The sequence below is a fragment of the Strongylocentrotus purpuratus genome, unplaced genomic scaffold (assembly GCF_000002235.5).
Source record: "Strongylocentrotus purpuratus isolate Spur 01 unplaced genomic scaffold, Spur_5.0 spur5_contig_863, whole genome shotgun sequence".
Classification (NCBI taxonomy): Eukaryota; Metazoa; Echinodermata; class Echinoidea; order Camarodonta; family Strongylocentrotidae; genus Strongylocentrotus; species Strongylocentrotus purpuratus.
Window position 1 is genome coordinate 1236441 of NW_022145572.1, and position 72089 is coordinate 1308529.

General features: G+C 37.6%; 5 protein-coding genes across 7 annotated transcripts in view; all 5 read right to left on the minus strand.

The window, feature by feature from the left end:
* The window catches only part of LOC100891132 (organic cation transporter protein), a 20132-nt gene extending 13006 nt beyond the window's left edge, over positions 1 to 7126 (minus strand). The window contains exon 1 of the mRNA XM_030972497.1: positions 7072 to 7126. Coding sequence (XP_030828357.1) covers positions 7072 to 7126 — 55 coding nt within the window. The remainder of the gene's footprint in view (positions 1 to 7071) is intronic.
* A 2875-nt stretch (positions 7127 to 10001) lies between these two features.
* Positions 10002 to 19046, minus strand: LOC115919299 (organic cation transporter protein-like). The gene is made up of 8 exons (XM_030972724.1): positions 18776 to 19046; positions 16615 to 16783; positions 15614 to 15752; positions 14382 to 14473; positions 13827 to 14041; positions 12850 to 12958; positions 12125 to 12334; positions 10002 to 10091 (listed from the first exon to the last, which is right to left on the minus strand). The coding sequence occupies exons 1-8, from the start codon at positions 18912 to 18914 to the stop codon at positions 10004 to 10006; spliced, it is 1161 nt and encodes a 386-aa protein (XP_030828584.1). The 5' UTR covers positions 18915 to 19046; the 3' UTR covers positions 10002 to 10003.
* Positions 19047 to 26443: 7397 nt separating this feature from the next.
* Positions 26444 to 28386, minus strand: LOC105443275 (solute carrier family 22 member 1-like). Its single transcript, XM_011676275.2, has 2 exons — positions 28205 to 28386; positions 26444 to 26909 (listed from the first exon to the last, which is right to left on the minus strand). Exons 1-2 carry the CDS (start codon positions 28355 to 28357, stop codon positions 26613 to 26615), a joined length of 450 nt encoding a protein of 149 aa, XP_011674577.2. The 5' UTR covers positions 28358 to 28386; the 3' UTR covers positions 26444 to 26612.
* A 2489-nt stretch (positions 28387 to 30875) lies between these two features.
* LOC594364 (organic cation transporter protein-like) lies at positions 30876 to 52952 on the minus strand. Of its 3 annotated transcripts, XM_030972735.1 has the most exons (10): positions 52873 to 52952; positions 46591 to 46863; positions 40758 to 40912; positions 37180 to 37348; positions 36170 to 36308; positions 34938 to 35029; positions 34384 to 34598; positions 33401 to 33509; positions 32654 to 32863; positions 30876 to 31766 (listed from the first exon to the last, which is right to left on the minus strand). In XM_030972735.1, exons 3-10 carry the CDS (start codon positions 40888 to 40890, stop codon positions 31679 to 31681), a joined length of 1155 nt encoding a protein of 384 aa, XP_030828595.1. In that variant the 5' UTR covers positions 40891 to 40912; positions 46591 to 46863; positions 52873 to 52952; the 3' UTR covers positions 30876 to 31678. The 3 variants fall into 3 exon arrangements, with proteins under 3 accessions (XP_030828595.1, XP_030828605.1, XP_030828598.1); XM_030972745.1 differs by lacking the exons at positions 46591 to 46863; positions 52873 to 52952 and adding an exon at positions 45133 to 46116; XM_030972738.1 differs by lacking the exons at positions 46591 to 46863; positions 52873 to 52952 and having other exon boundaries at positions 40758 to 41115.
* Positions 52953 to 59321: 6369 nt separating this feature from the next.
* The window catches only part of LOC115919229 (organic cation transporter protein-like), a gene marked incomplete at its 3' end in the record, with an annotated part of 15303 nt that continues 2535 nt past the window's right edge, over positions 59322 to 72089 (minus strand). The window contains exons 2-10 of the mRNA XM_030972506.1: positions 68300 to 68572; positions 67610 to 67713; positions 67220 to 67374; positions 65479 to 65647; positions 64370 to 64508; positions 63444 to 63535; positions 62636 to 62850; positions 61991 to 62099; positions 59322 to 59490 (exon numbers count right to left, since the gene is read on the minus strand). Coding sequence (XP_030828366.1) covers positions 59322 to 59490; positions 61991 to 62099; positions 62636 to 62850; positions 63444 to 63535; positions 64370 to 64508; positions 65479 to 65647; positions 67220 to 67374; positions 67610 to 67713; positions 68300 to 68572 — 1425 coding nt within the window. The remainder of the gene's footprint in view (positions 59491 to 61990; positions 62100 to 62635; positions 62851 to 63443; positions 63536 to 64369; positions 64509 to 65478; positions 65648 to 67219; positions 67375 to 67609; positions 67714 to 68299; positions 68573 to 72089) is intronic.

Here is a 72089-nt window from a genome sequence, read left to right on the forward strand (position 1 = left end):
AATTTAATAGCTTGCAAAATTCCAGTTGCGGATGATTTTAACGAATATGCAACTGTTAAACAATTTTGTGAAATGGTAAAAGTAATACATTGGGATATGCATACATATCATACGGATGTCGATATTCAATTTAATTGTTTAATGCGTATCTTTAATGACAACTTTTACAAATGTTTTCCATTTGTAAGTACCCAACGTAAGCCTTGGTTTACCTCCTAACTTAAAAAAACTGTGCAAAAAGAAGACTATAATGAAAATATATCAAAAATCCAAGCTTATACAGGAAATCGGTATATATTCAAATGAGAAATAATGTCACCTGTGCAATACGATAATGTATAGGAATTATTACTGTAACACATTTGCGGATGTTGAAGATAATACTAAAGCAACTTGGAAAATCATAAATGGATTACTTTCTTCAGTTTGTGGAAAGGTACAAGTCGATTATATTGAAAAAACATGGAATATGTGTCTATGACGGTTAAGAAATAGTTAATACATTCAATGAATATCTTAGGACAGTTGCATCTGATTTTGTAAGCACTTTATCTGATACTTCTACACATTTCTCTAATTTTCTACCTGGTAAAGATAATTCTTAAACAATGTTCATTAATCCGATTAAACCTTATGAAATTCTAGAAATTGTTCATGAATTGAATAGCAGTAAAAGTCCTGGATACGATAGTGTTAACACACGTGTTATAACAAAGTCGATTGTGGTTTTGGCACAGCCTTTATGCAATATTTTTTTGTATCTGTCTATACAAGCAGGTATATTTCCCAGTAGTATGGAAATCGCTAAAGTTATACCAGTTTTTAAAGAGGAAACAAATAGCTTTTGACGAATTATCGACCAACATCAGTACTATCTATTTTCTCAAAAATGTTCGAAAGGTTAATGTAGAGTCGTTTTATAGTAAATTTCTGACATAAACATGATATATTATATTCCAAGCAATTCGGATTTAGAAAAGTTTTTCATCATATATGGCTTAACTTGAACTTACAAATAATATCTCTGACGCTTTTTGAAAATAAGAAGTGTATTCAAGGTTTTTTCTTGGATTTGTCGAAGGCATTCGTTTGTGTTTATCATCTTTTTCAAAAAATTAAACACTGTGATGTTCGTGGTACAGCTTAAGATTGGTTTTAGAGTTATTTATATGACAGAGTGCGATGTGTTTCAATTAGTGACAAATCCTCCGTTAACAAGAATGTAAACATCGGTGTTCCACATGGGTCTGTGTTAGGGCCTTTACTTTTTACTGTATACATAAATGATATTCAGTTTGTGAGCAAAATTGTACATGTAATTATTTACGCCGATGATACTAACTTATTTTTACCAGGAGACAATCATGATGTTGATTATCTATGTAACACTCTGAACATTGAGCTCAAAAAGGTTTTCTAGTTGGTTTGCATCTAACAAATTGAAAAAATAATCTTGCCAATACATGTTGTTTGCTTTTTTGACCCAGGAATAAAAATATACAAATAACTGATATAAATGTATTCATTGACAATTGCTAAATTCCTTTGATACATTTTACTAATTTCTTAGGGGTTGTTTTCGATGATAAATTAAGTTGGAAAACTCATATTTTCTGAGACAGCATGCAAAATATCAAAAGTCATTGGTTTGTTAAGTCGATTAAAGAAAGTTTTTCCTCACCATATTCTAATTGCTATTTATCAGTCTATGATTATACCTTATTTGACATACTGAAACATTATTTGGGGTAGTTGTGCTTCAACCCATCTTGAAAGAATTATAATTTTACACAAAAGAGCAGTACGAATCATTACTGGCTCAGCAGCCTTAACACGCACGGGTTCTCTATTTGTGTAAGCTAAACAGTTGAAATTTCAAAATATACACAAGTTTCAATTAGCCAGTTTCATGTTTTCGTAATTACACGGACTACTGTCAATGTTTTTAAATGACTGTTTCCCCGAAAACTGTTCTTGTGTACCATACTCTACTACACAGTCCAACCACATTCGAATTCCCAAATTTAGGTATGAATTTTCCCGTACCACAATAGAATATAGTGGTCCAAAATTGTGGAATAGTCTTGGGTCCGAAATAAAGAATCGCCCTTCCTTATCTAGTTTTAAAGAAATAAATAAATCTAATCTTATTAAATCATACACTCTCTGAGTCTTTAAAGCGGTACGTTTAACTTGTTTCTCTTGTTTTTCTCTCTCCTGTTGTACCACTCAATATCTATTTATTTACTTATAAAGATTAGGGACATGCCATTGGCCTTTGTTTGTCCTACCACATTTTGATATTTATGTTATGTTGTGTTATTTGTTGGATTGACTTTGTATTGTGTATGTTTGTTATTGTGATTTTTATCAAATGTGCAAATAAAATGAATTGAATTGAAGAATATTTTCCTGTCACAAAAATGTCCTTTTATGGAACGCACTTTGTTGCTGCAAACGTTTTCATCCCTAAAGCCCCCATCGCACCGAACTAATTCTCACTACGTTCTGGAAAATGTTACCAAACGGGCTCAAACTGTGTGCAAACGTAGTTGAATGTAGTAGCAACTGTTTACGATCTGTTTAAGAACTTCATGTACCGGCTCGGACTGGCTATACGGAGAGTGCTCTAGAACTTTGGGCCTGATATTTTTCCCGTCCTGCAATTAGACGGATTGACAACGTACTTAAAAAGAGGAGGACGTACTACGATTGGACTGATTGCCGTACTTGATCTTATGGTCATGATTCCGTTTCCACCCAGTTTGATCCTGTTTGGCAACATTTTACAGAACGTAGTGAGAACTATTTTGGTGTGATTGGGGCTTCAATTGAATGTCTTGATCTGCAGAGCTTAAAGCGTTGAAGTTGAACGGAAATATGGAATGGCAGGAACGCGCTGTGGTTTTATTACCCTTGAGCCAGGACGTAATCGCACACGCTCTAGGAGCGCGTTCGAACGCACTACGAATTACGAGATGAAGACGAGCTGAACTGTCTCTGAACTAGTAAGAATGGGTTCGGTCGTATTGGTAGCGATGTAGAACTAGTTAATGAAGTGACTACGGACTGGCTTGGTCTGCCTGAAAATGGCAAATTTACCCGATCAGGGGGGTGTTTCACAAAGATCCTAAGTTGAACTTATCTCTAAGTTGAACTTAAAAATTATGGAAAGCCGTTAGCATCCTTGAAAATATTTTCTAAAAGTTATTTTAAAAGGCATAAAATATTGATTCAAATCATTCATATTTTCTATTACCATGGGAGATTTCATGTTCTTGATGTGGAATTTATGAAAAGTCTAAAATACTTGAATTTTCGCTTTTTAATATATTTCATTACAAGGCTACAAATGGCTCTCCATAATATTCAAGTCCAACTTAGAGTTAAGTTCGACTTAGAATCTTTGTGAAACACCCCCTGAACTTGATATTAACTGACTGTGGACGGGACACAGACGAGAGGACGTATTGGGGACTAACTTTATAAACGAACTAGGATCGTATTATAGGCATTTTTTACACATTGTACCCCGACCACAACCCGTTTAAAGATTTTCTAGGTCGGTTCCAGAACGTAGTGAAATCTGGTTTGGTGTGATGGGGGCTTTAGTCTACATGGAACCAATGGTACCTCAATGATTCAGGATATACACCGAGGGGCGCAGGAAAACCGAATCAGGTTAGGATGAGTACTACTCTTGAAAGGGAAGTGAACCCTTATAGGTTGATGTTAGTACAAGCAGAAACATTATAGTCACAGGTCAGTGGAAGTTTGGTCTCCTCCCGTTGCTCTATACTAAAAACAAAATTAAAACAAAATTATAGTTTCCCTTTAGACAAATTTCAATCATACGTTCACCCAAAATATGATTATGTCAATTTAGTTTGTATACAACACCTGTATGTCATCAATAACTAAAATCATAAAGAAACATGAAATGTTATGTACAGTGGAATAAAGAGAGGAGCTCGCAAGATACGCCAATTTGTGTTTCGCTCATGACATCTTCGAAAATTCATATCTTTCCTATTTTTAATAGGATTTTGCTAAAACTTTCTTATATTTATTTTTCTATTTGTTCTTGTTTAACTTAAACCAATTTGATATAAGTGTGGACGTCCCCTTTAAAGTGAAGACTGCGTTCTACCGTAGTAACGATGGAACATACGTTTCGAGATTTATAATTCTTTTTTTGCCACTTTAGAAGAAAGTTACATAAGAGCTGCTCCTTATTATTACTTTTCAAATGCCCCTGTAAAGGTGTCGTGGTCGAGTGGATACGTCAGCGGACTGTCGACCACAAGGTCAGCGGTTCGAGTCCCGCCACGGCACTGATGTCCTTTTGCAAGATATTGATCTACATTTGCACACTCAACCCAGGTGATACAAATGGGTACCTGGCAGGAAATAATTCCTTGATGAAATGCTAGAGCGCCGTAATGGCAGCCGTGCTAAAGCCAGGGTAATAATCGGGAGTGCCTTGAGTGTCAAGTCTGACAAATACTAGTGCTATACAAGAACCTTTTATTATTATTATTATTATTGATTAATATATGACAAAAAGAGCTGAACATTTATTTTAATGATACTTGATTGTGTGCAATCACATAATTATACCAATCTTACCGTCAATTCAAAAATAGTATCCATCCAGTTAAAAAGTCTTGTTCATTCCTCTGGACAACAAACTATACTTGACAAACATTACAAAGGTATTACTCAAGAGACTCTTTACCTGAAAAAAGTCAATGTCACAGGGGTTTAACTTGTTTTGCTTCTTTATACATCCGAATAAACCAAAATTGGATGACCAATTCATTGATAAACACGCCTAATAACATATTTTAGGGGAGGGCTGTGCCCCCGGGATGCACCATCTCGGAATGCGCCATCTAAGCCTCGGTATCATGTATTTGCCCCATCGTTACCGAATTGTGGTGATTTCTTTTTTTCTGAACTTGTTTGTAACTGGGCCATCAGAAGCATCGGCTACCAGGCAGTAAAAAAACGAAGATGAAATATGAACGGTTTGTCCATTGTTCAATCTCAGGCCAAAGGGGGCCAAACCAGCATTTCAATCGATCGAAATTTAAATAAAACAGATCTCACTTCCGCCCGTACTTGAGTACACTTCCGTGATTCGTTTTGATAATTTCCTAAAACCTTCAATCTGAAAACCGCTCGACATGGCATCGGTTACACAAACACAAATGTGATTTAGGGTATAAAAAAGAAAAAGTACACATACAGTTTGATGTAAATATTTCCCTGGATTTACTTATCTTTTGCAGCTCCCTATTGAAATCCACAAGGCATAGGAGCATTTTAATGAATAACCATGACCTATAAAACCGTAAACTTTGTAATATTTATTTCATAGGTCCATTTTTAATTTGGAGTCTAACGAGCATGAGCGGCAAGCAATCTAAGAAGGTTAAGCGTTGGGCATGACAGGGTGAAGACGATTTCATATTTATAGGTGTTTATTCTACCAATGCCCACGTTCTGTCTTATTCCCAATGCTATTCAATGCGTATGTTGCAGTGGTCCAGCTAATTTTTCAAGCTCCCAACCCCGGGTAATTCCCAAAAGGGAAGGTGTTAAGGAAACCTTGTTACACCCTCCTTCATCTTCTTAGTATCTTTAAAACGACTGCCCCTGTTGTTCACTATAAGTTTGGGGAACAATTGGAATTATAGGGGGCAGGATCTAGACTGCGCAGTAAGGGTAAGGGAAAGTTTTGATACCCATTTCTGTCAGGCGATTGGTTACCAGGATGGATTTTTGGACTGGTGCATTTTCCTGATACAGGTGCCACTGACAAGGTTGGAAGAGATCTGGCTTTCTGAGACAAAATCTCTTCCTGAACTCTCTCAAAACCTCTTCATTCTCTTTGTTGACTCTCTGTTCAGAGGGAACATAATGTATGTAGATGATGCCCTTGCTGTCGAAGAAAGGGGATCATCTTGAGCTTCCAAAACGCTTTGATTGGGCACTCTTTTGTTCGTCTCTGAATCATGACAGTAAAATTTAGCTTTCGTCACCGGTGTCAAGAGATTCTTTTATGGAGCATCTCGTAATTGTCGGTAGTGATTTTGCCGAGTTTAACACAAACTTTGTTGCATTGCAAGCTTCCAAACTGTCTTAGTGTCCCGACTGAATTCTGCAAACTATTCGACCTTTAGTGAAAACATGCCCCTTTATTCACGAAATGTCAGGAGTAATGTAAATGAAATAAACCCCTCTCATCTACAAATGGTCTTGTTCAATTAACCTGACATTTTGTGAAAACCCGAAGGAAAATCTACGAAAGGTCGTGTAAAGCGACCACCCTACCTGCCACGATGACCCGATAATTCGAAGTAAGCCCATGCTACGTACGAGCGGGCGGCGTCGACGGGTCTGACAAGGTCGAAAAAGGGAGTTAGGGTTGCAATTGCATGTTAGGCTCAGGCTTAGGGTTTGATGCAGTGCTCGTAACATGATTTGGTCCAGAATTAAAGTTAAAGAGAAATCCAACCTTGATAGCAACCGTGTCTAGAATAAAGCAGCTATATCAATGAAGTATACTGATGAAAGTTCGAATGAAATCGGACAAAAAAATAGACAGTTACGAATTTCTGAAAGTTGCAATTATTATCAAATTGGCTGAATTGATAATGTCTATGTGATGTAGTGGCGTACAACTTTTCCATTTGCTCTTATACACAAAAGGATTAAAATTTCAGCTTTTCATAAATGTATGACTCGGGATGGTCTGTTCTTTTTTATATTGAGTAGTGCCCCGAGGGTGAAAGCACTTGGAAGAAAAACAGAAATAAGTGATATTCGTGTACGCGACAAACGAGAGAGTAATCTGTCACTACGTCACAATCCATAGACAAAATTGCCGTTTTGAGATTCGCACACCTGTAGTGATCTCATATTTTAAACACTCATAACTTTCTTAATATTGGTCCGATTTATTTCAAACTCTCGCCATTCTGTTTCTCTGATTGTTATGCTTTCATTCAAATGAACTTATTAGAAGGGTTGGATTGCCCATTAAGAATTAACATAAAGACTCACCGCACACCAATGGTCCACGGATGCGGCTAGGAAAACGACGATCATTGATTGCCATGAAGCGGTGAAAACAATCATACAGATAATGGCGAAAACCCTCTTCTGATAAGGCCCGAACTCGCCGATCTGCACTAAAATATCATCCAGTCTAATCATGATTGACGATGGGGATTAAGTCAGTAAATAACACGACACAAATTTGTCTTCAAAGAAGAATCCAGAAAATAAAGTACAGTGATAACGTTGTAGGTTGACGATCCGTTGTAACAGAGAGTTGTAGGCTTACTATATGTCTGCAGTAATTTGCGAAATGAATATGAACAAGTTCATGAAGTTTCTTTACAGTGATTTGAAATTGCGCTACCTCTTCTGGCATAGTGCCAAGCTCCAGAAGAACGCATGGACTTTGTTACGCTACAAAAACTCCTTCTAGTTCTCATTTCACTTTTATTGAACAACTAAACGATTAATAATATTTGTGAATTTACCGTTAGTATTTACTAATATCGTTTAGCGACCCATAACGCGATAAATTATTAATGCAAAAAATGGCTTTGCAAAGGTAATGACCAAACTAACCTCCCCTTTTCAGGTTCAACCAGCATTCTATGAAGCTAATTATTATGAGCTTAGTAACATAAAAAATAGAATGTCATCGGGTTTATAGAAGTGGCATCAGGGGCAGGTACCTAATCATGCTAACGTTGCGATGAAAATAAAGGCTCGGCGGTTGAAGGGATTCGATAGGGACGCCCACTCACTTGAATACTAAGATCACATTAACTTAGTGCTCTGGAGTGTGTAAAGTAGTGTATCAGGACCCCTACCCCCTATGAAAAGTACCCCTTGGGCAACCACCCTCTAGGACGACTTCACCCCGTGACAACTACCCCCGGACAACTAACACCCAGATAACTACCCCCTAGGACAACTTCCCCCTGGACAATTACCCCCTAGGATAGTTTTCCGGGGGTTAGTTGTCCTAGAGGATGGTTGTCGTAGGGGTAGTTGTCTGGGGTTAGTTGTCCGGGGGTAGTTGTCTGGGGGATAGTTGTCCTAGGGGGTAGTTGTCTGGAGGTAGATGTCCGGGGGTAGTTGTCCCGCAGGGTAGTCGTCCTAGAGGGTGGTTGCCCTAGGGGGTACTTGTCCTAAGGGGTAGTTGACTAGAGGTGGTTATCCGAGGGTGGATGTCCATAAATTAATATGTTCAAATGACCCTTACATCCTACCTTACTACACGTCAACTTCTGATATCCATAATTACCTAACGATGAGGCTCTAAAAAGAGCAATGACCTACTTCAGCAAAATATTACCTAAAGATCCTCCTTAAGATTGTCATGGGGGAAACATACTCCTAACCCCGGTATCACCGCCCCTGCAGGCATACGTTCTTTCTTACCTTTATTCATTTATCGATTCATTTATACATTCATGCATTTATTAAGTTATAGATTCGTTCATTCATTCATTCTTTTCTTCCTTCGCTCTTGTGTTCTTTCTGTGTCTCATAATCTTTTTATCTTTCGCCCATCTCCTCAATCATTCACTAGTTCACTAATATCCGCTTTTTCCTCTATACTCATACTCTTTCTTAAACGACAACGTAATTATTCTAAGTATAGGCATTCAATATAACTCTTGTAAACAAATCACACTTTGTACAATTATGTTGTTGCCTTTGTCCTTCATCATTGCATCATTATTTATACACTAATTTCATTAAGTGATATTGAGATAATTTTGCGTTAGGACAGTCGTTTCGAGAACGTTTGTAATTAACAAAATATGAAAGCGTAAATTTATAATAATTTATACCTTCCAAAATTAAAAAACAAAAACAGCCCTGGTTAAATCGCTTGTTTTTTTTTTTTTATACAGATGGGTGTATAACAAAGTACATTGCAAGAGAACACAGAAAAATATATGCCAATAATATGTACTGATACACTTCAGCTGACAAGTTAATCATGAATATAAAGGTCAAAATGGTGTTCAAAAGCCTTACCATGCAATAGTCGTAATGCTGAAATGTACCAAAATCCATAAAGGTAAAACTTTATTTACGCCATCACCTTTTCCCTCCCTAGGACATTTATATACTCACATGAAATATATGACCATTATCTCAATGTTGAACTAAACTTTAGGGGAAAAAAAAGAACACTGGCAAAAGCGCATATAGACCATATCTCGTAAGGGTCTCTCTCTCTCTCTCTCTCTCTTTTTATTTTGGCCTGCGAATAAATCAAGCGAGCAAAATTTTGTGGGAGAAGGACATAAATTCTATGATCTGAAGAGTATTTCCACACTGTTAATCGCTGTGTTTAGCATTGTTTCAGCCTTCCTTGTTTTGTTTCAGCCAATGGAAATTATCCAATTTAAAATTCGTATAAATAGAATTCTACTGTGGGGAAAGAAACCGAATTTCATCAAAAGGTTAACAAATTAAGTTTAACATTGTTAGGGAACGGGATCTGAAAATTCATGCAAAGATGACAAACCCTTAATATAGCAACAGCGTTAAAGTGCAATATCAAAAGACACAGACAATCGCAAATACTTTCGAAAAATCTATCTAATACAATTGTGTATGTGCAATTTTGATAAGCTCCTCCGTCATTTATTACAAATGTGTAAACATTGCAGCAAACATGACAATAACGTATCACATCACCCAAAACATGATATATGTTGGATGCACAATATGATATTGACATTCCCCTTACGTTTATTTCTCGAATGTGTTTGTTATCGTGTTAACAGTACTTCGTCATTCCGATTGATCGTTTTGTACACCGCTTTTTCGCGAAAGTACTTTTCTAGGGTTATTCCGATAGATCGTGTTTCTAGGGTTATTCCGATAGATCGTCTCGCACGTCATTTTCCCGTTTGCCGAAGTTATTCTCATCTTGAGAATTAATTAAAGGATTAAATTAATCTATGATGGTGACCTCTTCATCATCCTGGCAGCGAATGTAGACACCATCTTTACCGGAAAGGGTGTTCTTCTCGTCAGATTCCCTGTGTGAAGATAACAAGATCACAGCGTTAAGCCCCAGTCCCATAAAGCCCCAGTCCCATATAAAGCCGGACCAGCACGGACGAGCACGGACCACTCCGGACCATCCCGGACCATGGTCTGGGGTGTTCCGGGATGGTCCGGGATGTTTTGTTCAAAAAAGTGTGATGCTTTTAAGCTACAGTCCCATATACGTCCCGGACCGTCCCGGACCATCCCGGACCCCATCCGGGGTGATCCGGGATTCGATCCGTGTAGACACCGTGTTGGCACCGGGGTGGTCCTGGATGGTCCTGGGCGGTCCGGGAGTCGACCCCGGATGTTTTTGACGGTCAAAAACTGCCGGGGTGGTCCGGGACGGTCCGGGACAATAGTTTGATCCGGGGTGATCCGTGTAGCCACCGTGCTGGGTCTGGGGTCATCCGTAGTGGCGCCGGGGCGGTCCGTGTTGATCCGTGGCAGTCCGGGAGTGAGTTATTGACCCCGGATCACCCCGGCGCCCCTACGGATGATCCCGGACCATCCCGGTGCCAACACGGATCATCCCGGAATGATCCGTGTTGGCACCGGGATGGTCCGGTGTCATCCGTGTTGGCACCGTGTTGGCACCGGGGTGGTCCGGGATGGTCCGTGGCGGCTCCGTGCTGGGTCTGGAATGATCTGTACTGCTGCCGGGGCTATGCCCGGACGGTCCGGGGCGCCGGGGTGATCCGGGGTCAATAACTCACTCCCGGACTGCCACGGATCAACACGGACCGCCCCGGCGCCACTACGGATGACCCCGGACCCAGCACGGTGGCTACACGGATCACCCCGGATCAAACTATTGTCCCGGACCGTCCCGGACCACCCCGGCAGTTTTTGACCGTCAAAAACATCCGGGGTCGACTCCCGGACCGCCCAGGACCATCCAGGACCATCCAGGACCATCCAGGACCATCCAGGACAACCCCGGTGCCAACACGGTGTCAACACGGACCGAATCCCGGATCACCCCGGATGGGGTCCGGGATGGTCCGGGACGGTCCGGGACGTATATGGGACTGTAGCTTAAAAGCATCACACTTTTTTGAACAAAACATCCCGGACCATCCCGGATCACCCCAGACCATGGTCCGGGATGGTCCGGAGTGGTCCGTGCTCGTCCGTGCTGGTCCGGCTTTATATGGGACTGGGGCTTTACACATATGGGCGATTCAACATTTGCTACTACAACAATAAATTGCTCCGGGATATCAAAGGTGTAGAGGGTTGAGAGTTGAAGTGTGTGTTTTAGGTTTGGTGTAGCGTTATAGGGTAATATACGTTCCTCAGTATAATTATATATGATACTCTACCCCTACCAACAGTTTTGAATATTCCTTAATTTTACATTCCATTGAGGACAGGAACATGAATCAAGCGATCTTTAGAGCACCATAAACGATAAAACACACAAACTTCAAGTATCCATCTTCTTCCAAAAGCAAAATAAAAGCAACGATCTAGGACTTCGAACGCAAATGTGCACTCCCAATCCCTTCTCGATTGGTTGCTAATGGGACGTTGCGAAATACCATCCAGAAGTAAAGCTTGTTTGATAGGAGTTATATCAAACACGGTCTAAACATAGTCAAATAAATTTGCCCTCTTTTCGGTTTCTTGAGTGATTCTCTTTGTTTGTATATAAGTGAATCATAAAATGCAGAACTTATCAACTACTAAAAAAGAAAGTATATCATTTTCTAGAAATAATACACGCCAAGATAATCTCATTATTTGTTAAAGATAGAGTGCGCGGCAGTTAAAGAAAAAGAATTAATAATTTGCATTGTTATTGAAATAAGTAATAACAGCGGATGGAGGGAGTTGGGGAGAGGAGGAACAGGGGTGGGGATTGCGGAAGGGGTTGGGGATTGGGAGGCTAGAGGAAGTAGGGGGAGGGAGAAGTGAGATGGAGGGTAGAAGGAGGGAATGAAGCATGCAGGCAGGAGAGAAAGAGAGAAAGTGAGAGATGGGTGTGTGAATAGATTAGCTAGAACAATAGTTTACATACATTCCATAATTTTCGCCTTCTTCGATCGTTTCGGGGAGCTTCTGGCCTAATGTTTCGGGGAGGAAGAGAGTCAGGAGGCCAGCGATCACTGAGACGGACCCGTAGATGACGAGGGGTAGTGGAGTCCAAATCCTGGCCAGTGTGAGTATAAGGGGCGCCAGGATGCCGGCGACACGTGCAAACATCGAGCAGGTTCCCATGGCCACGCTCCTATGTCATATGAAATGAATATACTTATATCGACGTCTTTTTGAAGTAGCCCTATTCATGAAGTTTCCAAATGAATAGAATAAATAAAGTGACTTGAAACCATTTTGAATGTCAAAATTGCCCTTTGGAACCTTCAATTGCTCAAACATCCGAACAGGAAAGTGTTTTTCTCAGTCTACCGTATTAAAAAATCTTAATGGTATCAACATTACTGTCTTATTGTTTGTTGCAATTCCGTGGTGTTCCAGGCAATTTTACCTAATAATTTCTTCGAGTTGTAAATAATTTCGGATAAAGCATTAACTGGAATGGTTTGGCTTAGTATACTTATTTATTTATTATCTATTCTTTCATTTATTCATTCATTTATTCAATTATTCATTCATTTTTATTCAATTTTCAATATTTGTTATAATCATTTTAATTTCTAAAGCTGATGTTATTAATATCTTTAACCGTGCCAACGAAATTAAGTACACTATTTTGAAAACCGCGTATATGTACGCAAGCTTTACCTGATATTGGTTGGGTACAGCTCCGCGGTGTAGAGATACAGGATGGCAAAAGATGCCGAAATTCCAAATTTACCAATCATTGCAACTGATGTAAGTGCTGCTCCGGGTGCTATATTATAAACAGAAAGAAAGAAAACAATAAAGAGGAATAGAAATAAATAAATAAATAAGTTGTTGGAAGTGATCGCTGAAGGGGAATTGGCTTTTTTTCAAGTTCACATAATTGGGTGAATGGAAAAATGTTGTTAAAATGATATTGTCATCTTTCTTGCAGCTGTTATGTACATATGGTACATACTTATGGGAAAGGGGCGTCGACGTTAATCTATTTTGGTTGTCAACTGCGATAGCATACAATTAGCTGTCCTTATCTTTTAAATACATGAGCTGCCACTGTTTTCACGATTGCTTTGATCGATTCAGATTTGTTGAGGGTAGAGGCAGGGGGAAAAGAGAGAGAGAGAGGGGCGGAGAGAGAGAGAGAGAGGTGGAGAGGGAGAGAGAGAGATAGAAATAAAGGGATGGGGCTGGGTAAGGAGGAGAGGAGAAGGACTGATGTCAGAACCTTAAAGGGATCCGGTAAATTTGTGTCACATTCTGAAACAAAATTCTGGATTTAGCTCATGCTGCAATCATCCTTTAGGTCAGTCAGGAACCCCATGACTTTTACAAGCCGATCGCCCGTCTGATTATCAAGATATTTATGATTGAAATTACACATTTTGAAAACCGTTTGTAAAAGGGTTTTCATAACACTCCAGTCTATTGGGGAAAACGAGTATGGTAAAAACCGGTCACTCAAAGATTTGTATTTATTTGAGGCAGTTCTTGATCATTTTAAGCGCAATTTTGTTAGGTTTCAATATTACACCATATCGCAGACACTGATAATAAGTAGGACCCTGCATCTCAGATTTAACATTGTTAAACGATCCCCTTAAGCAAAAATTCAATCAATGAAAATGTAATTATCTTACGTATGAAGGTTGTAAAGAGGCAAGCGACGCCGCCGACCAACATGCTCGCGCTGAGACTAATCCTTCGTCCAATAAACTTGATCTCTACAGCGACCACAGCGAGTAGGCAAGCGGGGATCTCGACGGCTCCTGACACTGCGAAGGCGACGTAGTCGTTGACACCGAGGTTTGAGGTGTTTAGTGATAGACCGTGGTACACCGTTGCATTCACCATCCTGATGAAGGACAACACGAAGAAGAGAAAACTATGACTGAAGCCACATAGTAGCCATTGCCCATGTGTTAACGTTGCATCATAATTTATAATTCATAACAAGCGTCAGAATATTTACTACTGCTGTAACAGCCATAAAGTGCTTTGTAAACACATAGTAGGCCTATATTGCTAGGCAGCGCTTAATGCAATCGTAGCTAGCAACTGTATCGATACTGATGATAATTACAATAGCAAAAATAATAATGATAATGTAATGTATTACTACTACTAATAACATTCCCTTTTTATTCATTTTAAGCCTTAGGCTAAATCAGAAGTTCAAATTAAATGAGACAAACCAGGTAAAGATAAGATTGATGGTTCGTAGTCTCATTCGAGGCTGGCGGAATAAATCAATTCCTGTAGCTCGTCTCTCCTTTGGTGCGGTCTTCTATACGAATAATAAAGATAATAAAAATAATGATGATGCTAATGATAATAATATTGACGATAGTAATGAAAATAATAATCATAATAATAATATTAACTATAATTGATACTCATTATAATCATGATGATAATACTAATATTATTACTTATAGTAATAATAATTTACACATATCCTAAATGTAACAGAGCATTAGATTGTCTATCTGAAAACCAATATGAATATGTGCAATGTCTGTGGTGACAGAATTGCATGTCATGAGAAAGTGACTAGAAGCAATTCTAAATTCTAATCTCGAATAACAAGCCTACCTATTCTGAGATTCCCTTTTTTCCCCTCTTAGTTTATCAAGCAATTTAAAATATTTTGTCTCTTATTCTAAAACTTAAATGTACTCTGTAAACTTATTTTATTACAAACGTATTTCGTTACTTGTATAATTTATTTGTTTTATTATGTATTGTTATACTCTATAGTTTATATATTTCATTCAAAGTCATGGATATTTGAGTGGAAAAATAAATAACATCAAATCAAGTACTTATTAGGACAAACAGAGATTTAAAAAAAACGATGAATTACTGGAAACTGTTTTGTTTTCCTCCCTACCACCATTGGAAATTACCAGTTAACTCTTTTACCGGGGAGGGGTGCATTCAAGAGCCGTTCAGTGCCATTGATAAGGAGTGTTTGGCCAACCCGGTTCGAGTTGGACAAAATATGGCGACTACTGCTTTGTTGGGCAAGCACAAAACAAAATAATATACGCCTTATTGTGACCCAGTGAAACCAAGTTGGCCAAACCCTGTGTATAGAGGGCTCTGGAGTCGTTATGAAAACAAATACATTATTTTTGCGTCGTCTGAATCTTCACTTTGCTTCAAGTTGGCACCACACACAAACACACGCGCGAACACACAAAAACCCCCCAAACTAATTCTACAGCAAGGTGAACCGCCAAAGTAATTACATATTCTCCTCCTTCTCCTACTGTTCTTTCCTCCATCTGGTGCTCCACCCCCTCACTTCATCATCTTGCTTGAGAGGATCCGCTTCCCTGTTAATTGATTTCTGCATATGCCACTTTTCTCTTTCACAATGCAATCGCATTACCAGAACTGGTCTTTATATTTAAATCCTTACTTGTTCCTTCTTGAAATCACTGCTGAAAAATGGACTTGAAAGGGGCTTGTTGTTCGAGTTGGCAATCTTCACTAGAGCTTTCTCAGCCTCGTCATACTTTCCCATCGATATTTGCCAACGCACTGATTCCGGAAGAAAGCTGACAGGAGAGAAACAAAAAAAACTTGCGTTGTCACAACATTATAAGATGTGGAAATATGAAACTTAGGGTGTTTGGGTGAAGTAAAGGGTGTATAAATTCCTGTGTTTTTGTTTAATATAACCGTGAATCGTCGGCGTCAAAACAAAGGGATTAATGCTCTTCTTCGAACCAATCTTAAATCTAATGCAATTATTTCACGTATGCTTGAATATCATGAATTTGAATGCCTTTTAGCATAACATATGCGCAGCCATTTTCTTGAAAATGTGACGTACCAGTTTAATTTGTACATGTATTATGCACCAAGCTTTAGTGAGAAATCATTTACTATTCAATGAGGAAAAATCATAGCTGAGAAAATAAAAATATATAACAGGAGAAAAATCGCAACTAATTTATTTAAAAATATATATAGCAGTTGGCAAATATTTTTCATTCATGAGAAACCTTTACCCAAGAAGAGCACCAATTTGTTTATGTAATTTACGTTTTGGCTTTTGTAGTACAAAGGATAATAGGAGGTGAATGAAATGCTTCATCATCCCAAACACACCTAGAAAGGGGTCCTCCATGAGTTTGAATACATTAACCTGATGAACGGTTTCACATACTACTGTATATTATTCTTGCTTTTTGCCTCTCTCATATACTTTGGTGGGGAATCTTGTAGGATTTAATGAATCTCTCAGAATATATAAAGTTTTTTTTTTTTTTTTTTTGGGGGGGGGGGGGGGTGAGGTTTTCTTTGAATCTTGTAATCCAAACCAATTAAACGCTGATGAGAGTTATGAGAATCTAATGCCTGCATAGACACCACACTACAGATATAAAAGAGTAATGACTCTGTAAATCCTCTTACAACATCAAGCCAATGTAGATAAGTGCCGGGGAGACGCAAATTAGTTCTAAAGTCCTCCAGTATGGTACGAAGTAGGCGATGCCCGCGAGGCAAACGTTGCCGAAAGCAAAAGGGATGACGAAGATAATGCCGGTGACGTTACGTTTCGATGGCCCGACAAACTCGGTTCCTAGAGAATAGAGGCAGAAAAAAAAGGTTGATATTAGTAGGGGGTATGTACTATTGTATATAACACCTCTTATATTCGTGAGGATTTTTAGTTTTTTTCTTTCTGTACATTTCCCTATAAGACCCTATTGAGGCCTAGACACACGTAGGTCATTTGCATAATGTTACGTCATCTAGTGATTAACAAAATGGCATAATACTTAATATACTATATCACGACACTTAATGCGCAACATATCAACGTATCACCCAACAAATTGAAAATGCTCAAAATTGTCTAAAATTAAGTTTACATTTTTCAGGCCATTCACAACCTTTTCCAAAAATTTCGCGCTCACGCACATACGCTTGCATTTTCCCGTACGCTGGACGATACGCGAACGTAACACCTAGATATGCACGTGCGCGCGAATTTCATTTTTTTTTATTGCCAAATTTTGATCTACTTTAACTCTTCAGAATGGAAGGTGGCCCCTAGATTTTATTGCATATTCTCAACGGGCGTGAAAGGTAGATATGATTTCATGCCTCAATTGTAGTTCACACTTCTATGGAATGCTAGGTTTTATCTTCCTCCTTCAATATTCATGACAAAAATAATCTATCAAAGACTTTGTTAAAATTCAGTTCATACTCATATTATATTTTCTTCCCATTTCATTGCAAAATTAATTTGTTGGACACTTTTTATTGAAGGATTAAAATAATCTGTACAGGGTAAATTAGTTTGCAACATGCACTCCATTATAGTGTGGACTAACTAAGTACGCGCTAACTTTAGTACACGCTACCGGAATACCACACATAATCTTTAATTACTGACGTCATATTCTCAATGTTCTGTTGACAGTGTTGTTTCTACTCCATTTTCTTCCAAATTTACATTAGTTGTAGCTGAGAATTTGCGCTGTATTAGGACATGTGCATTTTCTTTTTATTTAAAGAGGTTCATAGTCAAATCTTAGAATTAAAGGTACAAGTCAACATTTGCCTTAGCACTATGAGTGCTATGGGGCGTTGATGAGAAGGGGTACCACATTGTTCTCAAAGTAAATATTTATTGATTTTAAAAACTAACTTCATTTTCATTATTGCAAAGGTGAAACTTTGATTGGACAAGGTTATCAAAATTTAATGCTTGGAAACATTCGAGGTAACGATTATTATGAATTACAAAACGCTTAAATACAGCCCCGGCATAGCACCTGCAGAGCTGTCCGATCGCTGCTGAGATGTGTGACATCACAGAATGGACATGATTTTCACAAGCAGACGATGTCCCATCTTTCTCACACATTTTCAGTGCCTGTTTTGTCATCTTCTCTTCAGTTCTTTTTCTCACTCCACTACCGTAAGGCTGAATGTTCAATCTATTGCCTCACTCTAAACCCCGCGCGTGGTATCATTTTGATGAAAAATGCATCGATTAAAAAAGGAATCTGTCGCTTGTAAACAAAATAAGACGCCATTGTACTTTCAGCTGCATACACCGCGGTAAGTTTGGCGTTTCAAGAGGGAACAAATGCCGTCCATGCTATCATTCTGAGTTTTTTTTTCAATTTGAAAGCCTGGTTTCTTTTACTGTAAATTAATTCCTATATCATGTGTATTTACAAACAGAAGAATTTAGTTATCAAAATCGGTTTCATATCCCCTTTTGAATGGTGTGAAATGCCATTACTTTTATATACACCAAACTCATTATAATTTGAGAAATAATAGCATTGCAATTATGTTCATTCTTTATGGAATGTCGATTGCTTGGGCAGTATTTGTGCAGTATGTGACGTCATTAAAACATCGTGTTTTTTTCTGGCGAATCTTTCGTATATACTAGATGCTATGGAGGTGGTTCTATTTGTATTTGTATTAATCAACCGATATGTAGCAGACCTTAAACTTGTACAATTACCACATGTTAGCTTACCAGTTTCTAGTGTTACATTTTTGACACATTTGTGATTTTCTTTGAATGCCCACTTTAATCCCTTACCTACAATGAAGGCGATGATATAAAGAGAGACAGCAGCGTACCCCTGGAAGAACCGCAGGACAGTGAAGACCCACCAGTTGGGGGAGAATGCTATAGCTATCCCCGTGATTAGCCGGACAAACATCAATACCATAAGCATCCACCATCGTCCAACTCTTCACACATACAAGTATATAACAAAAGATGCAATCCACAAGCAATAATGCAATTTTGTTAATGACAACGGCCGTTAGAAAATGATGGCATATGATTACGAAGGCGACGGTGCTAATAATAACGACGACGAAAATAATAAAGAAGAAGATGAAGATTGTGATGATGACGAAATGATGATGAAATGATGATGATGACGATAATGATGGTGGTGTTTATGATGATGGTGGTTGTGGTGATGGCGGTGGTGATGACAATGATAATGATGAAAATAGCAATGATGACGAAGGTCTATGGAGGCGATGACGATAACGATGAAGATAATGATGATAATGTAGACTATGCTGCAGATAATTAAAATAACTTTACTGATTGGCAGCTAGGGGACTCTCTGTGGCTTCATATTACGCATTATATGCTTATTGATTTAAATATATCTTGTATTTCTTGTCACTTTTAATTTTTTATATGTATCTTTTTGTTGTTATGTACCAATCATTATTGATGACCTGTAAATATTGTGATATTAGTTTTGATTTAATAAAACATACAAATAAATAAAATAAAAAAAATAAAAAAATATATATATATAACTTTACTGATCATTGTCATAATTATGGTAATCATTATGATCATAACTTTATGACGTATTTAAGGCAAACGTACCGCCAGGAATGATATGTACATGAAGGCTGATTTCCTTCAGAAAGTACAAATGAAGTATTTTGTGGGATGGCCTTTCAGCTATGTATGTTGCAATATTGTGAGATATTTACATTTGTTTGTATATACATGTATGTCTATACAAGTGTGACTTTATAAATGTGTTGTATATATAAAATCATATTTGTACACACACACACACGCACACACACACACACATTATAGATCTTCATATGGTTATTTATTTAACGAACTGTAGTTTTGAAACGATACAACCTGAATTAAAATATGCAACGTTGTAAATTTTAGATAATGATGTATATTTTACAGATAGTTATCTAGTCAAAACTGAGATGTAAACATTAGGCATTTCGTAAAGGATATATTTAATGGAACATCATAACTGCAATATTAAAACTCCTCAATTATAATATGATCATGACCATGGGTGTCGATCCCGGGGGGGGGGATGGGGGGATATATCCCCCCAATATTTCAGGTGGGGGATGTCCTGTACAATCATCCCCCCAATAATTCACCATCAAAAAAAAAAAAAAAAAAATGAAGAGAAAAATTAAGGATGAGAGCCCGATGAGAGTAGTTAATGGTTATTACTCGCAAGATGACCATCAATATACACATTTTGCTATCTCATTTTCATAATACATACATGTATACGAAGTAAATAAGACAACCGTATATGAGACAAGAATAAATTGAATTCTCGCTCATACGGCTTCATCAGGAATTGATGAATTTATTCAATTTGTTCAATCAACAACATCATAGAAATGCAGTGCGCCAAATGCAAAGACGCAGCGTCAAAAAACAACGAGCTAAATGTTAAGCGCGAAGCGCAAAAATAGCAATCTGCAATGCACATCAGACAATCCTGGACAGTGTAAACATAGATGAACTCTGTGACAATTTCGTGATGAGATCGGAGACAAGGAGAAAGATTTTTGGACATTAGTATGACTTAAAAAATAGTTCTCTAGTTTTTAAGTATTTAAGTATTGTATCTTTATTTTTGTTTTTTTTCACTCATTTTATTTCCTGATATTTCCTAAAAGATTTTTCATTTTTGGAGAAAGATTATTATGTCACAACTTATTTGTAACACAAATTATTTTCAGTGGGGAAACTGAATTCAGACAAGGATTAATATAGAGAACAGTAAAACGAATCGTCTTCTTTCTCTAATAATTCAGTGAAAAGGGCAAATCTGTTAGGGGGTAACTGAATTCAGACGTGGATTAAGCGTAATAATCAAATGAAACGTCAAAGTACACGATACAACGAAGCGTCTTCTTTTACGATTAATTTAATGAAACGTGAAAGCTTCCGCGCTAAGCGCGGAATGGGCGAATATGAATACAGACAAGAATTAAGAGTAATAATTTATTGAAACGTTAAAGCTTCCGCGCTTCGAGCGGTAGGGGGAAACTGAGTTCATGAAGGACACGATACAACAAATCGTCTTCTTTCACTAATGTGAAAGCTTCCGCGCTTCGCGCAGGAATGGGCGAAAATGAATTCAGACAAGAATTAAGGGTCGAGAATGGTACATAGGATCGTCTTCTTTCTTTAATCATCTAATGAAACATCAGAGCTTCCGCGCTACGCGCGTGGAAGGGGAACTTGATTCAAACAAGGATTAAGAGTCGAGAATTGTCCAGCGAATCGTCTTCTTTCTCCTATAATTTAGTGAAACGTCAAAGCTCCCGTAGGGGAGAAACTGAATTCATGAAGGACACGATACAACAAATCGTCTTCTTTCTCTAATGTGAAAGCTTCCGCGCTTCGCGCAGGAATGGGCGAAAATGAATTCAGACAAGGATTAAGAGACGAGAATGGTACATAGGATCGTCTTCTTTCTTTAATAATCTAATGAAACGTCAGAAGGGGAAGGGGAACTTGATTCAAACATTAAGGATTAAGAGTCGAGAATGGTACATCGAATCGTCTTCTTTCTTTAATAATCTGATGTAACGTCAGAGCTTCCGCGCTATGCGCGGAGGAAGGGGAACTTGATTCAAGCAAGGATTAAGAGTTGAGAATGGTACATCGAATCGTCTTCTGTCTTTGATAATCTAATGAAACGTCAGAGCTTCAGCGCTATGCGCGGAGGAAGGGGAACTTGATTCAAACAAGGATTAAGAGTCGAGAACGGTCCAACGAATCGTCTTCTTTCTCTAATAATTTAGTGAAACGTCAAAGCTTCCGCGCTTCGCGGGGGGACTCCCCCTCCTTGCACGCAACACCCTAGGGACCGCGCTTCGCGTGCTCACTACCGCCCCCTAAAATGAAATCCTGGCTACGCGCTTGGGAGGGGTGCAACTTGCCACACGCTTCTACCTCTTGATTGCTTTGATCCATTGCCGAAAATATTTTGGCACCTATCATCCCCCCCCCCCCCAACCACGGATACAAATCGACACCCTTGATCATGACCGTTAATTTACAGCACCACAGCACCACGAAAACCCCGTACCCAAACCGCAATTTATAAGCTAAACAAGGACATGTATGACGGATCCCCTTTAAATTAATCGCTTACATATCCGCCAATGTTCCGTTGATGATTGAGCCAGCTAGGAAACCGCCGTAGAAAACTGATTGGGATATCTGAGTCTGATCTTCCATTCCACATACCAGGTCAAACTAAGGCAATAGTAACATCATGTATAATGCACAAAGAAAAAAAATGATAAAGAATGGTATGTACATAAAGTACAATGAACTGATGTCCGTTGCACACGAAACGTTTTTTGTTTACTGACGTTGGACTACGTCAGTGACTGGAGTGTTCTTTGATAAAGTGATATCATATTAAAACAAACAAGCGTGAAACGAACAGTGCAAAAACTGAGTTGAATTACTGGCACAAGCAATCATCACCATATAGGCGTATTGATTGATTAGCGTAGGTATTAACGCAACCTAAAAGTTGCCTCCGTCTGGCCAATTTTTAGTACTAGCTTCTTGTCTCACAATTACTACTGTAATGCCGTAGACAGTACAGCCAGCGACGTGCAGGGTGATGGATAGTTGTAGATGCCTTGAGAGTTATGGGAGATCAAGTTGGATGATACATGGCTAGCTCTAACAAGTAAGTACGGTATAACCTGTCTTACTAGAGCACCTGTGAATGATGTTCTAGCTGGTCTTGTACCTTAAATTGCTGGAGAACGGTGCAGCAAGATCGGGCATTTTTTTCGTGGTAGGGCTAGTTCGTATTTTAATGTGTTTGCTATGTGTCATCATGCCATTCTCCTCATGCTCGTGACAGCTCAACTGAACCATCACCCGAATAACAGATATGTAACATATAGAACTTAAGGGCGGGTGAGCTCATATGGAGCCAACGGCCAGCTACCATGGAAGAGTTTGGTACCTCACCATGTATATTACTATTGTCTGCAACATCATGAAGTACACACACAAAAAGTAAAACGAGATGCAAGCCTGACTGGTCCCCGAACACTGCTGCCTTTTGCAAATAATGTACATTATAATGACCAACCTATAGTTCAAAGCCTTCGGGAAGATGAGGCTGTGATGCTCTGTCCCTGAAAACAAGAGGGAGGCGACTGCGCATTTTGACATGGAATGTTAACACATTAGAAACACATTAGTTTACTGAACATTAAATGAGAGAATGATGTTAATGAAGCTGAAAGCTTAACCGTTTAACCTAGCAGTAATTCAAGTGTTTGCCCCTACCAGTGATTACAGTGATGAACAGGTAAAACAAATATTACGATCAAATAGTTGAAATGCTAAAGCATTGTAAATCAACAGAAGTTGTATATCGCGATAGGTGATTGGAATGCTAAAGTCGGAGAAGGTAAGGATGGAAAGATTGTTGGACAATATGGACTAGGCAATCGAAATGAGCGGGGTGATCGACTTGTTCAGTTATGTAAGGAATATTATCTAGTGATAACCAACACCTTTTTACCAACACATAAAAGAAGAACCTACACCTGGAAAAGCCCAGGAGATGTAAAGAGAAATCAGATCGACTACATTTTAAAGTAAATATTCATTGATTTTAAAAACTAACTTTATTTTCATTATTGAAAAATTGAAACTTTGATTCGACAAGGTTATCAAAATTCAATGCTTAGAAACATTCGAAGTAATGATTATTATAAATTACAAAACGCTTACTATACAGCCCCGGCATAGCACCTGAAGAGCTCTCCAAACGCTGCAGAGATGTGTGAGATCACAGTATGGACATGACTTGCACAAGCAGACGATGTCCCATGACATCTCACACATTTTTAGTGCCTGTGTTTTCATCTTCTCTTGAGTTATTTCTCTTACTTCACTACCGTCAGGCTAAATGTTTAATCTATTGCCTCACTCTATACCCCGCGCATGGTTTTATTTTGATGACAAATGCAGCGATACAAAAATAAAGGAATCTGTCGCTTGTAAACAAAAAAAGACGCCATTGTATATTCAGCTGCACACTCCGGGGTATGTTCGGCGTTTCAAGAGGGAACAAATTCCTTCCTTAATATCATTCCGGGGGTTTTCAATTTGAAAGTCTGGTTTCTTTGATTGTAAATTAACCCCTATCCTGTGTATTTACAAGCAAAAGATTTTAATTATCAGAATTGGGTCATATCCCCTTTTGAATGGTTTGACATGCCATTACATTACATTACACTAAATACACTAAACTCATTATAATTTGAGAAATAATAGCTTTGCAATTATGTTCATTCTCTGTGGGATGTCGTCTGCTTGGTGTAATTGTCCTCTGGGGTAATCGAGGGGGGGGGGGGTAATTGTCCTCGGGGAGTAGTTATCCTCGGGGGGGGGGGAGGGGTAGTTGTCCTCGGGGGGTAATTTTCCTCGGGCATTAGTTGTCCTTGGGGGGTATTTGTCCTCGGGAGTAGTTGTCCTAGAGGGGTAATTGTCCATGGCGGGTAGTTGTCCTAGGTGGCAATTGTCCTCGGGGATAATTGTCCTCAGGGGGTTATTGTCCTCGGGGGAATTGTCCTCGGGGGTAGATGTCCTCGGGGGTTATTGCCCTCGGGGGGGGGGGGTAATTCTCCGGGGGTAATTTTCCGGGGGGTAATTGTCCTCCGGGGATTATCCTCCGGGGGGTAAATTTCCAGGGGGTTATTGTCCTGATACGGTAAAATCAAATACTTTGGTCATATCGAAAGGCACCAAAGCCTCTTAAAGGATGTATTGGAAGGAAGAGTGGAAGAATGTAGACCGAGAGGGGGACCCAGAATCAACTGGAAAGAGAATGTCAAGAACTGGAGTGGACTCAAACTGCAAGAGTGCACCAGAATGGCAGAATATAGAGAGAAATGAAGAGATGTTGCAATCAACCTCCGAACCGGGAGAAGATTACAATAGACACAACACAACACACTTTAAATATGAGATCGTTTCATCTCACATATCGGCCAGTGTTCCGTTGATAATATAACCGGCTCAATACCCGGCGTAAAAAGCCGACTGGGATATTTGGGTTTGATCTGCTGTTCCGCACACCAGGTTTTTTTTTTTAGATGAAACGCCATTGATGTTATGTTGTTATTATGTTTTATAATCTGTTTAATTTTGTACATTTCCTTGTAACACACAATTGTACCAGTGAACAATGAATTTCCATATTATGGACAATAAATCAATTCAATTCAATTCAATTCAATTCAATACTATTCAAACACCAAATAAGAGGAAGAGACAGGAAGGGAGAGGAGGGATGCAAAAAGAGTGAGAGTGAGAGAGAGAGAGAGAGAGAGAGAGAGGAAACTGAAAAGGGGAGGATGGAGACAGACAGACAAAAATGGGGCAACGCCCAAGCATTCGAATGAGATTGTATCGAGATAATGGAAAAGATTTGTGGGATAATAAGACAGATAGATACACGTTGAATGATTAGTGTTGTTAGTATTCCATCAAGGTTTCATTACAATTAGCATCACTATATAAGTAGACATAGTATGCTTTTTTACATGCCAAATATACACCTATTTGATCTATGTTAAGACAAAAATTTAAAACTTTCGTTACAGAGAGGTAGAGAAAAGAGTGGTTTTTATTGTTATTAATTGTTAATAAAGAAATTAAAATCAATAATGGACAGTGGTAGAGTTTTAAAAGGAATTACTAATGCAAAAATAATGCAAACTGATGATTATATAGTAACAAATAGTAATAGGCAAATTAATAGTAGTATTCCTTTGTACGGGTATACATTTGATACGAGTTTAAAATCTATTCGAAATAATGGACGACCAAATATAAACCCCAAATGATTAACATTTGTTATAGTGCTGTAAAATTATATGACCTGCCCTGAGTCTGGAATGAGATCAAGGTCCTGGGTCCCATGTAATACAATTTCTTTGAAATAAATAATGGATGAAACAACGCACTTAAAGATAAAGACCAGTATTGGAAACGCCCCAATTTAAAAAAAAATACAAATGGAAGCTCTTATTACCAATCATGTGACAGAATATGTTTTGACTAATACATGATGATAACATTTTTGCCGGGAAACCGCCTACTAATTGATATATTTGGTAAATTAGTTTATCTATTGGCCTGTGAGAGATAAACGCACGTGTCGCGCACGTTTACGTAGTCCCATATACATCTTTCTGTGTACAGTGCTTGTAACTTTACGAAGACAAGGCCATATTTCTTATCATTTTGATGATTCCAGAACCTTGCAGTACACCCCAATACTTATATGCTAGATGATCAACCTTTTCTGATCGATTCCACAACGTTTCTTTCACAATGCAAACGCATGACCATAACTGGTCTTTATCTGTAGGGTTATTTATATAAACAGGACATGTTAGATATGTTAGAGAGGAAAAAATCTTCAAACATTCTGTTGAAACAAAATATTGAGCAAAGTTAATTTTAAGGGAGATCATTTATAATTGAAAAGATGCCGCTGTAAAAATAATCTTACAAGTATACTCCCCTCTCTTAATACATTCAGTATGCCACTTGTGCGCGTTTGGGTTTATATATTAGGGAAGTAGCTTACATCCGTTATTATGGACGATTTGTATTGACTTGTGTCGTACACCCATCCGCTGTCGCATTCAATGACTTGCGATGTCGGCCAGCCGGGGTCGTGGAACGGGTCGATTTCCGGATTGAATGCCTCCCCAGACACGTTGTATTTCACGCATTGCTCAAAGACGAGTTGGTGGCCGCTCGTGTAGTTGGCAGGGATGCTTGCGTTCTTCATGGCGAGCATGCATGTTTCTTCGCTGAGACCGGTGGCGCTGCAGTCGAAATCGTCCCATTGCGGCACCTGGTATCGAATGAAAGGATTAGTTACTTATTTCGAGAAAAATATAAAAACAAATTGAGTTAAAAACTAACAAACACACGAACAAATTAATATACAAACAAATATATAAACAATATCGATTGGTAGAATTCAGGGATTATAACAAACCATGTAAGCTAGCGTGCATAAGGAATTGTTATTGATGTACATGTAAATACTGCCACAGGTACACCAACGTAATTTCTTATTAATTTGTAATGCTGATTTTATTCACTATCCTTCCTTGTACAATGGTACTTTGTTCATAGGCTAGTCCAGATCTGATTTAACAGCTCGCAAACTTCCAGTTGCGGACGATTTAAACGAATATAAAACTGTTAAAAAAACGTGACGTCAATGATAATAACAATTGCCAAATTGTGTGAAATGCTAATAGTAATAAATTAGGATTTGCATACATATATAAGGATGTCGATAGTGAATTTGATTTTTAAATGCGTATCTCGAATGACAACTTTAACAAATATTTACCCAACGTAAGAATAAATCTATTTCTAAGCCTTGGTTTACCTCCAAACTTCAAAAAAATTGTGCAAAAAGAAAACTATAACGTATCAGAAATATATAAAAAATCCAAGTTTATACCGGAAATAAGTGTATATTCAAATGAGAAATAATGTCACCTGTGCAATACGTAAATGCATGAGGGATTATTACTGTAAATCATTTGAGGATGTTCAAATAATACTGAAGCAACTTAGAAAATCATACATGAATTACTTTCTTCAGTTCGTGAAAAGGTACAAGTCGATTTTATTGAAAAACATGGAATATGTGTCTATGACGGTCAAGAAGTAGTTAATACATGCAATGAATATTTTAGTAGAATTGCATCTGAAATTAAAAGTACTTTACCTGATACTTCTACACATTTCTCTAATTTTCTGAAACTATGTTTATTAATCTTATTAAACCTTTTGAAATTCTAGAAATTTTTCATGAAGCAGTCAAAGTCCCATGCGAACAGATTAAATCCTATCTTTTCCTTCATGTGAATGGACCTAAACTCCAATAACATAAAGGGCATTCTCATTATCTACAAACATCCTATTCTGGGAATATTTGGACAAGTGGAAATGACCAGGTTTCATCTTACTATAATTTGTTGACCTCCAGTAGAGAGGATGATGAAATAGGAGAGAGAGAGAGAGGGGGGGGGGGGGGGTTATCTGGTTTAAAGGGGGGGGGGGGTATCTCTACTTCGCTACATTATTATAAGGTTGGGTTGCCCTTTAAAAATTAACATCAATACTCACCGCACACCAGTGGTCCACGGATGCGGCTAGGAAAACGACGATCATTGATTGCCATGAAGCGGTGAAACCAATCATACAGACAATGGCGAAAACCTTTTTCTGATAAGGCCCGAACTCGCCGATCTGCACCAAAATATCATCCAGCCTAATCATGATTGACGATGGGGATTAAGTCAGTAATGAACACGACACAAATTTGTCTTCAAAGACGAATCCAGAAAATAAAGTACAGTGACAACGTTGTAGGGTGGCGATCCGTTGTAACAGAGAGTTGTAGGCTTACTATATTCCTGCAGTAATTTGCGAAATGAACATGAACAAGTTCATGAAGTTTCTTTACAGTGATTTGAAATTGCGTTACCTCTTCTGGCATAGTGCCAAGCTCCAGAAGGACGCATGGACTTTGTTGCGCTACAATAACGTCCTTCTAGTTCTCATTTCACTTTTATTGAACAACTGAACCATTTAAAATATGTGTGGATTTACCGTTTATAGTATTTACTAATTTCGTTTTGCGACCCAATAACGCGATAAAGGTAATGACCAAACTAACCTCCCCTTTTCAGGTTCAACCAGCATTTTATGAAGCTAATTATTATGAGCTTAGTAACATAAAAAAAGAGAATGTCATCGGGTTTATAGAAGTGGCCTAATAAAAATAAGGGCTCGGCGGTTGAAGGGATTCGATAGTGACGCCCACTCACTTGAACGTGTTTAGATTTGAAGCTGTGCATAAACCTCATTACAAGTAAAAAAAAAAAAAAAAAAAAAAAAAAAAAAAAAAAAAAAAAAAAGTATGAATACTAAGATCACATTAACTCAGTGCTCTGAAGTGTGCAAAGTTGTGTATCAGGACCCCTACCCCCTATGAAAAGTACCCCTAGGGCAACCACCCTGTAAGACGACTTCACCCCGTGACAATACCCCCGGACAACTAACACCCAGATAACTACCCCCTAGGACAACTTCCCCCTGGATAATTACCCCCTAGGATAGTTTTCCGGGGGTTAGTTGTCCTAGAGGATGGTTGTCGTAGGGGGTAGTTGTCTGGGGTTAGTTGTCTGGGGGATAGTTGTCTGGGGGATAGTTGTCCTAGGGGGTAGTTGTCTAGAGGTAGATGTCCGGGGTAGTTGTCCCGCAGGGTAGTCGTCCTAAAGGGTGGTTGCGCTAGGGGGTACTTGTCCTAAGGGGTAGTTGACTAGAGGTGGTTATCCGGGGGTGGATGTCCATAAATTAATAAGTTCAAATGACCCTTACATCCTACCTTACTACACGTCAACTTCTTATATCCATAATTACCTAACGATGAGGCTTTATAAAGAACAATGACCTACTTCACGAAAATATTACCTAAAGATCCTCCTTAAGATTGTCATGGGGGAAACGTACTCCTAACCCCGGTATCACCGCCCCTGCAGGCATACGTTCTTTCTTACCTTTATTCATTTATCGATTCATTTATACATTCATGCATTTATTAAGTTATAGATTTGTTCATTCATTCATTATTTTCTTCCTTCGCTCTTGTGTTCTTTCTGTGTCTCTTTATCTTTCTATCTCTCGCCCATCTCCTCAATCATTCACTAGTTCACTAATATCCGTAATTATTCAAAGTATAGGCATCCAATATAACTCTTGTAAAAAATCACACTCTGTACAATTTTGTTGTTGACTTTGTACTTCATCATTGCATCATTATTTATACACTAATTTCATTAAGTGATATTGAGATACTTTTGCGTTAGGACAGTCGTTTCGAGAACGTTTGTAATGAACAAAATATGAAAGCGTAAATTTATATTAATTTATACCTTCCAAAAATTAAAAAACAAAAACAGCCCTGGTTAAATCGCTTGTTTGTTTATACAAATGGGTGTATAACAAAGTACATTGCAAGAGAATACAGAAAAATATATGCCAATAATACGTACTGATACACTTCAGCTGACAAGTTAATCATAAATACAAAGGTCAAAATGGTGTTCAATAGCCTTACCATGTAATAGTCGTAATGCTGAAATGTACCAAAATCAATAAAGGTAAAACTTTATTTACGCCATCACCTTTTCCCTCCCTAGGACATTTATATACTCACATGAAATATATGACCATTATCTCAATGTTGAACTAAACTTTAGGGGGGAAAAAAAGAACACTGGCAAAAGCGCATATACACCATATCTCGTAAGGGTCTCTCTCTCTCTCTCTCTCTCTCTCTCTCTCTCTCTCGAGTTTTTAATTTTGGCCAGCGAATAAATCAAGCGAGCAAAATTTTGTTTATCTATAGTAAAACATTTAAGTTTGTCATCGAATAAATTGTCTAAAAAAAACAAGAAAGTGCACACAGTGACCGAATATATGGTGGTGATTTCCAAAATGTTTTTTTCTTTATAATTCGGTTTGGGGTGGGGGTGCATCCCATCTTCTCCACGTTTTGTATTATCACGATACGTTATACTTTTAACGAGTTTATGATAAATAAGTAATAAATATTATAGTGTCTAACAAAATTGTTTATAGAATACTGCTATTGATATAAAGGGCAATAACACGTCAGTATAGATAAGAGATTATTGATACCCAAGAGATAGAGAGAGATAAAAAAAAAAAGAGAGATAGAGAGAGAGAGAGAGATAACGAGAGAGAGAGTGAGAGAGAGTTAGAGAGAGAGATAGAGAGAGAGAGAGAGAGGAGTGAGAGAGAGAAAAGGAGAGATAATACGTTTTCCCCTTGTCAACAAGGTGGTCGGTCGATCGGTTCTTGTACTGTGGCAATTATGCCATCTTTGTTTGGATTCTACGAGAGTAAACTTTAATTCACAAATTTTTGTTCGGGGAGAAGGACATGAATTCTATGATCTGAAGAGTATTTCCACACTGCTAATCGCTGTGTTTAGCATAGTTTCAGCCTTCCATGTTTTGTTTCAGCCAATGGAAATTATCCAATTTAAAATTCGTATGAATATAATTCTACTGTGGGGGAAAGAAACTGATTTTCATCGAGAGGTTAACAACTCTAGTTAAACAATGTGAGGGAATGGGATCTAAAAATTCATGCAAAGATGGTGTTCCCTCAATAGCAACAGCGTAACAGTGCAATATCAATAGACACAGACAACTGCAAAGACTGTCGAAAAAACCCACCTAATACAACTGTTTATGAGCAATTTTGATAAGCTCCTCCGTCATTTATTCAAAATGTGTAAACATTGCAGCCAACATGACAATAACGTAACACATCACCCAAAACATGATATATGTTGGACGCACAATATGATATTGACATTCCCATTACGTTTAATTATCGAATGTGTTTGCTAAATGTTTACAGTACTTCTTCATTCCGATTTATCGTTTTGTACAACGCTTTTTGGCAAAAGTACTTTTTCTAGGGTTATTCAGGTAGATCGTCTCGCACGTCATTCTCCCGTTTGCCGAGGTCATTCTCATCTTGAAAATTAAATAAAGGATTAAATTAATCTATGATGGTGACCTCTTCATCATCCTGGCAGCGAATGTAGACGCCATCTTTACCGGAAAGGGTGTTCTTCTCGTCAGATTCCCTGTGTGAAGATAACAAGATCACAGCGTTACACATATGGGCGATTCAACATTTGCTACTACAACAATAAATTGCTCCGGGATATCAAAGGTGTAGAGGGTTAAGAGTTGAAGTGTGTGTTTTAGGTTTGGTGTAGCGTTATAGGGTAATATACGTTCCTCAGTATAATTATATATGATACTCTACCCCTACCAACAGTTTTGAATATTCCTTAATTTTACACTCCATCGAGGACTGGAACATAAATCAAGCGATCTTTAGAGCACTATAAACGATAAAACACACAAACTTCAAGTATCCATCTTCTTCCAAAAGCAAAATAAAAGCAACGATCTAGGACTATGAACGCAAATGTGCACTCCCAATCCCTTCTCGATTGGTTGCTAATGGGACGTTGCGAAATACCATCCAGAAGTAAAGCTTGTTTGATAGGAGTTATATCAAACACGGTTTAAACTTAGTCAAATAAATTTGCCCTCTTTTCGGTTTCTTGAGTGATTCTCTTTGTATATAAGTGAATCATAAAATGCAGAACTTATCAACTACTAAAAAAGAAAGTATATCATTTTCTAGAAATAATACACACCAAGATAATCTCATTATTTGTTAAAGATAGAGTGCGCGGCAGTTAAAGAAAAAGAATTAATAATTTGCATTGTCATTGAAATAAGTAATAACAGCGGATGGAGGGAGTTGGGGAGAGGAGGAAGAGGGGTGGGGATTGCGGAAGGGGTTGGGGATTGGGAGGCTAGAGGAAGTAGGGGGATGGAGAAGTGAGATGGAGGGTAGGAGGAGGGAATGAAGCATGCAGGCAGGAGAGAAAGAGAGAGAAAGAGAGAGTGAGAGAGGGGTGTGTGAATAGATTAGCTAGAACAATATTTTACATACATTCCATAATTTTCGCCTTCTTCGATCGTTTCGGGGAGCTTCTGGCCTAATGTTTCGGGGAGGAAGAGAGTCAGGAGGCCAGCGATCACTGAGACGGACCCGTAGATGACGAGGGGTAGTGGAGTCCAAACCTTGGCCAGTGTGAGTATAAGGGGCGCCAGGATGCCGGCGACACGTGCAAACATCGAGCAGGTTCCCATGGCCACGCTCCTATGTTTCTCAAGGAGATGATGTCATATGAAATGAATATACTTATATCGACGTCTTTTTGAAGTAGCCATATTCATGAAGTTTCCAAATGAATAGAATAAATAAAGTGACTTGAAACCATTTTGAATGTCAAAATTGCCCTTTGGAACCTTCAATTGCTCAAACATCCGAACAGAAAAGTGTTTTTCTCAGTCTACCGTATTAACAAATCTTAATGGTATCAACATTACTGTCTTATTGTTTGTTGCAATTCCGTGGTGTTCCAGGCAATTTTACCTAATTATTTCTTCGAGTTGTAAATAATTTCGGATAAAGCATTAACTTGAATGGTTTGGCTTAGTATACTTATTTATTTATTATCTATTCTTTCATTTATTCATTCATTTATTCAATTATTCATTCATTTTTATTCAATTTTCAATATTTGTTATAATCATTTTAATTTCTAAAGCTGATGTTATTAATATCTTTAACCGTGCCAACGAAATTAATTGAGTACACTATTTTGAAAACCGCGTATATGTACGCAAGCTTTACCTGATATTGGTTGGGTACAGCTCCGCGGTGTAGAGATACAGGATGGCAAAAGATGCCGAAATTCCAAATTTACCAATCATTGCAACTGATGTAAGTGCTGCTCCGGGTGCTATATTATAAACAGAAAGAAAGAAAACAAAAAAGAGGAATAGAAATAAATAAATAAATAAGTTGTTGGAAGTGATCGCTGAAGGGGTATTGGCAGACTTTTGTTCAAGTTCAGATAAATGGGTGAATGAAAAAATGTTGTTAAAATGATATTGTCATCTTTCTTGCAGCTGTTATGTACATATGGTACATACTTATGGGAAAGGGGCGTCGACGTTAATCTATTTTGGTTGTCAACTGCGATAGCATACAATTAGCTGTCCTTATCTTTTAAATACATGAGCTGCCACTGTTTTCACGATTGCTTTGATCGATTCAGATTTGTTGAGTGTACAGGCAGGGGGAAAAGAGAGAGAGAGAGAGAGGGCGGAGAGAGAGAGAGAGAGATAGGTAGAGAGGGAGAGAGAGAGAAATAAAGGGATGGGGCTGGGTAAGGAGGAGAGGAGAAGGACTGATGTCAGAACCTTAAAGGGATCCGGTAAATTTGTGTCACATTCTGAAACAAAATTCTGGATTTAGCTCATGCTGCAATCATCCTTTATGTCAGTCAGGAACCCCATGACTTTTACAAGCCGATCGCCTGTCTGATTATCAAGATATTTATGATTGAAATTACAAATTTTGAAAACCGTATGTAAAAGGGTTTTCATAACACTCCAGTCTATTAGGGAAAACGAGTATGGTAAAACCGGCCACTCAAAGATTTTTACTTATTTGAGGCACTTCTTGATCATTTTAAGCGCAATTTTGTTAGGTTTCAATATTATACCATATCGCAGACACTGATAATAAGTAGGGCCGTGCATCTCAGATTTAACATTGTTAAACGATCCCTTTAAGCAAAAATTCAATCAATGAAAATGTAATTATCTTACGTATGAAGGTTGTAAAGAGGCAAGCGACGCCGCCGACCAACATGCTCACGCTGAGACTAATCCTTCGTCCAATAAACTTGATCTCTACAGCGACCACAGCAAGAAGGTAAGCGGGGATCTCGACGGCTCCTGACACTGCGAAGGCGACGTAGTCGTTTACACCGAGGTTTGAGGTGTTTAGTGATAGACCATGGTACACCGTGGCATTCACCATCCTGATAAAGGACAACACGAAGAAGAGAAAACTATGACTGAAGCCACATAGTAGCCAATGCCCATGTGTTAACGTTGCATCATAATTTATAATTCATAACAAGCGTCAGAATATTTACTACTGCTGTAACAGCCGTAAAGTGCTTTGTAAACACATAGTAGGCCTATATTGCTAGGCAGCCCTTAATGCAATCGTAGCTAGCAACTGTATCGATACTGATGATAATTACAATAGCAAAAATAATAATGATAATGTAATGTATTACTACTACTAATAACATTCCCTTTTATTCATTTTAAGCCTTAGGCTAAATCAGAAGTTCAAATTAAATGAGACAAACCAGGTAAAGATAAGATTGATGGTTCGTAGTCTCATTCGAGGCTGGCGGAATAAATCAATTCCTGTAGCTCGTCTCTCCTTTGGTGCGGTCTTCTATACGAATAATAAAGATAATAAAAATAATGATGATGCTAATGATAATAATATTGACGATAGTAATGAAAATAATAATCATAATAATAATATTAACTATAATTGATATTCATTATAATCATAATGATAATACTAATATTATTACTTATAGTAATAATAATTTACACATATCCTAAATGTAAGAGAGCATTAGATTGTCTTTCTGAAAATCAATATGAATATGTGCAATGTCTGTGGTGACAGAATTGCATGTCATGAGAAAGTAACTAGAATCAATTCTAAATTCTAAATCTCGAATAACAAGCCTACCTATTCTGAGATTCCCTTTTTTTCCCTCTTAGTTTATCAAGCAATTTAAAATATTTTGTCTCTTATTCTAAAACTTAAATGTACTCTGTAAACTTATTTTATTACAAACGTATTTCGTTACTTGTATAATCTATTTGTTTTATTATGTATTGTTATACTGTATAGTTTATATATTTCATTCAAACTTATGGATATTTGAGTGGAAAAATAAATAACATCAAATCAAGTACTTATTAGGACAAACAGAGATTTAAAAAAAAACGATGAATTACTGGAAATGGTTTTGTTTTCCTCCCTACCACCATTGGAAATTACCAGTTAACTCTTTTACCGGGGAGGGGTGCATTCAAGAGCCGTTCAGTGCCATTGATTAGGAGTGTTTGGCCAACCCGGTTCGAGTTGGAGAAAATATGGCGACTACTGCTTTGTTGGGCAAGCACAAAACAAAATAATATACGCCTTGTTGTGACCTAGTGAAAACAAGTTGGCCAAACCCTGTGTATAGAGGGCTCTGGAGTCGTTATGAAAACAAATACATTATTTTTGCGTCGTCTGAATTTTCACTTTGCTTCAAGTTGGCACCACACACAAACACACGTGCGAACACACACAAACCCACCAAACTAATTCGACAGCAAGTGAACCGCCAAAGTCATTACATATTCTCCTTATCCTACTGTTCTTTCCTCCATCTGGTGCTCCACCCCCTTCCTTCATCATCTTGCTTGAGAGGATCCGCTTCCCTGTTAATTGATTTCTGCATATGCCACTTTTCTCTTTCACAATGCAATCGCATAATACCAGAACTGGTCTTTATATCTAAATCCTTACTTGTTCCTTCTTGAATTCACTGCTGAAAAATGGACTTGAAAGGGGCTTGTTGTTCGAGTTGGCAATCTTCACTAGAGCCTTCTCAGCCTCGTCATACTTTCCCATCGATATTTGCCAACGCACTGATTCCGGAAGAAAGCTGACAGGAGAGAAACAAAAAAAAACTTGCGTTGTCACAACATTGTAAGATGTGGAAATATGAAACTTAGGGTGTTTGGGTGAAGTAAAGGGTGTATAATTTCCTGTGTTTTTGTTTAATATAACCGTGAATCGTCGGCGTCAAAACAAAGGGATTATTGCTCTTCTTCGAACCAATCTTAAATCTAATGCAATTATTTAACGTATGCTTGAACATCATGAATTTGAATGCCTTTTAGCATGACATGTGCGCAGCCATTTTCTTGAAAATGTGACGTACCAGTTTAATTTGTACATGTATTATGCACCAAGCTTTAGTGAGAAATCATTTACTATTCAACGAGGAAAAATCATAGCTGAGAAGATAAAAATATATAACAGGAGAAAAATCGCAACTAATTTATTTAAAAATATATATAGCAGTTGGCAAATATTTTTCATTCATGAGAAACCTTTACCCAAGAAGAGCACCAACTTGTTTATGTAATTTACGTTTTGGCTTTTGTAGTACAAAGGATAATAGGAGGTGAATGAAATGCTTCATCATCCCAAACACACCTAGGAAGGGGTCCTCCATGAGTTTGAATACATTAACGTGATGAACGACTTCACATACTACTGTATATTATTCTTGCTTTTTGCCTCTCTCATATACTTTGGTGGGGAATCTTGTAGGATTCAATGAATCTCTCAGAATATATAAAGTTTTTTTTTTTTTTTTTTTTTTTTTTTGGGGGGGGGGGGGGGTGAGGTTTTCTTTGAATCTTGTAATCCAAACCAATTAAACGCTGATGAGAGTTATGAGAATCTAATGCCTGCATAGACATCACACTACAGATATAAACGAGTAATGACTCTGTAAAACCTCTTACAACATCAAGCCAATGTAGATCAGTGCCGGGGAGACGCAAATAAGTTCTAAAGTCCTCCAGTATGGTACGAAGTAGGCGATGCCCGCGAGGCAAACGTTGCCGAGAGCAAAAGGGATGACGAAGATAATGCCGGTGACGTTACGTTTCGATGGCCCGACAAACTCGGTTCCTAGAGAATAGAGGCAGAAAAAAGGTTGATATTAGTAGGAGGTATATACAATTGTATATAACACCTCTTATATTCGTAAGGATTGTTAGTTTGTTTTCTTTCTGTACATTTCCCTATAAGACCCTATTGAGGCCTAGACACACGTATGTCATTTGCATAATGTGACGTCATCTAGAGATTAACAAAATGGCATAATACTTAATATACTATATCACGACACTTAATGCGCAGCATATCAACGTATCACCCAACAAATAGAAAATGCTCAAAATTGTCTCAAATTAAGTTTGCATATTTTTAAGGCTATTCTCAACCTTTTCCCAAAAATTCGCGGTCACGCGCATACGCTCGCATTTTCCCGTACGCTGGACTTATGAAAGCTAAAAACCCAACTTTTACAAATATTTGGGTTCCTGATCCTATTCTTGACAATTTTTTTTGAATTTTTTTAAAAATTGTTTTTTGAACAATAAAAAAAAACAATCACAATATTTACAAGTTATTATAAAAACATTACAAAAAAGCAGTAAAACGTAGATCAAAACCTCACGAAAAGTAAATTTACACCATTTACAACATTATCAAACGGGATTATAAGACAAACTTCCATTTTTTTAAGGGCAAGGGCGGTTTGTTTTTCTTTTTTGCAATACGATATTCAAGATCTTTTTTATAGTCAATGTAAGTTCTGAAACCCTGAAAATTGGGTATTTTACTTTGAAATTTGCATAAATAAATGTAGTATTTAAGCATAAGAAATAAATACGTCAAAAACATATCCTTTTCATAGCCAAACATTCTTTCAAATATTGAAAAATTCACTACTTTATTAATCTTCTGATTAATAGTTTTAATGGTAATATCCCAAATGGGTTTTACAGTCTGACATTCGATGAAAAGATGTAGGTAAGTCTCGGGTTCATTATCGCAAAATGAACAATTAGGAGAATTCTTTCGTTTAATTTTGAACAAAAAGTTATTTAATGCTATGACTTTATGAAATAGTTTGAAATAAAATGAACGAATGCGAGTGCTTATAGAACATTTGAAATGATTAATATGAATCTTGTCCCAATCAACAAGGTTAGGGTCAGAAAGTTCTTTCCAGAATGTTAATTTCTTTTCGGGAACATGTTGCTCTAGAATGACATTATAAGCATATTTAGGAACCTTCCTAGAATGCACAAGTGTATTGACAAAGGCATCAAAGATTACATCATGATTAAGATCTGATGAGACCAACCAATCAGAAGGAACATTTGTCATAAGAAAATTGTATTTCCTTCTATCCCTAGGACTAATATCGTAATCAAGTATCAATTCTTCAAAAAGTTTGCTACCAGGGTGAGGAGGATTAAGCAAATCACTTATAAAAATAATACCTTTATCAATCCAACCCTGATACAAAAAAATAATTTTTGGATTTTGAGCTAATATTCTTATTAAACCAAATACATTGACAAGATCCAATTGAAGAAAAAGCCATATCAAATTCAGCTTTCACAAAGTTTTCTCTAAAAATGTACCACGTTCGAAGGGAATCAGCTAATTGACTCGAGTATAATTTGTTCAAAATTTGGTCAGGGGCATGAGCCTTTCATAAAATGTTCTTTTCTTTATTGAACTTTACTAAAACAGAAAGCTCAATGAATTTCCATAGGCTTATATAATTATCGTCTAGTAGCATCTTAACCCAAGACATTTTCTGAGCAATAGCATGTGAATAGGGGTCAATCATTTTTGAACCACATAACGAAAAATCATTACACATGAATTGTTTTTTGACCCTATCATTGCCTCCATTCCATATGAACTTATAACAAATTGTATTCAATGTTTTAAAAAAAGATTTTGGTATCTTAATACATAACACAGAGAACATAAAAGTTGAGGCAACAATAGTGTCTTTACGACACAGATCTTCCCAACTAGGGATAAATTTCTAGCGCGCCAACAATTCAGAGTATTTTCAATTGACTTAAGTTTTATCTTACAATTAAGGTCAAATAAACGGTTGGTATTAAAAGAAAAGTGTATTCCCAATGTCTTAAACGATTCTTTATTCTATTTTAAACCCGTTTCAGATAATGGTTGTTGTAGAGATCCCCGCTTGGAGCCAAATTTGATAGTACTTTAACTCTTCAGAATGAAAGGTGACCCCCAGATTTTATTGCATATTCTCAAAGGGCGTGAAAAGAAAATATGATTTCATGCCTCATTTATACTTAACAGAGGTTACGACGTCATCAAATTGCAATTTAAAGTAAGGTTGTATATCTTAATTACTGACGTCATATTCTCAATGTTCTGTTGTCAGTGTTGTTTCAACTCAATTTTCTTCCGAATTTAGATATGATATAGCTGAGAATTTGCGCTGTATAAGGACATGTGCATTTTCTATTTATTTAGAGAAGGGGTTCATAGTCAAATCTTAGAATTAAAGGTACAAGTCAACATTTGCCTTAGCACTATGAGCGCTATAGGGCGTGGACGAGAAGGGCTACCACATTCTTCTCAAAGTAGATATTTATTGATTTTAAAAACTAACTTCATTTTCATTATTGCAAAGGTGAAACTTTGATTGGACAAGTTTATCAAAATTTAATGCTTGGAAACATTCGAGGTAAAGATTATTAGCAACTGAAGAGCTGTCCGATCGCTGCTGAGAATGGACATGATTTGCACAAGCAGACGATGTCCCATCTTTCGCACACATTTTCAGTGCCTGTTTTGTCATCTTCTCTTCAGTTCTTTTTCTCACTCCACTACCGTTAGGCTAAATGTTCAATCTATTGCCTCACTCTAAACCCCGCGCATGGTATTATTTTGATGAAAAATGCATCGATAAAAAAACGGAATCTGTCGCTTGTAAACAAAATAAGACGCCATTGTACTTCAAGCTGCATACACCGCGGTAAGTTCGGCGTTTCAAGAGGGAACAAATGCCGTCCATGCTATTATTCTGGGGTTTTTTCAATTTGAAAGTCTTGTTTCTTTTACTGTTAATTAACCCTATATTATGTGTATTTACAAACAACAGAATTTTAGTTATCAAAATCTGTTTCGTATAACCTTTTGAATGGTGTGAAATGCCGTTACTTTTATATACACCAAACTCATTATAATTTGAGAAATAATAGCATTGCAATTATTTTCATTCTTTATGAGATGTCGTTTGCTTGGGCACTATTTGTGCATTATGTGACGTCATTAAAACATCGTTCTTTTTCTGGCGAATCTTTCGTATATCCTAGATGATATTGAGGTGCTTTTTTTGTATTTGTATAAATCAACCGATATGTAGCTGACCTTAAACTTGTACGATTACCACATGTTAGCTTACCAGTTTCTAGTGTTACATTATTTGACACATGATGATTTTCTTTGAATGTCCACTTTAATCTCTTACCTACAATGAAGGCGATGATATAAAGAGAGATAGCAGCATACCCCTGGAAGAACCGCAGGACAGTGAAGACCCACCAGTTGGGTGAGAATGCTATAGCTATCCCCGTGATTAGCCGGACTAACATCAATACCATAAGTATCCACCATCGTCCAACTCTTCAAACATACAAGTATAAAGCAAAAGTTGAAATCTACAAGCAATGATACAATTTGTTAAATGACAACGGCCGTGAGAAAATGATGGCATATGATTACGAAGGCGATTGTGGTTATAATAACGACGACGAAGATAATAAAGAAAAAGATGAAGATTGTAATGATGACGACAAAATGATGATGAAATTATGATGATGACGATGATGATGGTGGTGTAATGATGATGATGGTTGTGGTGATGGCGGTGGTGATGACAATGATAATGATGATGACGAAAATACACGTAGCAATGATGACGAAGGTAACGATGGAGGCGATGACGATAACGATGAAGATAATGGAAATAATGTAGACTATGCTGCAGATGATTAAAATAACTTTGCTGATCATTGTCATACTTACGGTAATCATTATGATCATAACCTTATGACGTACTTAAGGCAAACGTACCGCCAGGAATGATATGTACATGAAGGCTGATTTCCTTCAGAAAGTACAGATGAAGTATTTTGTGGGATGGCCTTTCAGCTATATACGTTGCAATATTGTGAGAGATTTACATATGTTTCTATATACATGTATGTCTATACAAGTGTGACTTTATATATGTATTGTATATATAAAATCATATTTGTACACACACACACTCACACACAAACACACACTCACACACATTATATATCTTCATGTGGGCGATTTGTTCAACGAAATGTAGGGTGGAAACGATACAACATGAATTAAAATATACAATGTTGTAAATTTTAGATAATGATGTATATTTTACAGATAATTATCCAGTCAAAATTGAGATGTACAAAATTAGGCATTTCGTAAAGGATATATTTAATGGACCACCATAACTGCAAAATTAAAACCCCTCAAATATAATAGGATAATGACCGTTAAATTGCAGCACCACGGCACCACGAAAACCCCGAACCCAAACCGCAACAAGCTAAACAAGGACATGCATGACGGATCCCCTTTAAATCTATTGATTACATATCCGCAAATGTTTCGTTGATGATTGAACCAGCCAGGAAACCTGCCGTAGAAAACTGATTGGGATATTTGAGTCTGATCTTCCATTCCACATACCAGGTCAAACTAAAGCAATAGTAACATCTTATGTATAATGAACAACCAAAGGAAGAAAATGAGAAAGAATATAAAGTACAATGAACTGATGTCCGTTGCACACGAAGCGTTTTTTTTTTTTTTTTTTACTAACGTAGGACTGCGTCAGTGACTACAGTGGTCTTTTATAAACTGCTATCATATTTTAAAAAACAAGCGTGAAACGAACAGTGGAAAAACTGAGTTGAATTACTGGCGCAAGCAATCATCACCTTATAGGCTTATTGATTGATTAGCGTAGGTATTAACGCAACCTAAAAGTTGCCTCCGTCTGGCCAATTTTGAGTGCTTCTTGTCTCACAATCGCTACTGTAATGCCGTAGACAGTACAGCCATCGACGTGCAGGGTGATGGATAGTTGTAGATGCCTTGAGAGTTATGGGAGATCAAGTTGGATGATACATGGCTAGCTCTAACTAGTAAGTAGGGTATAACCTGCCTTACTAGAGCACCTGTTAATGATGTTCTAGCTGGTCTTGTACCTTAAATTGTTAGAGAACGGTGCAGCAAGATCAGGCTTTTTTTTCGCGGTAGGGCTAGTTCGTAGTTTAAGGTGTTTGCTGTTTCATCATGCCATTCTCTTGATGCTCGCGACAGCTCAACTGAACCATCACCCGAATAACATAGGGTGTGTAGCCTTCCTACAGATCTATAACATATAGAACTTAAGGGCGGATGAGCTCATATGGAGCCAACGGCCATGGAAGAGTTTGGTACCTCACTATGTATATTACCATTGACATTGTCTGCAACATCATGAAGTACACACAGAAAGAAAAACGAGATAAAAGCCTGACTGGTCCCCGAACAATTAGTTCTGCTGTAAATAGCATTCGGGAAGAGTTGCTGCCTTTTGCAAATAAGGTACATTATAATGACCAACCTATAGTTCAAAATTGAGCATTTCTCCAAGACAAACCAAACAAATGAAACGCACAGAGAAATCAAGCATTTTAAGAAGAAGAAAAACAAGGCAGCAAGCGGATGTATCAAGAACAAAGATGGAACACCTTCCCTCTTTGAAAAGGATGATATTAAACAAAGATGGGAAGAACATATCCAAGACCTATTTGATGATGATAGAGGTCCAGAACTTCCAATCACTGAAAGCGAGGGTCCAAGTTTACTGGAACCAGAAGTTAAACAAGCTCTGCATTCACTGGGAACTTCTAAATCTGAAGGGCCAGATGGGATAATACGGGAAGAAATTGTGGCCTTAAAAGAATTTGGGGTGAACATTTGACTAGTATTTGCCAAATGATATACAATCGCTGTCGTTACAGACAATCCTTTGTACCGAATGTCATTCATATGTTTAATGCTAATGTTAAACGATGACCCTATTGGTGATGAATCAACCCTTTGAAGGCCAACCAGTTATATATTTTCCTTGTAATTCTAACACCTGCCAATTGACCCCCTGCTCAATCTTGCCTTTGCCCTGTTTTTACGCATAATTTATCATAAAGCCGTTTTTTTTAAATGTGCAACATAATGGACCAGTTTCGTAGTGTGTTTGGGTTGGGTGAGTGAGTCTTTAATTTGTTGGGGTGTCTGGATGCGGGTGGCTCCATTCACTGTTGGGAGTGGTTGTGTTTCGGTGGGCGGTGTGAGTTGCGTGCGTTGGTTGTTGCTAGGTAAGGCGAGCTCTAATGTATTGCCAGCCTGGTAGCGGATATCGTGTGCAATTCGCATTTTGCCTGCTGGGATACGATTGTTCCTGGCGGGTGGGTGGAGTCAGTCGCGTCCGCGCGCTTCGCGGGGACCTGCGCATCCGACGTGGACACGTTGCGAAACTTGTCTATTAATTTTCAGATAGATAGTAAACAATTTATCTATAGGTGTCGTGTACTACTCGTTCCCCTTCCTTTTCCTTTTTCCCCTCCCTCTATTTATATCCTCTTCTCTCCTTTACGTCCTCCACCGTGTCCACCTTCCGTTCCTATCTATCTCTCTCTCTCTCTCTCTCTCTTTCTCCATATCTCTCTCTCTATCTCTCTCTCTCTCTCTCTCTCTCGATCTCTCCCCCTCCCTCTTTGCCTCTCTCTTCAGCTGTCAGCTCTCAGCTGTCATCAAAATTAACAATGGAATAATACAGGTTACACAAAAATCAAAAGAGGAGTACGTCAGGGAAGCGTAATGTCCCCTTCTCTGTTCAACTTGTGCACAGAGTTGGTATTCAGGGAAATTTCAGATATGAAAGGTGTAGTATTGGGGGTGTAAATATTAATAATTTACGTTATGCCGATGACATTGTACTTTGCGCAGAAAATGAAGCAGATTTACAACATGCATTGGGTATTGTAAAAGTCAAAAGTGAAGAGTTTGGTCCAAGCATGAATGTCAAGAAAACTAAGTCAATGATTTTTAGTAGAATAGAGAATAAGCCTAGAATATGTTTAAAACTCGATGGACATATCATTGAGCAGGTCAGTAATTACATCTACTTAGGACATGATGATGCCAGATGCGAAGCAGAAATAAAAAGAAGAATAGAAATTCCTCGGAATACATTTCTGGCAATGAAAGGATTATTCACAAATAGAAAGGTGAAATTTGCGCTTAGGTTGAGACTAGTAAACTGTTATGTATGGTCCGTCCTATTGTATGGAGCAGAAACATGGACAATAAGCAAAGCCATGGGAAATAGAATAACATCTTTAGAAATGTGGATTTACAGAAGAATGATGAAAATATCCTGGAAACGAATGAAAACCAACAAAAAGATATTGCACATGGTAGGGGGTAAACAAATTGCACTAGTAGGATTAGTTAAGGAGAGTAAAATCAAATACTTTGGTCATATTAAAATGCCCCAAAGCCTCTTAAAGGATGTATTAAAAGGAAAAGTGGAAGAAAGTAGACCGAGAGGGGGACCCAGAATCAATTGGGAAGAGAATGTCAAGAACTGGAGTGGACTAAAACTGCAAGGGTGCACCAGAATGACAGAGGATAGAGTGAAATGTAGAGATGTTGCAATCAACCTCCGAACCGGGAGAAGATACTTAAATAGATAGATAGAAAAGCTGCCTCGGGTACAATGGACACAACACACTTTAAATAATAAGCTCGTTTTAGCTCACATATCGGCCAGTACTCCGTTGATGATAGAACCGGCTAAATACCCGGCGTAGAATACCGATTGGGATACTTGGGTTTGATCTTCTGCTCCGCACACTAGGTCATACTATTTAAACATTAAACAAGAGGAAGAGGCAGGAAGGGGAGAAGGGATGCGAAAAGAGTGAGAGTGAGAGAGAGAGAGAGAGAGAGGAAACTGAAAAAGGGAGGATGGAGACAGACAGAGACAAAAATGGGGCAACGCCAAAGCATTCGAATGAGATTGTATCGAGATAATGGAAAAGATTTGTGGGATAATAAGACAGATAGATACACGTTGAATGATTAGTGTTGTTAGTATTCCATTAAGGTTTCATTACAATAAGCATCACTATATAAGTAGACATAGTATGCTATTTTACATGCCAAATATACACCTATTTGATCTATGTTAAGACAAAAAATTAAAACTTTCGTTACAGAGAGGTAGAGAAAAGAGTGGTTTTTATTGTTATTAATTGTTAATAAAGAAATTAAAATCAATAATGGACAGTGGTAGAGTTTTAAAAGGAAATACTAATGCAAAAATAATGCAAACTGATGATTATATAGTAACAAATAGTAATAGGCAAATTAATAGTAGTATTCCTTTGTACGGGTATACATTTGATACGAGTTTAAAATCTATTCGAAATAATGGACGACCAAATATAAACCCCTAATGATTAACATTTGTTATAGTGCTGTAAAATTATATGACCTGCCCTGAGTCTGGAATGAGATCAAAGTCCTGGTATCCATGTAATACAATTTCTTTGAAATAAATAATGGATGAAACAACGCACTTAAAGATAACGACCAGTATTTGAAACGCCCCAATTTAAAAAAATACAAATGGAAGCTCTTACTACCAATCATGTGACAGAATATGTTATGACTAATACATGATGATAACATTTTTTCCGGGAAACCGCCTACTAATTGATATATTTGGTAAATTAGTTTATCTATTGGCCTGTGAGAGATAAACGCACGCGTCGCGCACGTGTGCGTAGTCCCATATACATCTTTATGTGTACAGTGCTTGTAACTTTACGAAGACAAGGCCATATTTCTTATCATTTTGATGATTCCAGAACCTTGCAGTACACACCAATACTTATATGCTAGATGATCAACCTTTTTTGATCGATTCCACAACGTTTCTTTCACAATGCAAACGCATGACCATAACTGGTCTTTATCTTTAATGTACCATGTAGGGTTATATATATAAACAGGACGTGTTAGATATGTTAGAGAGGAAAAAATCTTCAAACATTCTGTTGAAACAAAATATTGAGCAAAGTTAATTTTAAGGGAGATCATTTATAATTGAAAAGATGCCGCTGTAAAAATAATCTTACAAGTATACTCCCCTCTCTTACATTCAGTATGCCTATTGTCCGCGTTTAGGCTTACATATTAGGGAAGTAGCTTACATCCGTTATTATGGACGATTTGTATTGACTTTTGTCGTACACCCATCCGCTGTCGCATTCCATGACTTGCGATGTCGGCCAGCCGGGGTCGTGGAACGGGTCGATTTCGGGATCGAATGCCTCCCCAGACACGTTGTATTTCACGCATTGCTCAAAGACGAGTTGGTGGTCGCTCGTGTAGTTGGCAGGGATGCTTGCGTTCTTCATGGCGAGCATGCATGTTTCTTCGCTGAGACCGGTGGCGCTGCAGTCGAAATCGTCCCATTGCGGCACCTGGTATCGGATTAAAGGATTAGTTACTTATTTCGAGAAAAATATAAAAACGGATTGAGTAAAAACTAACAAACACACAAACAAATTAATAAACAAACAAATATATAAACAATATCAATTGGTAGAATTCAGGGATTATAACAAACCATGTAAGCTAGCGTGAATAAGGCATTTTTATTGATATACATGTAAATACTGCCACAGGTACACCCAACGTAATTTCTTATTAATTTGTAATGCTGATTTTATTCTCTTTCCTTCCTCTTTCTTTTCCTTTAAATATAATGTATTCATGTTCCATTATCTACATGTGTTTCATATGTTATAAAAACGTAATATTATTCTATTCATGTATAAAGGGCAGCTTGGTCAAACAGATATTTGTAGTTGGAATGGCTACCCTGTCAAAGAAAAACAAATGTTATGGGGGATAGATCTTATCTCTCCTCCATCCCTCTTTTTTATCCATTTCACTACCTGTCTCATGGGATAAGCAGATACCCTTCGATCTTGCTGTAATCGAAGGCTATACTTTGATATCCCTTGTAATAGAGTGGTGAAGTGTGACATCATCAAACAATCTATTTTTTTAGAATTTCTCAAATTTTCTTATATTTCGGAAAGAGCATACAAAATAATATCCTAATGTCGAAAACCAATTGAATATGTCAAGTTTGGGCTGAGATATATGATCATCTGAGTATATGGATTCTTATATGAACTCAGTGTTATATTGCCCTGGTTCATAACATTACGAGCCAGAGCAATATAACAATGTGTTCCTATAGGAAATCTATTTATTCAGATGGTCATATCTCAGCAAATACTTAACATATTCAATTGGTTTCTGACATTTTGACATTATTTTTGGTGGTCTTTTGGAAAATAAAGAAAGAATGAAGAAATTCCCAAAATAGATTGTTATGATGCCACAGCTTCGGTTCTCTATACCATCTTGTAATCAAGACATATACCAAAAGACAAATACTAGTCTATGATGGGATGTCGGTTCCGAATTGATGATGTCTCAACTTTATCTAAAAATAAATAGTATTAAAAAATTGCAAAGGGTAGAGTGTCAAGGTAAAATGTTTTACACTAAGAAATAAGGGTGCGATTGGGGTGCAGATTTGCATCCACTTACGCGTATTTGGCAGAGGGTGCTGCTATTGTAGCAGAATTTGACTCTATTTCTTAATGTGTTCTACCAGGTTTATAGTTCTATGCATTATGGAACCGTCTAGAGAAAATGTACCTTCCTTGCAGAAAGGGTGACAACCTTATCTCATGTTTTATATTTTTCTTTAATTAATAGGTTACTCATACTCATAAAAGTTAAATATGAAATCTCTTTGAAAAAGCTTGGTTTGATAAAACAAAAGTGAGTAAAAAACAAGTCCATGTATTTTCAGTCTAAGATTCTTGTGCAAGATAGCCTGCAGTTTGATTACCCTTTCATCTTTTCATTATTCAATAAAGTTGCATTTATTTACGTTTCAAAGGACCTTTGTACAATGGTACTTTGTTTTATAGGCTAGTCCAGATCTAATATAACAGCTTGCAATCGTCCCGTTGCGGATGATTTTAACGAATATGCAACTTTTGAAAAACGGGCCATCAATGATAATAATATTGCCACATTTTGTGAAATGCTAATAGTAATAAATTAGAATATGCATACATATACAAGGATGTCGATAGTCAATTCGATCGTTTAATGCGAATCTTGAATGACAACGTTTACAAATGTTTTCCATTTGTAAGTACCCAACGTAAGAATAAATCTATTTCTAAGCCTTGGTTTACCTCCAAACTTGAAAAAACTGTGCAAAAAGAAGACTATAACGTATCGGAAATATATCGAAAATCCAAGCTTATACCGGAAATAAGTATATATTCAAATGAAAAATAATGTCACCTGTGCAATACGTAAATGCAAGAGGGATTATTACTGTAACACATTTGAGGATGTTCAAATAATACTGAAGCAACTTAGAAAATCATACATGAATTACTTTCTTCAGTTCGTGGAAAGGTACAAGTCGATTTTATTGAAAAACATGAAATATGTGTCTATGACGGTCAAGAAGTAGTTAATACATTCAATGAATATTTTAGCAGAATTGCATCTGATATTGAAAGTACTTTACCTGACACTTCTACACATTTCTCTAATTTCTACCTGGTCAAGATAATTCTGAAAGTATGTTCATTGATCCTATTAAACCTTTTTAAAATTTTAGGCATTTTTCATGAAGCAGTAAAAGTCCAGGATACGATGGTACTAACACACGTGTTATAAAAAAAAAAGGCGATTGTTTTTTTTTTTTTTATGGAATATTTTTAATCTGTCCATTCAGGCAGGTATATTTCCTAGTAGTATGAAAATCGCTTAAGTTATACCAATTTTTAAGAAAGGAACAAAGTGCTTTTGACGAATTATCGACCAACATCTGTATTCAGTACTATCTATTTTCTCCAAAATATTGAAAAAAGTTAATGTTCAGTCGTTTAGTAAATTTCTGACTTAAACATTATATATTATATTCCAAGCAATTCGGATTTATATATTTTTTCTCATCATATATGGCTTTACTTGAACTTACACTCTGACACTTTTGAAATTAAGAAGTGTATTTTAGGTTTATTCTTGGATTTGTCGATGGCATTCGATTGTGTCGATCATCAAATATTAATTCAACAAATTAAACATTATGATGTTCGTGGTACAGCTTTAGATTGGTTTGAGAGTTATTTACATGACAAAATGCAATATGTTTCAATTAATGACAAATCCTCCGTTACCAAGAATGTAAACATCGGTGTTCCATAAGGGTCTGTGTTAGGGCCTTTAATATTTACTCTATACATAAATGATATTCAGTTTGTGAGCAAAATTTTACATGCAATTAATTACGTCGATGATACTCACTTATTTTATCAGAAGACAATATTGATTAATATTTATGTAACACTCTGAACACTGAGCTCAAAAAGTTTTCTAGTTGGTTCGCATCTAACAAATTGGAAATGAATCTTGCCAAAACATGTTGTAGGCTATGCTTTTTCTACCCATGAATAAAAATATACAAACAACTGATATAAATGTATTCATTGACAATTGCCAAATTCCTTTGGTACATTTTTACTAATTTCTTAGGGGTTGTTTTGGATGATAAATTAAGTTGGAAAAAATCATATTTTTGAGACAGCATGCAAAATATCAAAAGTCATTGAGCGTTAAATCCTCAGGCCTGTAAAACCGCGTCGAAATGCGTCATATGACGTACACAAACCTAGGCTTGTCGAAAAACCTCCTTTGTGAATTTGGGCCATAGATATGAGTTTGGGGAACAATTTTAATTATAGGGGGCAGAATCTAGACTGCGCAGTGAGGGAAAGGTAAAGTTTTGATACCCATCTCTGTCAGGCGATTGGTTACCAGGATGGATATTTGGACTGGTGCATTTCCCTGATACAGGTGCCACTGACCTTTTTGGAAGAGATCTGGCTTTTTGAGAGAAAATCTCTTCCTGAACTCTCTCAAAACCTCTTCATTGTTCTCTTTGTTGGCTCGGTACGTCATTTGGTCCAGAATGGGTTCAGATAGGGTCCTTGTCTGACAAAAAAGGTCGGACATGGGAGTTATGGTTGCAATTGGATGTTAGGCTTGGGCTGAGGGTTTGATGCCGTGCTCGTTACATGATTTGGTCCAGAATTGAAGTTAAAGGGAAATCCAACCTTGATAGAAAACTTGTTTAGAATAAAGCAGCTAAATCAATGAAGCATACTGATGAAAGTTCGAATGAAAATCGGACAAAAAAATTAGACAGTTAGTGAAAGTTGCAATTACTATAGGTAAGGGGGTCTTCAAATTTGCTGTATTGATAATGTCTATGTGATGTTGTGGCGTACAATTTTTCCATTTGCTCTAATACACAAAAGGACTAAAATTTCAACTTTTCATAAATGTATGACTCGGGATGGTCTGTTCTTTTTATTTTGAGTAGTGCCCCAAAGGTGAAGGCACTTGGCAGAAAAACAGAATAAGTGATATTTGTGTATGCGACAAACGAGAGAGTAATCTGTCACTACGTCACAATCCATAGACAAAATTGCCGATTTGAGATTCGCACAGTTGTAGTGATCTCATATTTCAAACACTTAACTTTCTTAATATTGGTCCAATTTATTTCAAACTTTCGCCATTCTGTTTCTGTGATTGTTATGCTCTCATTCAAATTAACTTATTCTAACGTCCAAGCCACGCCGTCTTCTATTATAATGAAATAATAAAATCGAGCTCCGAGTGAAATCAGGTTTTTGTATTGGTCCGCTAGCTATATGACTTCCACTCAGGGGTGGGGTTAGCCTCAAATAAACCACTGTATCAGTGTATGATATTATATTATTAAAATATAAAATACAAAGAGACAAATCCAGAAATAAAGTGCTTGGACACGATTTAGATTAAGATGTCACTTGGCAATTATTTAATTAATATGAATGACAAATCTCATCCATCAAATCAGAATAATAGAAATAATACAACTTATATATAAATGTTGCAATAAATATAATTGCAAAGTATTCTTAAGAGTTAAAGGGCGATCGACTTAATTCTTACTTAATTAGTTACAGTCTAATGGGGAAGGGGAAGGGATAGGTTAATGGAAATGAAGTTAGTAATTATGGCCACTTAGCTCGCTGATATTTCGATCGAGGACTTGACTTGGAACGGGATGCGACTGGGACGAACTTGGACGAGACTTGGAGGAACTTGACTTGAAGGAACTTGACTTGGCGGGAACAAAGCTGGGCAGGATATGACAGGAACGAAGCTGGACTTGACTTGGCGGGACTGGAACTTGACGGGTATGCGGGAACGAAGCTGGACGTGATTTCGGACTAAACTGGATACAGTTCTTTTATAATGTGGAACAGACACTTTCCCAAATGACTTGAGCTGGAGTTGACATTGAGTTGACTTTAAAATACGGAAGGTGTATTTCAGAATTTGCTCAACCTCTCGAACTCTCTAAACTGTTGCTCGCTGATATTTCTCCAAAGTCCAAATCTTGAAGTATGTTATATATTTGATCTTGGAGCACTGATGAGTTAGAGATGGATGAGAAGGAGAAAGGTTCCGGGTGGGGATGTTCCAGGTGGGGATTTCCAAGTGAGGGGGTTCCAAGTGAGGATTTCATGCAAGGGATGGGGTTGTATACCTAATTACATATTCACAATCTCGATTCCGAGATCTCCTCCTACAAAATATTCTTACCCTAAACTTCACTATTTCATTATAATTACAGTAGGTGACTGGGCGGGCATAACACTTGATGGACACTCGAACAGTCGTCCTGAACAATTTATCCCAACATTCTGATTGGGCAAAAGTAAAAATAAGGGGAAGGAGTAGAAAATACAAAGGCTCATTGGACAGTTGGGTATATCCCTGCTACTACTTCCTGCGATGACTTAACTACTTTTCCAAGAAAAAAAATGCTTTGTCTACCAGCCCAAACTGGTATTCTCAGAGGCAGAGGGACAATTTATATGTTTGCTTATAATCAAAGATTGTCAACATTAACTTCCTCTCTCTGTGTTTCTAATCATGGGGTAAATAAATCTCAGTCTTAACAGGGAGGTGTTTTAAAAGTTCTGGGAACACTGGTTGAATAGGGGCTTTGTCTACTATAGGTCATGTAACTTTTCTATGCGAACAGATTTAATCCTATCTTTTCCTTCATGTGAATGGACCTAAACTCCAATAACATAAAGGGTATTCTCATTATCTACAAACATCCTATTCTGGGAATATTTGGACAAGTGGAAATGAACAGGTTTCATCTTACTATAGTTTGTTGACCTCCAGTAGAGAGGATGATGAAATAGGAGAGAGAGAGAGAGGGGGGGGGGGTATCTGGTTTAAAGGGGGGGATATCTCTACTTCGCTACATTATTATAAGGTTGGGTTGCCCTTTAAAAATTAACATCAATACTCACCGCACACCAGTGGTCCACGGATGCGGCTAGGAAAACGACGATCATTGATTGCCATGAAGCGGTGAAACCAATCATACAGACAATGGCGAAAACCTTCTTTTGATAAGGCCCGAACTCGCCGATCTGCACCAAAATATCATCCAGCCTAATCATGATTGACGATGGGGAGTAATGAACACGACACAAATTTGTCTTCAAAGAAGAATCCAGAAAATAAAGTACAGTGACAACGTTGTAGGGTGGCGACCCGTTGTAACAGAAAGTTGTAGGCTTACTATATTCCTGCAGTAATTTGCGAAATGAACATGAACAAGTTCATGAAGTTTCTTTACAGTGATTTGAAATTGCGTTACCTCTTCTGGCATAGTGCCAAGCTCCAGAAGGACGCATGGACTTTGTTGCGCTACAATAACGTCCTTCTAGTTCTCATTTCACTTTTATTGAACAACTGAACCATTTAAAATATTTGTGGATTTACCGTTTATAGTATTGACTAATTTCGTTTTGCGACCCAATAACGCGATAAATTATTAATGCAAAAAATGGCTTAAACGAACCGCCCCTTTTCAGGTTCAACAAGCATTCTATGAAGCTAATAATTATGAGCTTAGCAACATACAAAAGAGAATGTAATCGGGTTTATAATAGTGGCCTTAGGGGCAGGTACCTAATTATGCTAACGTTGCGATGAAAATAAAGGGTCGGCGGTTGAAGTGATTCAATGGGGACGCCTACTCCCTTAAACGTGATCAAGGAGTCCTCGTCCAGACGTTTAGAGAACCCTGGGAAAAAATCGCCAACAAATAATCCGAATAATTATTTGAATCTGTGCGTAAACCTTATTACAAGTAAAAACAAAAGTATGAATACTAAGATCAGAGAAGTGCTCTCGAGTATGCAAAGTAGTGTATCGGGACCCCTGCCCCCTTCGAAAACTACCTCCTAGGGCATCCAACCTCTAGTACGACTTCCACCCGAGACGACTACCCCTGGGACAACTACCCCCGGGACAACTACCCCCGAGACAACTACCCCCGGACAACTAACACCCAGACACAGTAGCAGATTCAGTGGGGAGGACAGGGCCAGGGACCCCGCCCCCCCCCCCCTGGGGAAAAAATGTGTAAAAACACGTGATTTTTAACTTTTTTTTGGGGGGGGGGTGCAATTTTTCAAATTTTCGAGGGCCAAAAACAAAACAAAATGTGCCCATTACCCCCCCCCCCCCCTCCCCACCCGCTTAGCGACTTTTCGGCCGGCGCGATTTTCAAATTTTCGGGAGCAAAAAAAAAGAGGAAAAGTTGGGCCCCCTCCCCTAAGAAATCCTGGATCCGCGCCTGCCAAGACAACTACCCCCTAGGATAACTACCCACTGGACAATTATCCCCTAGGATAGTTGTCCGGGGGTAAGTTGTCCTAGAGGATGGTTGTCGTAGGGGGTAGTTGTCTGGGGTTAGTTGTCCGGGGGTAGTTGTCTGGGGGATAGTTGTCCTAGGGGTAGTTGTCTGGAGGTAGATGTCCGGGGGTAGTTGTCCCGCAGGGTAGTCGTCCTAGAGGGTGGTTGCCCTAGGGGGTACTTGTCCTAGGGGGTAGTTGACTAGAGGTGGTTATCCGGGGATGGATGTCCATAAATTAATATGTTCAAATGACCCTTACATCCTACCTTACTACACGTCAACTTCTTATATCCATAATTACCTAACGATGAAGCTCTAAAAACAACAATGACCTACTTCACCAAAATATTACCTGAAGATCCTCCTTAGGATTGCCATGGGGGAAACATACTCCTAACCCCGGTATCACTGCCCCTGCAGGCATATCTTCTTTCTTACCTTTATTCATTTATCGATTCATTTATACATTCATGCATTTATTAAGTTATAGACTCGTTCATTCATTCGTTATTTTCTTCCTTTGCTCTTGTGTTCTTTCTGTGTCTCTTTATCTTTCCATCTCTCGCCTATCTCCTCAATCATTCACTAGTTTACTAATATCCGCCTTTTCCTCTATACTCATACTCTTTCTTAAACGACAACGTAGTTATTCAAAGTATAGGCATCCAATATAACTCTTGTAAAAAATCACACTCTGTACAATTTTGTTGTTGACTTTGTACTTCATCAATACATCATTATTTATACACTAATTTCATAAAGTGATATTGAGATAATTTTGCGTTAGGACAGTCGTTTCGAGAACGTTTGTAATGAACAAAATATGAAAGCGTAAATTTATAATAATTTATACCTTCCAAAATTAAAAAACAAAAACAGCCCTGGTTAAATCGCTTTTTTTTTTATACAAATGGGTGTATAAAAAAGTACATTGCAAGAGAATACAGAAAAATATATGCCAATAATATGTACTGATACACTTCAGTTTTATACATATAAATACAAAGGTCAAAATGGTGTTTAATAGGCTTACCATGTAATAGTCGTAATGCTGAAATGTACCAAATCAATAAAGGTAAAACTTTATTTACGCCATCACCTTTTCACTCCCAAGGACATTTATGTACTCACATGAAATATATGACCATTATCTCAATGTTGAACTAAACTTTAGGAAAAGAAAACACTTACAAAAGCGCATAGGTCATATCTCGTAAGGGTCTCTCTCTCTCGAGTTTTTAAATTTGGTAATAAATACGTAATAAATGTTATAGTGTCTAAAAAAATTCTTTACAGAATACTGCTATTGATATAAAGGGCCATAACACGTCAGTATAGATAAGAGATTATTGATAACCAAGAGAGAGAGAGAGAAAGAGAGAGAGGGAGATAAAGAGAGAGTGAGAGAGAGAGAGAGAGAGAGAAAGTGTGAGAGAGAGAGAGAGAGAGAGGAGTTAGAGGGAGAGATAGAGAGATAGATAATACGTTTTCCCCTTGTCAACAAGATGATCGGTCGATCGGTTCTTGTACTGTGGCAATTATGCCATCTTTTTTTGGATTCTATGAGAGTAAACTTTAATTCACAATTTTTTTTTCGGTGAAAAGGACACGAAATCTATGATCTGAAGAGTATTTCAACACTGTTAATCGCTGTGTTAAGCATTGCTTCAGCCTTCCATGTTTTGTTTCAGTCAATGGAAATTATCCAATTAAAAATTCGTATATAAGTATAATTCTACTGTGGGGAAAGAAACTGATTTTCATCGAGAGGTTAAAAACTCTTGTTAGAGATTGTGAGGGAATTGAATCTGAAAATTCAAACAAAGATAGTGTACCCTAACTAACAACAACGTAAAATTAAAATATTAATGGACACAGACAATCACAAAGACTGTCGAAAAAAAACCCACCTAATACAACTGTTTATGTGCAATTTTGATAAGCTCCTCCGTCATTTATTCAAAATGTGTAAACATTGCAGCCAACATGACAATAACGTATCACATCACCCAAAACATGATATTTGTTGGATGCACAATATGATATTGACATTCCCATTACGTTTAATTATCGAATGTGTTTGCTAAATGTTTACAGTACTTCGTCATTCCGATTTATCGTTTTGTACAACGCTTTTTGGCGAAAGTACTTTTCTAGGGTTATTCCGGTAGATCGTCTCGCACGTCACTCTCCCGTTTGCCGAGGTCATTCTCATCTTGAAAATTAAATAAAGGATTAAATTAATCTATGATGGTGACCTCTTCATCGTCCTGGCAGCGAATGTAGACGCCATTTTTACCGGAAAGGGTGTTCTTCTCGTCAGATTCCCTGTGTGAAGATAACAAGATCACAGCGTTTCAAATATGGTCATATGGGCGATTCAACATTTGCTGCTGCAACAATAAATTGCTCCGGGATATCAAAGGTGTAGAGGGTTAAGAGTTGAAGTGTGGGTTTTAGGTGTAGCGTTATAGGGTTTTATACGTTCCTCAGTATAATAATATATGATACTCTACCCCTACCAACAGTTTTGAATATTCCTTAATTTTACACTCCATCGAGGACTGGAACATAAATCAAGCGATCTTTAGAGCACCATAAACGATAAAACACACAAACTTCAAGTATCCAACTTCTTCCAAAAGCAAAATAAAAGCAACGATCTATCAAACACGGTTCGAGCATAGTAAAATGTGGGTGGGGGATTGCGGAAGGGGTTGGGGCACTGGCGTACCTATGGGGGGGGCAGGGGGGGCAGAGTGCCCCCCCTGACGGGCTCCAGGGGAAAAAAAGAAAAAGGGGAAAGAAAAGAAAAGAAAGGAAAGGAAAGAAAAAAAAAAGGAAAAGGGAAGAAAAAAGGAAAGAAAGAGAAAAAAGGAAAAAAAGGAAAGAAAAAAGGAAGAAGAAGAGAAAAGGAAGAAAAAGGGAAAAGAAAAGGAAAGGAATAAAAATGGGGAAATTTATTTTAAAAAAAAAAGACCATGGCCGTACGCACCAAGGGGGGGCAGATATTTTGAAAACGTACAGTTTTTTTTCCTGAAAATGTAGTGTACGCCTTTAATTACCAATTCCTTCAATTCTACTTTTGAAAATGCAAAAGTACCCTCATGACCAGTTCGGTCGCTCGAACTCCCTTCACTCCTTTTGCTTTTGAGATTCTTCGAAAACTTTTAACGCATCTTTCCCCCTCCCCCACCAGAAAAATATTCCGCATACGGCCCTGAAAAATTAAAACAAATGAAAATAGGAAAATATAAGTGATATAACAAATTCGAAACTCTTCGCTGGCGCGAACTGCTTGCTAGCCTATTTTGTATTAAATGTTTTCACTTGCTCGTCCCCCTGAAAAAAGAAAAGGATTAGTATTGCCTAGAATAAAATTGTGCCTGCCCCGACGGGCCCCAACCTGCAACCATGGCAACAATAACACACAATATATGTACCAAATGTTACTAAAAGAGACTAATTCATTTTTCTCGCTCGCTACACTCGCTCGCGAATAAAATGAATAGACATTGCTTTGGAAACAATTGTGCCCACCCTTGACCTGCAACAATATCATTAAAAGTGGGAGAGTTTTTTCCCCCTCTCGCCAAAAAGGAATTGAATCGCGTTAAACGCGATTGCGTCCATCCTGACCTGCACCAATAAAAACAAGTTTATTTATTAATTTTTATTAAAAGAGAATTTTTTTTTTTTGCTTGCTCGCTATGCTCGCTCGCCAAAATGGAATTGACACCGCTAACGTTCCCGCCCCAACCTGCAACAACCAGTTAATAATTATGTACCAAACGTTATTCAAAGAAGTTTTGGTGTGCTCGTGCTCGCCAAAACGGAATTAACATCACCTTAGACATGATTGTGTAAGCCCTGCCCTGCAACAAAAAAATCTGAAATTTATGAACCAATTATCATTACAAAAATTTTGCTCGCTCGCTACGCTCGCTCGCCAAAATAGAAATAACACCGCTTTTAATAATCACGTCCCTGACATGGAACAATGAACCCAAGTTTATATATACCATATTTTCCCTATAAAAGAGAAGTGATTTTTTTTTGCTCGCTCGCTACGCTCGCTCGCCAAAATAGAAATAACACCACTTTTAATAATCACGTCCCTGACATGGAACAATGAACCCAAGTGTATATATACCATATTTTCCCTATAAAAGAGAAGTGATTTTTTTTGCTCGCTCGCTACGCTCGCTCGCCAAAATATAAATAACACCGCTTTTAATAATCACGTCCCTGACATGGAACAATGAACCCAAGTTTTATGTACCATATTTTCCCTATAAAAGAGAAGTGATTTTTTTTTTTCGCTCGCTACGCTCGCTAGCTCGTGGAATTATGTGCCCACCACTATCTGCTACAATATCATTAAAAAGAGAAATGTAGGGGGTTGCCTGCCCGCCAAAATGGGATTGACATTGCCTTAAACACGATTGTGCCCACCCCCTACCTGCAACAATGAAACAAATTTTATATAGCAATTCATTGAGAGAAAGATGTATTTTCGCTCGCTAGCTAAAATGGGTATAAAATCACCCTAAACACAATATTGTTCCCGCGCCCTGCATGGGACAATTGAACCAAGTTTAAGTGGCAAATCTTAAAAAAGAAGTGATTTTTTTCTTGCTCGCTACACTCGTTTGCAAAAAAATTAAATTAACGTCGCTAACAAGTGAATGTTCCCACCCCAACTTGCAACAATACCAGTTTATATACCAAACGTTACTTAAAGATTTTGTTTTGCTCGCTCGCTCGCCAGAAGTGAAAATTAGCATCGCCTTTTTTGTTTGTTTCGGTCGCTTGCCCCCCCCCCCCTGACGGAGTATCCCAGGTACGCCACTGGGTTGGGGATAGGGAGGCTAGAGGAAGTAGAGGGAGGGAGAACTGAGATGGAGGGTAGGAGGAGTCAATGAAGCATGCAGGCAGGAGAGAAAGACAGAGAGTGAGAAAGGGGTGTGTGAATAGATTAGCTAGAACAATAGTTTACATACATTCCATAATTTTCGCCTTCTTCGATCGTTTCGGGGAGCTTCTGGCAATCTGGCCTAATGTTTCGGGGAGGAAGAGAGTCAGGAGGCCAGCGATCACTGTGACGGACCCATAGATGACGAGGGGTAGTGGAGTCCAAATCCAGGCCAGTGTGAGTATAAGGGGCGCCATGATGCCGGAGATACGTGCAAACATCGAGCAGGTTCCCATGGCCACGCTCCTATGTTTCACAAGGAAATGATTTCATAAAACATGAACAGACTTATGTCATCATATTTTTGAAGTCGCCCAATATTCATGAAGTTTCCAAATGATTCGAAAAGATAAGTGACTTGAAACCATTTTGAATGTCGAAATTGCCCTTTTGAACTTCAATTGCTCAAACATCCGATAACAAATTTGAAAGCTTTTTTTTCTCCATTCTACCGTAACTCAAGAGTCTTAACCCTAAAAAGGCCCGGCTATTTGAGGTCTTAATACGGCCGGGGGGAGGGGGCATTATGGCCCCCCTTAAGATCTCGGCCGTGAAACGGCCGATCTCTGCCAAAGTTTGCACGCATGGCAAGTGTATAGGATACTATGATAATTTCAATTTTTTGAAAAATTTACTCATTTGCATATTTATGGTAATTTATGCAAATAAGGTCATAAATCACAATTTGACCTATAAATCATATATTATTCATATTTAAGCATTCTTTTTCACCACATATATTCATTAGACCATTTGAAATGATAATACGACAAAAAAAATTGGAAGAGCCAGCTTATTCCTTATGTTATCTTTTGTTTTGAGAAGATATCTGGACTGTATTTCATTGTTTTTTTAACTTATGTACTGTATTGTGTTTGTTGTTTAATTTCATTTTTTACTACAATTCAACTATTTTGACCCCTACTACACTTTAAACATGACCCAATTACCAATGTTTTATCTATTTTTAGGAAAAATGACATTTCCATATTTAAAGTTTTGTACACAAATCACAAAAATTAGCGATTTTCTGGCTGACATGCAAAGACAAAATGTCACGTGACCTTGTAACTGTAGGTCCGATTTTCATTATTTTTTTTAAAGATGCGCAAGGCTCGAAAGAAAAAAGTCAGTGAGCGGCGGAGCGTCATCCATGTGCGTTCTCGAACAATCAGAAAAATCGTGGAGGGAGGGCCATTATGGCCCCCCCCCCCGGCATTATTAGGGTTAATGGTATCACATTATTGCAAATGCGGCGCGCTCGGTGGGAAGGGGGCAGAGGGAAGGGCACAGTGCCCCCACTTTTTCAAGTTCCCCAAAAGTGCTCCTTTTTACATAGGAAAAGTGCCCCTTTAACTTTGTAAGAAGCGCCCCTTTTTATATAAAAAGTGCCCCTTTACTTTGATAAGTGCCCCTATTAATTTAAAAAAAGTGTCCCTATTAATTTTTAAAAGTGCTCCTTCCCTTTCCACCTCTGATATGTGCCCCTTTTATTTTTAACACAAACCTCTTTTCCATGACAAGTTCCCAGTTTCCTTTGTAATATGTGTCCATTTTCCATTCTAATAAGTGCCCTTTTTAATCTCTAGTAAGTGTCCCTTTTTCGGGTACGAGAAGCGCCCCTTTTCACTTTTGTTTCATGTCTCGTAATTGATCCTATTCAATTATGAGAGATACTCGTTTTATTGTGACAATTGCCCCTTTTTCTAATGATAAATGTTCTTTTCATCTCTAATAACAGTCCTGTTTATTTTGACACGTGCCCCTTTTTCATTCTCATAAGTGCCTCTTTTCATATATGGTCAGTGCCCCTTTTCAGATGCGATAAGTGCCCCTTTTCACCTCTGATAATTATCCTTTTTTACTTTGACACGTGCTCCTTTTATTTCTATAAGTGTCTTATCCCTTCGATAAGTGTCCCCTTTTCCTCACGTGCCCCTAATTTCAAGCGACTATTAAAGAGCAATATCCCCTATGCTCGCTCACATTTATAGATGTTATAATTATGTTACTTATCAAAGGTGTTTTCAGTCTGCTGTTATGAGAATGTGCTTATTTATAACCCGATGAGGATTAGGGTTTTCCTCTTTATAAGATGTAGTTTTTGAACTGCGACCTAAGAAATCCTAATTTGTTTCCTCGCTCACTGTGCTCGCTCGCAAATGATTTTTTTTCGACCATCACGCCTAACTGCAAGATATGATGCTTAAGTAATATTTTATACGATGTATAAAGAGAAACAAAATAATATTGAAACCATCCCTGATAATGTAATCAAATTATGAGGTGTATATACCAATGTCTAAACAATTGTATATTTTCGCTTTGAGATTCGTTTTTTAGGTACCCTTTTTTCTCCAGAAAGTGCTCTTTTTCTATGGTGCCCCCCCCCCCTCACTTTGGAAGTCGCTCCGCCGCCTCTGCATTATTGTCTTATTGTTTGTTGCAAATGCGTGGTGTTCTAGGCACCCCTTTTACCTAATTATTTCTTTGAGTCGTAAATAATTTTGGATAAAAGTTTGACTGGAATGGTTTTGCTTAGTATACTTATGTATTATTATCTATTATCTATCATTTGTTTCATTAAATTATTCATTGATTTAATTATTCATTCATCTTTTTAAAATTCAATGTTCGATATTTATATATTTTTTTTAATTTCTAAAGCTGATGCTATTTATATCTTAACCGTGTCAACGAAATTAATTGAGTACACTATTATGAAAACCGTGTACACAAGCTTTACCTGATTTTGGTTGGGTACAGCTCAGCGGTGTACAAATACAGGATGGTGAAAGATGCCGAAATTCCAAATTTACCAATCATTGCAACTGATGTGAGTGCTGCTCCGCGTGCTATGAACATTATTAAGAGAAAGAAAGAAGACAACAGAAAAAATGAATAGAAATAAAAAAATACGTTGTTGAAAGTGATCGCTGATAGGGGAATTGACAGACTTTTGTTCAAGTCCTGATAAATGGGTGGATGGAAAAACGTTGCTAAATGATGTTGCCATCTTTTTTGCAGTTTTAATGTTCAAATAGTGCATACTTATGGGAAAGGGGCGTTCACGTTAACTTTTGATTATCTATTTTTTGTTTGTCAACTGCAATAGCATACATGCACAATAAGCTGTCCCTATTTTTTAAATACATGAGCTGCCACAGTTTTCACTATTGCTTTGATCGATTTAGATTTGTTGAGGGTAGAGGGAGGGGGAAAAAAGAGATAGAGAGGCAAAGAGAGAGAGAGAGACAGACAGACAGAGGTAGGGAGAGAGAGAGAGAGAGAGAGAGAAAGAAATGGGTAGGGATGGGTAAGGAGGAGAGGAGAAGAATGGGTGTCAGAACCTCAAGCAACAGTTCCATCCTTTAAAATTTTATTATCTTACGTATGAAAGTTGTAAAGAGGCAAGCGAAACCGCCGACCAACATGCACGCACTGAGACTAATCCTTCGTCCAATAAACTTGATCTCTACGTCGAACACAGCGAGAAGGAAAGCGGGGATTTCGATGGCTCCTGACACTGCGAAGGCGACGTAGTCGTTGACACCGAGGTTGGAGGTGTTTATTGATAGTCCGTGGTACACCATGGCATTCACCATCCTGATGAAATATAAAACAACAAAGAAGAATAATAATATGAAAGCCACAAAGTAGCCAGTGTCCATGTTTATTGCATCATAAATTACTGCCACCAGATTTATAGGTTAAATTACAAATTAATGTGTTTACAGGTCTCTCAGATAGCGCAATTGGTTGCTCCACCGGAAAACATGCCAGGTTGCCCTCATATCTGGAGGGCGAGGGAAGTCTTTATGGCGATATATTCTGGACACAGTGCCTAACATAAGACCTGTCGGTCGTTTAAGTGATGTCTAAACACAGAATTGATATAGAACGATATGACAGAATATCCTCATTTTCGAGTCGAGGTAGCCGGAAATATCATTTGATATCATACCATATAAAGGCCTATATTTCTTATGCAGCTTTAAATGCAATCGTAGCTTGCAACTGTATTGAAATATTAACAACAAGTGTAATAATAATTACAATATTAATAATGATTATAATATGATAATAATTAACAAAATATATAATAATAATCATAATTATAATTATAATAACATTTCCATATAAATATTTTTAATCTTATGCTAACTCGTTATTAGAAGTTTAAATTTAATAGAACACACCAGTTAAAGATAAGAATGATGGTAGTTAGTCTCACTCGAGGCAGGCAGAATAGATTTATTCCTGTAGCTCGTTTCTCCTTCGGTGCGGCCTCCTATACGAATAGGTATAGTAATAATAATAATAATAATAAAAATAACAATAATACTTATAATATTAACAATAATTATAATGTGCTTAATATTGATTACAGTAATAATAATGATTACAATAATGGTGATAACAATAATAATACTTGTAATCATAATTAAAATGATAATAATAATTATGATAATCATGATTTAAATGATTATACTGAAAAGAATAATGAACACGTTTCCTAAATGTTACAGAGCATTAAACTGTCCAACTGAAAACTAATTTGAATCTGTCATGTCTGTGATGATTGAGTCAGAGAAACTGACTAAAAGCTGTTCTAAGTATATTATGAAGCAGATTTTATGTTAGGACAAACGGAGTTTTTAAAAAACTTTTAAAAAGGTTTCTGGGAATTGGTTTTTCTTTGTCCTTACCACAAAATTAGCAGGTATCCCTTTTTTCATCGGAGGCGGTGGTGAGGAGGGGTGGGCAGAGGGAGTGAGGAAGGTGAGGGGGAGGGGAGGGGAGCCGTTATGAAAAATACAATATTTTTTTGTCGTCTTAATTTTCACTTCACTTCAAGTTAGCACCCACACACACAAACCCCTAAAACGTGTCTACAGCACGGTGAGCCTTCAAAGTCTTTTCATCTTCTCCTCCTACTCTACTCTACTTATGTTCCTCCTTCTCCTGCTCATCCTGCTCCTGCTCCTACTTCTCCCCTCACCCTCTTGCTCCTTCCTTGCCCTCCTATCTAAAAATATCTAGAAAGGATCCCTAACCCTGTTTATTGTTTTCTGGATATGCCTTTGTGGGGGGGGGGGTCTCTTTCGGTATTCTACGTACTAACTTGTTCTTTCCTGAAATCACTGCTGAAGAATGGACTTGAAAGTGGCTTGTTGTTAGAGTTGGCAATCTTCACTAGAGTCTTCTCCGCCTTGTCATACTTTCCCATCGATATTTGCCAGCGCACCGACTCAGGAAGAAAGCTGGCAGGAGAACACAAACCAACAAATAGATTTGTGAGATGAAGGTACAGAAGTTTAGTTCCCTGACTAAGTAGCACAAGGTACGAGGTTTGAAAACCTGTCACGGCATTTCTGTCCTCTGGAAAGACATTAATCAATAAATCCCACTCTCCACCCAGGAGAAGTAAAATGGGTACCAGTTGGGAAGACATTTTCAAGTTCTGGCGCGCCTTAACATGGTAGCCGTCCTAATAAACTTTTCGCAGCTCTTTCAGTCCATATGATAAAACGTTCATTCAATCTGACGCAAACAACATTTTTGTCGGAAACTGTCAGTAAAGAGTACACTTCAAAGGTTCAATCATTCGATTTCGAGTATCGAATATAGGATTTGAACACTGCCATCATTAAAATTAATTCCGTCTACTGCGTGTGCCAATATCTATTCAAATTCGTCGGCAATTGCCGAAAGGTGGACATTCAAATTCGCGAATGGGCAGTCAATTCATAACATGTTAATTCGAATTAACCTGGATGCTGTTGAGTCCAAGTGCATGTGAACATTACAAATACTATAATCATGACATTATAACACTTAATTGAAAAATACACTTTGAATTTAAAAAAAGGGAATCATTAGAAACCTTGGACTGATCAGATCTGAATAAACGAAATGCTACATATGTTTCTCCTTAATGAATTTGAATTTTCGAATGGAATCTTTCTTTTGAATGCCTTTTGTGCTCCTAGCTAGTTTACAAAAAGTGAATGAAAGGTGTTTCAAACCGCTAATGACAGTGAAATGTTTAAGTTCCTGTGTTTATATTTAATCTAATCGTCGGCACAAACAAAAAGAGATTAATGCTTTTCTTCAAACCATGTTAAACGATGATGAGTCTCATGAGATGCAGTCGTCTACATACAACCGAAGTAGACACCACATTACAGATTTAGAGATATAAAAGAGTAATGATTCTATAAATTCTCTTACAACATCAAGCCAATGTAGATAAGTGCCGGGGAGACGCAAATCAGTTCTAAAGTCCTCCAGTATGGTACGAAGTAGGCAATGCCCGCGAGGCAAATGTAGCCGAGAGCATAAGGGATAGATAAGATAATACCGGTGATGTTACGTTTCGATGGCCCGACGAACTCGATTCCTAGAGAATAGAGGAAGAAAAATATGGAAATAATATATTAGGAGCTTTGTACCATAATGCCATCTCTTCATCGCCTTGCCTGATGAACTAAAATTTGTATTTCTGAAACTCGGTATTGGGTTATTTATGTTTAATTGTTTGAGTGTTGAATATAAATTCTGAAAACGATAATCTTATTCTTTCTAGACAATAGCTTTCGGCACAAGATCAACAAGCCCTCATCACCATATCCTAAACTAACAGCTATCTACTCATCAGCAGACAATATAAACATTCACCATGTTTAAAGTCTGAGGGGAGAGAAGGTCACGGCGAGAAGTAGTTAAAGAATAGAATAATAAAATAAAATGATAAAAGGACAAGAGTGTGTGTGTGTGAGAGAGAGAGAGAGAGACAGAGAGAGAGACAGAGAGAGAAAGTTAGGTGAAGAATATTCATTATTTGTCTCCAAGTCTACCACTACTGATATTCCTGTATTTGATTTGATCAAACTAAATACATCCATATTTAGGTTTAAATTTCATGAAAATCTTATACCATCTTTCTTGTTAAAATGTTCCAAACAAATTCTTCTATTCACAAATACCCCTCTCGTCAAAGTCAAAACTTACATCACCCACTTTTTCGTTCAATTTCATTTTATAACATTTATATCGTTTGTTTGGGTACGCAAATGAAATTCATTGAATCATGACCTAAGATCCAGTTCTACAATTAACAGGTTTAAATCGATGTACAAAATAGGTATTTTATCAACGAATGTGTCCATGGTTGAGTATAGGTACTTCTCTTTCGATTTGTTTCTTCTACTTTTATTTCTTTCCTTCGCTCCTTTCTATTCTTTCTGCGATACCTTCTTTAAAATGTGTGCGTGTGTGTGTTGGTGTGTACTATGTTTGTGGTTGTTTGACGCAAGTCTTTTACTTTGTATTATTTATGTTCATTATCTTGTTCTTTTATTTTGGTTGTTACAGGGCTCCAATAACAAGCATAGTTCTGCTTCATAGTGATCCTTACCATTAGTATTGTATATTTTAATTGTAAATTGTTTTATAAAGGTCGGCTAAAGATTTGATTGAATAAGTCTGAATAGAAAAGTGAGTAATACACATATAAATAGGACAGAAAAGAAATGGTAGAGAGGAAATAGTAGTAGTAGTAGTTATTTTCAGTTTGATTAAAAACAAACATACAATACAAGTATATTCATAAGTATGAAGGAAACGGCTGGATAACCCAGACTCAGCTGTTCCAGGCACAACATCACTGGTCTGACACGAGGTCCAGAAAGCATATACAAACATATCAAACATGACTAATAATTTGTTACTAAAGTAAAGGATATAAAGAAGGTATAACACAAAGTTATGAATGCGTAAAATCTACAAAAATGGTAGTTGTATGAAAGGACTGCAAAAGTCAAATAGGGATAGAGTGAGAGAGGAATAGAGGCGGAGGGAAGGAACGGGGGAGAAAAGGAGAGAGAAAGAGAGAGAGAGAGAGGAGTGGAGATGGAGAGGGGAGAAAGGGGAGTGGGTGAGATGGGGTACCACATTGTTCTTAATCTCTTACCTACAATGAAGGCAATGATGTAGATAGAGACAGCAGCGTATCCCTGGAAGAACCGCAGGAAAGTGAAGACCCACCAGTTGGGTGAGAATGCTATAGCTGTACCCGCGATAAGCCGGACAAACATCATTGCCATTAGTATCCACCATCGTCCAACCCTTCAAACATACATAAGATAAAGCAAAAATCATCATGATCACAACTTGTGATCACATATTTTAGGCAAACGTGCCGCTAGGAATGATATGTACATGTAGGCTAATTTCAGTCAGAAAGTACCAATGAAGTATTTTGTGGGGTGGCTTTCCACCACGAAAACCCCGAAACCAAACCACAACAGAATAAACAATGAAGGACGACCTCCCCCGCCTTTAAACCGCTTTGCTTACTTACATATCTCCCAATGTTCCGTTGATTATTGAGCCAGCTAGGTAACCGCCGTAGTAAGCCGACTGGGGTATTTGAGTCTGATCTTCCATTCCACATACCAGGTCAAACTGAAGCAAATGTAACATCATATGTATAATGAGTAAATTAATGAGTAATTTTATGTACATAAAACACAACGAACCGATGTCCATTGCACACGAGGCGTCTTTTTACTAATGCCTTGGTCACAAATACCATTACGAACTGCTACGAACGCCTTACGAACGATATTCAGACCATTTCGTAAGATCTTCTTTAGAAGGCCGTACGAAACCAGTGTTCGTAGACCGTTCGTAAGTTCGCAGACTGGTCGATGGTCTTATCCAATATTTTTGTCAACCTCATCTGCATTGTCAAGATCACCATCATACACATTTGTATTTTAAAATTACTTATCCATTTCTGCTTAATAGTATTGTCTGTTTACCATTTCTTTGTTTTAAATAACAATTTATACATATATGTATTTGCTTATTTATGATTCATTGTCAGAAAATTATTTATTATTCTTAATATTATTATTGTTATCGAAAAACCTAATACATGGATGCAGAAGAAAATAAATTTCATAAAAAATCAAAATCAACCCCCTCTCTTATATTCAGTATGCCACGTGAGCGCGTTTGGGTATATATAATTGGGGAAATAGCTTACATCTGTGATTATGGACGATTTGTATTGACTTTTTTCGTACACCCATCCACTGTCGCATTCAATGACTTGTGATGTCGGCAAGCCGGGGTCGTGGACCGGGTCGATTTCCGGACTGAAAGCCTCCCCAGACACGTTGTATTTCACGCATTGCTCATAGACGAGTTGGTGGTCGTTCGTGTAGTTGGCAGGGATGCTTGCGTTCTTCATGGCGAGCATGCATGTTTGTTCGCTGAGACCGGCCGCGCTGCAGTTGAAATTGTCCCATTGCGGCACCTGGCACCGAATGAGAGGTTTATTCAGTAATTTCGAGGAAAAGATTCAACCACAAAATAGGTCGAAACAAACAAACAAACCAATATATAAATAAACAAATCAATAAACAATATCGACGGTAGGATTCAGGGGTTATACAAGACGATGTAAGCTAGCGTGCATATAGCATGTTTATAGATGTAATAGTACTGCAATGCCCTACCACAGGTACACCCAACGTAATTTCTTATCAATTATTTTCTGCTTCTTTCATTCGTTTTCGTTCTTTTCCCCTTTCTTTTGCTTTAAGCCTAATTTATTCATGTTCCATTATCTATATGTGTGTATATGTTATACAAACGTATTTTTTATTTTATACATATATAACGAGCAGTGGCGTATGCAGGATTTTTACAAGGAGAGTGTTTGTAAATTGAAAATTGCGCCGACCGATATTTGCTCGGGGGGGGGGGGGATATTGAACAATAATTTGTTTTTTCCTTTTTTGCCCCCCCCCCGCCAAAAAAAAAAAAAAAATGAAAATCGCACCGACCAATATTTAGCTATTTAGCTGAGTGTCTGTGTGTGTGTGTGTGTGTGGGGGGGGGGGGGTTGAGCATTATTTTAACAAAATTGTTTGCCCCCTGAAATGGGAAAATCGCGTCGATCAATATTTCGCTCAGTGAGGAGGGGGGGGGGGGGATTTCTACTCAGCACACACATCCCCCCTTGAGCAAAAAGAAAGAAAAAAGTTGAGGGGGGGGGGGGGGGGTTAACCCCCAAAACATCCCACCCCCTGCATACGCGCCTCCACATGCACATTACAATTCAATTAAAACTGTATTGATTTAAATCCAAACAGTGTATGTATAAAGATAAACAAAAATGTAAATGATAAATGTAAGATTACGTGGTCAAAATACAATACTTAAACTTTGTATATATTTATACATACATACACATAGACAAAATTAAGGCGGAAGAAGGGGGGGGGGGGTGTAATGTGTATTTTTATGTTGATTCATTATTTTTCAGTAGTTCTTTTCGTTTGTCGTACAATTCGTTTATTCCAAATATTATATTGCATTCATGTTGGTTTCATCATTGGACATCATTAGTTTAAATTTCTCATCGTCGTGTAGATTTTGAAAGTCATGTACTATATTGTTAAGTTTAGAGTAAATTTTGAATCTAAAATCTTTTAATTTTGTACATTTTGTTGGGAAGTGTATTTCATTCTCTATGTCAGTTTTACAATGGGGGCATATCCTAATTAGTTTAGAAAGGATTTCATGTTTTTGCAATATTTGATGTCAATGATTTTGCTCTTAACGTAAGCTTGTCTTACAAAGTTTTATCGGAGGAGTTTATAATGTGATGCCAGGAGCCAACGACATATTTTAATGTGATTAGTGTTGTTTAATTACATGAACATACTCCGTGGCAAAAAGGAAAAGGGCGAGGGAAAGGAAGGGCAATGGCAAAAGAGAGAGAGAGAGAGAGAGAGAGAGAGAGAGAGAGAGAGTGGGGGGGGGGGGGGGGGGGTAGCCTATGGCCCGGAATCAAATTCAGTTCTCTTTAATTTATTAGATCCGGTACTGATAATCAATATCTACCATGTGATTGCTATGTGTACGCCACATCGAATAGCACCTCATTTGTGTTTATTGTTAAAACAAACTAATATTGGACCCAGTAGATTTTAGCATGTGTTTGATTTTGTTATTGAAAACAAGATCAAACATATTATCATAATTTACAGAGTGCAACCAAACAATTCTTAACAGAATTTCTTCCAGGAAGCCTAACAATATAAGCTGTTTTTTATTCAAAGAGCATCGTAGAGACGATAAATAAATAAGAATAATATTAAATACAACGTCGTTAAAGGGATAGTTGAGTTCTGTTGCAGAGGTCGTTACTCAAAAATATTTTTGTGTGTGAGAAAATGAAAAAATGAGTTTAAAATTTGAAAGAACATACAATTTAAATGACAAAATCATATTTGTATGATCAAAATCAGTTGAAATATCCATAAATATAACGATTTATAATACTTGTGTACTACCACAAATATTGGAAAATTTGAAGAAGAAAAAAAACGTTGAAAAAACGAAATAGCGCCTTTTACGTCGTCTTTCAGCCATTGCCGATGTTGGCTTTTTTGTAGGCATTTTCGTGTAGGTTTTATTACGCACAACCAGCCGGCCCATGTTTTGTTATTTTTAATTAAATAATTAATTAACGATCACCGTATTTTTTTTAAAGTGGAGCTGTATTGGTATGATCGTATTGGCTAAATTTCACACATGTTGGGGTCTTAAATTACCTTCACATCAATTTTAGGTTCTAAAAGGGCACTAGAAACTAGAAATAGATAAGAATCAGAGCAATAACCATGCACTTTGAAGGCTTTTGCTGTCTGAAAACAGAACCCAACTATCCCTTTAAGCGTGAGACCGGTCACTTCTGTCTCTCCCCGCCAAATAATCCGAACAATCAACAGAGGGGAATCAACTGTTAAACGAATTTATCATTTGTCCTTGACAAAATATTTTATACTGCTTGTCATGTATTGAAGAGCAGCAAAGGCGAACGATTGTCAAACGATTAAGAAATCGTTGCTTGATTGCTGCGTACGCGCCAGATAACGAGCAAAGTGGTCAAAGCAAATATTTAAAGTTGGAATTGCTCCCCTGTCAAAACAAGAGACAAATTTTAAATCAATAAATACAATATCATGGGGGGTATATATAGAACGATAGTTAAAGGCATCGTTTAACAATGTTAAATCTGAGATGCACGTCCCTACATGCTACCAGTGTGTGTGATGTTGTGTAATATTGAAGCCCTTAAAATATCTCACTTCAAAATGATCAAGAAGTGCCTCAAAAAAGTAATAATCTTTGAGTGACCGGTTCTACCTTTACTCGTTTTCCCCAATAGACTGTTGTGTTATGAAAACCGTTTGGCAAACGCAAAATTTGGTTTCGATTTCCAATCATCAATATCTTGATAATCAGATAGGCGATCGGCTTCTAAAAGTCACGGAGTTCCCGACTGACCTAAAATGTTTATAATAATCATTGCAACATAAGCTAATTAATCCAGGATTTTGTTTCAGAATCTGAGACAAAGTTACCAGTAACGTTGAGATCCAATTTCATTTCATCATCACAATCCTATATTTCTCTTTTAATATGCATCTCTCTCTCTCTCTCTCTCTCTTTCAAGTTTCAAGTTTCAAGTTTCAAGTTTCAAGTTTTATTTATCTTTCTATCATAACACACTTTACAAATATGACATGAATATAACAAGTTTACAGAATATGGCGTTACAAAAGAAAGATGAGGTGACCTTGGTTGAAAGCAAGGCTTGTGGATTTAAGGTCCCTCATGAGTAGCTTATGAATAAAAAAACAAAACTCGTCAGATAAGAATAATGTATACATTTAAGTGCTGACAAACTAAACTAACTAAACAACTGATAAAATATAAACATAAATAAGTATAATAAAATAAAATCTACTGACTACTAA

Bases quoted from the DNA above. Each gene is read 5' to 3' on its own strand.
- LOC594364 (XM_030972735.1), bottom strand. From the start codon at position 40,890: ATGGTATTGATGTTAGTCCGGCTAATCACGGGGATAGCTATAGCATTC. The intron at 35,030-36,169 runs GTAAGGATTTAG...TTATTCGTATAG, and splicing joins GTGAATTCAAGAAGGAACAA to AAGACCGCACCAAAGGAGAG. The intron at 34,599-34,937 runs GTTTGTCTCATT...GTCCTTTATCAG, and splicing joins ATCAATCTTATCTTTACCTG to GATGGTGAATGCCACGGTGT.
- LOC115919299 (XM_030972724.1), bottom strand. From the start codon at position 18,914: ATGCTTATGGTATTGATGTTTGTCCGGCTAATCACGGGGATAGCTATA. The intron at 15,753-16,614 runs GTAAGAGGATTT...CTCTCCTGTCAG, and splicing joins ATCTACATTGGCTTGATGTT to CTTTCTTCCGGAATCAGTGC. The intron at 12,959-13,826 runs GTAAGATAATTA...TTTATAATATAG, and splicing joins CCTCTTTACAACCTTCATAC to CACCCGGAGCAGCACTTACA.
- LOC105443275 (XM_011676275.2), bottom strand. From the start codon at position 28,357: ATGATTAGGCTGGATGATATTTTGGTGCAGATCGGCGAGTTCGGGCCT. The intron at 26,910-28,204 runs GTGAGTATTGAT...ATTCGATACCAG, and splicing joins CCGTGGACCACTGGTGTGCG to GTGCCGCAATGGGACGATTT.